General features: G+C 47.6%; 5 protein-coding genes across 6 annotated transcripts in view; 3 read left to right on the top strand and 2 right to left on the bottom strand.

Annotated features, from left to right (window-relative positions):
* The window catches only part of LOC121134580 (WAP four-disulfide core domain protein 6A-like), a 5070-nt gene extending 750 nt beyond the window's left edge, over positions 1 to 4320 (bottom strand). The window contains exons 1-3 of the mRNA XM_040733092.1: positions 4156 to 4320; positions 2998 to 3129; positions 371 to 538 (exon numbers count right to left, since the gene is read on the bottom strand). Coding sequence (XP_040589026.1) covers positions 371 to 538; positions 2998 to 3129; positions 4156 to 4246 — 391 coding nt within the window. The 5' untranslated portion in view covers positions 4247 to 4320. The remainder of the gene's footprint in view (positions 1 to 370; positions 539 to 2997; positions 3130 to 4155) is intronic.
* Positions 4321 to 9676: 5356 nt separating this feature from the next.
* Wfdc8 (WAP four-disulfide core domain 8) lies at positions 9677 to 23547 on the top strand. Its single transcript, XM_040733117.1, has 7 exons — positions 9677 to 9681; positions 9766 to 9875; positions 12418 to 12558; positions 14551 to 14718; positions 17954 to 18094; positions 21342 to 21484; positions 23214 to 23547. The coding sequence occupies exons 1-6, from the start codon at positions 9677 to 9679 to the stop codon at positions 21479 to 21481; spliced, it is 705 nt and encodes a 234-aa protein (XP_040589051.1). The 3' UTR covers positions 21482 to 21484; positions 23214 to 23547.
* Positions 23548 to 27744: 4197 nt separating this feature from the next.
* LOC101834060 (eppin) lies at positions 27745 to 34614 on the top strand. Its single transcript, XM_040732764.1, has 4 exons — positions 27745 to 28083; positions 29703 to 29834; positions 33533 to 33700; positions 34301 to 34614. Exons 1-4 carry the CDS (start codon positions 27993 to 27995, stop codon positions 34312 to 34314), a joined length of 405 nt encoding a protein of 134 aa, XP_040588698.1. The 5' UTR covers positions 27745 to 27992; the 3' UTR covers positions 34315 to 34614.
* Positions 34615 to 36740: 2126 nt separating this feature from the next.
* On the top strand, positions 36741 to 39958 carry LOC121134458 (WAP four-disulfide core domain protein 6A). The gene is made up of 4 exons (XM_040732763.1): positions 36741 to 36897; positions 37916 to 38047; positions 39048 to 39215; positions 39633 to 39958. The coding sequence occupies exons 1-4, from the start codon at positions 36807 to 36809 to the stop codon at positions 39653 to 39655; spliced, it is 414 nt and encodes a 137-aa protein (XP_040588697.1). The 5' UTR covers positions 36741 to 36806; the 3' UTR covers positions 39656 to 39958.
* A 9767-nt stretch (positions 39959 to 49725) lies between these two features.
* Positions 49726 to 55779, bottom strand: Wfdc2 (WAP four-disulfide core domain 2). Of its 2 annotated transcripts, XR_005871540.1 has the most exons (6): positions 55625 to 55779; positions 54992 to 55135; positions 54302 to 54436; positions 52594 to 52740; positions 50429 to 50487; positions 49726 to 49901 (listed from the first exon to the last, which is right to left on the bottom strand). XR_005871540.1 is itself a non-coding variant. In XM_005085021.4 (5 exons), the coding sequence occupies exons 1-4, from the start codon at positions 55701 to 55703 to the stop codon at positions 52595 to 52597; spliced, it is 504 nt and encodes a 167-aa protein (XP_005085078.1). In that variant the 5' UTR covers positions 55704 to 55779; the 3' UTR covers positions 49726 to 49901; position 52594. The 2 variants fall into 2 exon arrangements, 1 of the variants encoding a protein (XP_005085078.1); XM_005085021.4 differs by lacking the exon at positions 50429 to 50487.
* Between the last annotated feature and the right edge of the window lie 13262 nt (positions 55780 to 69041).

Raw genomic sequence — 69041 nt, 5'->3', positions numbered from 1 at the left:
CACAGCAGCTCTCGGCAGCTAACGGAAAGGGAAGGGATAATTTTCACATCCTCAGGCATGCAAGGAAACTGAAGGGATGTGAGTGCTGGGCTCAGAGTAACTACACCTTCTGAGTGATAGCGCTTTATTCCTGTTGTTTCAGGGTGGTGACCCTGGCAGCTCGCATGCTCCTTCTCTGAGCTGGCCTGGGCACTCCCCGCTCCTGTGTGTGTTCCCACTACTCACCTCAGACTTGCAGGCATCCCTTTGCCAACTGCCTCCCTCCTATCCTCTCTTTCCCATCTCCTTCCATGTGCACCTCCAGGACTGCTCAGGTCTTGGAAAGCACTGATGCTCGCATAGCTGGAGGTTGGGGACCTTGAGCACTTACGCTTCTTTTTACAGATGGCGATACAGACATCTTTGCTTTGGAAGTTGTTAAGGTTCCCTTGGCAACCACCATAGATGAATTCAGTACAGGTCTTAGTTTCTTTATTATACCACCAGCGTCGAAAGGAAGCCAAGCAGGGCCCAGCAACCTGTGGCAGACTGCATACGTCTGTGGGGGAATCATGGAGACAGATACTTGGACGCCTGTCTCCTAGGGGACAACCCCATCCCTCCCTCCCTTTGTCTATCTCAGCGCCTTGCTTCCAGGTCAGTGGCAACTCTGACCAGTCACTGCGGCCTCTTTGGTCTTGGTTTCCTCATCTGCAGGATGATAACACAAAGTACCACCTTGTTTGTCGGGACAGGACTGCCGCAGGAGCAGATGTGGCCATGGCACACAGCTCTTTCACTGTCTCTCCTCAGCATCGGAACCATGACTTAGTGATGATTCTGTTTCATAAATGGCTCTCTTTTCTTTCCTCTCTGACAGGAATGGCCACCATCTAAGTTCAAACATCTCCAGTCTACTGGACATGAGGTTCCAGAGTAACTGATCCACTAGCTCAGGACAAAGTTATCTCCCAAACCCCAAAATCCAGTCAGTGGTGGCACACACCTTTAATCCCAGCACTCGGGAGGCAGAGGCAGGTGGATCTCTGTGAGTTCGAGGCCAGCCTGGTCTACAAGAGCTAGTTCCAGGACAGCCTCCAATGCCACAGAGAACCCCTATCTGGAAAAAAAGGAAAAAAAAGACATCAGCTGATTGCCAAATCCAAAAATCCATGTCTGCCCTCTCTGCAGCTTCTCTCTTTTGCTTCTCCCTCTTGAACGTCACCGTGTTCTCCCCTCTCCATGCCTTCACACCTGCTCAACTCTAGAGCTGCTCTTGCTGGCAAGACACACTCCTATTCATTCTTCAAAACCCTTCCAGTAGCCAGGTGTAGTGGCATTCACCTGCACTTGGGAAGCTGAGGCAGGAGGTTTGCAACAATTTCAAGGCTGCCTTGAGCTGTGTGGAAAATCCTGTCTCCAATATCCAAACACTCCCAGGTGTCAGAGCCTTTCTGATGTCTCCTGGGTCCACATTTTACCCCTTGATTTTTGTGCATCCTTTTTATGTCTGTGATGAGGATTTGTGTTGGGTTTACCCATATTTTCTGACTGCTGGAGAATGTGAGCTCTTCCTGTACCTTAGCCTGGTACAGCAGTTCTGAGAGGATCATTGGGCAAGGAGTGGACATTTCAGGAATGTTCTCAGAAGGAAGGAAGGAAAGAAGCAAAGATCCCAAACTTAAGCATTTCATGAACAATTAACCCCCCACTGGAAGATACCATCACAACCACACAAGTTTAGCTATTCAAGTGCTGCCCATAGGGTTTAGCATTTGACACAAGCTAAACTTCCCCCTGTGTGGCAGCCCTCTTACTGTTCTCATTGTACAGGTAGAGGACCTGAGACTTGGAGAAGTGCGGTGACTCTCCTGATGTCACATAGCTGGTGAGGGAGTTAAATGTAGATGACCCACCAGGTATGGTGGTGCACGCTTAGAACCCCAGACATCAGAAGGCTGAGGCAGGAGGATGTCAGAACTAAAGAAGACCACAGTCAGAGGTCGGGACCACAGGAAGGAGCAATTCCAGACCCCCAAGTGCCCTCCCTCGTCCAGCTTCCCCTTCTCTGCTTGCCCGTATTTCCAGGCCTGGTCATTTGTCTCCTAACACAGAGCCTTCCCATGATTGCCTGCTGCTGTCTGGAGGCTACTCCTCCCTGTGTTTGCCTGAACAAGACCCAAGTTCAGATTCCAAGTTCTACGTGCTTTCCCCAGGAAAAGCTTAGGTGGCCACAGTGAGCAGGTGGAGTCCATCATCGGTGTCACTAACACCCGCAAATATTTGTTGATTGATAAAATGAGTGAATAGTTTTGACAGTCTTTTGTAGAGCTCAAGGATATGAGCAGAGAGAAGGGAGTATGGGAGGCTAAGTTGATGAGGTCAGGAGTCCTGGGTTTTATGTTAGTCCGAGGCCGGGACAAACAAGCCAGGGGAAACCCTACACCTGCCTTCGCTTATGCACTCAGACACACTGTTGCTCTTAATGAGACTTTGGTAGTTACTTGGCATCTCGGAACAGCACCTGAGAGTAGCCAAGGGGTCACATGATTCAGTAACAATATCCATCTTATAAAAGGGACAACCGAGGTTCAAAATGGAATGGCCTAGTCTAGATAAAAGGCTCATTAAGAGCACTTACTGCCCTTTCAGAAGACCCGGGTCCAGTTCCCAGGCCCCACATGGGAGCTCACAACCACTTATGTCACCAGTTCCAGGGACTATGATACCCTCTTCTCTCCTCCATGGGCACTGTACGCATTTGGTGTGCATACATACATGCAAGCAAAACATCCTTACACATAAAAATCATAATCTTTTTAAAAGAAAAAGTGATATTGTTCACTTCCTATACTGAAATGGAAGAAAACTGAAAAAGGACAGTGTCCTGGTCCAGCACTGTCAAACTCTGCACCAATCAGCTGCTGTGAGAATCTTGGGGAAAAAATAACCCTCAGGGGAAGAGAAGGCAGTGCCAGGATAGGAGGGCAGGAACTTTCCAGAGGACCAGCCAGGTACCTTCGTTGGGGTCCACACATTTTTTCCCGCAGGCAAACATGCAGCACCTCTTGTTGTCTGGACACTGTCTGACCCTTGTACATTGGCTTCTTTCTTCAAGTCCACATTTCACTCTGTCTCTTGGGCACGATCCTACAGCAGGAGAAGGTGTGGTTCCTTGAGGTGTTGAAGGAGATACTGTTGTCCCTTCCCGGTCCCGGGGCACCACTGCAGAGCTGAAACCCTCAGGGTTTCACAGCACTGGCCACAGCTCCACTATGTTGCCTGAGCACCTAACCCCCAGGACTTCCCTCGCCCTCTCTCCACCACCTACAAGATCCCCCCGCAAGAGGGACCGCTGCTTTGCGACTGCTCCGATCATTTGCCTTTGCCTTGGCTGACCCCGTGGCTCTCACTGTTTGCCTAGATTGCCGTCCTGAATGTGGTCCTGAAGGTTAATGGAGCAAAGTTTGAAAAGCCTTGGTCAAGATGCCTGGGCTAAAAGCACGGAGGTTGATACTGACGAAGCGCTTACTAAGCACGTGGCCTGTCTCCTTCCTCCTCCCTACACAATTCCGAGTGAGCCCTCTCAGTGTTCCACAGTGAACAGAGGCATCCACAGCAAGGGATGCCTTCGGGCATGCGCAGGGCCACGCAACTACCAAGGAGTGGACCCGGAATTCCCACCTGACACGTGGCCTTCGAAGCCTTCACTTTGCCCTCTACCGTCAAGTGCTCAGTGTGTTTTAGTGGATAAGGATGAAGTCTCCAGGCTTCACCATTGAAGGGACCCTGGGGGCTGTTGCTTAGCGCACAGGTAAGGTCCTGTGTGGATGCAGGACAGCTTTGGGAGCTCAGTGGTTGTGAAGGGAGAGGCTCACCCTTAAATGAAAACCCCGTTGGCTATTTAATCCCCAGTGTCCATTTAATGCACACTAGTCCTGGCACCTCCATGAAGCATTCCTTAAAATGGTGGAGAGTCGACTGCCACAGACCGAGGACTCTGTGTTCACCCAGGACGTCTCTCCAGGACGGTGGGAAAACAATGATCCCAAACATCTCACTCCCACGCGGGGCCCGAGGCTGCAGTGGGAAAACACTCCCGTGTGCAGCGGGTTTTGTTCTTCGGCCCCAGGAAGTTTCTTCTCTCCGTGATAAGAACTGTACCCCAGTACTTACTGACAAAGAACCCCTCTGCCAGCTCAGGTTCCCAGATGCCCCACAGGAAGATGAAGGGGCCCAGGAATGGCAGAAGTCCCCAGAGCCTCATTTTAGGAAGCAGTATCCTGGTTGGAGGTCGTACGCTGGGAGGAGCAGGTCAGTGGCTCCGGCCTCTGCTCCGGGGCTCTGTGCCCCAACCTCCCAGGAAAGCGAATCTGGACAGGAGCCAGTCATGTTCCCTCCCGGAGGCCATCAGTGGCCTAACTACCCACAGTGCACACTGGAGGAAAGGTCTCTGACCTGTGGTCTGGGCCTCTGCAATCTGAGGTTCTCTGGCTCTCTGACCTACTAGGGAGAGGGGTGCACTTGCTTGGGGTCTTCTAGAATCTCTTAGCAAAGTTATGTGAATTCTAGAACCTTCCATTTCCTGGAGGCAAATTGCAGTTTGGTAACATCCTATCCTTTTCCTCTGTGATTCTTCTCTTCTTGAGGTTTTTTTTTAATACCTTTTCTCCCTCCATTCTTTCCTCTTTCCCTCTTCCTCCCTTCTCCCCATCCCTCTCTATTTCTTGAGACAGGTCCCATCTACCCCAGGCTGGTCTCAAACTTGCTATGTAGTGGAAGACTGCTTCCTCTGCATCCACCCCAGTGCTGGGATTACAGACCTGCCCTGGTTTACCTGGGGCTAGGGGTGGGGCTGGGGGCTGCATGCATGCTAGGCAAGCACTAGACCAATCAAGTTTGGTCCTGCCTTGGCTGCTTCTTGTCCTCATCTCTGGCCTAATTATCTGTGTTTCTTACCCAGTGCCTCCTTCCTCTCCTTTTCAAAGCCTGAGCCTCTGTCTCCTTACCCTCCAGGTCCCTTTGGTTTTCCTCTCTCGTCTTTGGCTCGCTTGTCTTCTTTTGTCACCATCCAAGGGTCAAGACTGTCAGGTGAGCACAAACCTAGGGTTCCTGGTGAGCATGTGGACAGATGATGCTGTCTCAGGGACAGGGAAGTAGTGGCTCTCGGGGCCTCTGTCACAAGAGGCCACAGGATGCAATGGCTCAGAGTCAGCTGCAGGAGGGACCAAGTGACTCTTACATTTCTGGAATATTCCCTCATCTCAAACCTTGGCGCATTAGTGAGGGAGTGGATGCAGTGTGGACCCATGTGAGCAATGCAGGGGAGACTGAGGCAGGGACTGCAGGCTGCAGCCGGATGCACTCGGCTCACCCAGGACTTCTCCTGAAGCTGCGAGACATTTCCATGGCATCCACTTTGAAAACCGTGTAGAATTCCTCCAGATAAAATCCACCATTTTCAGGTCAACGATATGGAACCTGTCTTCTTCCTTTCTTAGTACATTCATGTGACTGTGGGTCATAACTACTGGTTCTAAAATGTTTTTTTCACTCTAGCTGTAAACCCTGGTTTGTGAGCAATCACTCTCTAGCCTCCAGCCCACTCCAGCCCCTGAGACTGCTTCCCATCTTATAGATTTTCTTTTTCTTTGCCCGTGGTGTGTTTTCAGTTCAGGGCCTCACACTAACAAATGCTCTACCTCTGAGCTACGTTTGTAGCCCTCTTCTTCCTCTTTTTAAACATTTTGAGACAGAGTCTCACTACCTTACTCCAGTTGGCCTTGAATATGCAATCCTCCTGCCTCCTACAGCCCTGAGCCACCATGCCCATCCTGCCCTGGATATTTCTTCTGTGTGGAGTCATGCAATGAGGTGTGGTGGTGCGGGGATAGGAAGACAGTCTTCAATGCCGGTTTCCCTCTTCGCCTATGCTTGAGGCAGGGTCTCTGCAGTCTGTTGCTCTACTGTGTGGGGGTGGAGAGGTACCTTGGTCCTGCCTCAAGGAGATGATGGGACAGACTTAGTAGACTTCCTAGGGGAGGCCTTACCCTCTTTGTGGAGCATATGGGAGGAAGGGAGGGAGGGGGAGTAGTGGGATTGGAATGTAAAAAATTAAATTAATAACAAATGTAAAAAAGGGGGGTGGCTGACAATAATAGTGAGGGATGAAGGAAAACCAGCCCTGCCCCTGTTATTAACTCATTAGTTCAATATGGCCTGGTTTTGCTTCAATCCACTCATGTGAAAAATGGATTTGTCAAGATTGTTTCTGTTCATGCTAGGATTCACATAGCCTACAGACACCGGAAGATCTGCCAGACAACACACAGAAGGACTTAGGGATATTTTGTGTGGATTCCGTATTTCTTCCTGAAGTTAAGGGACCTGCAGTCTGCAGGGGTCTTCTTCTAATTTTATTGTGATTATGGTCATGATTGGCTAGGGGTGCATGTGGGGGCACCAGAGGACAACTTTGTACAATTGGTTTTCTCCTTCACCTATATGTGGATTTGGGGGATTAAGCTCTGGTTGGGGGCTTCTCCCTGCGAGCTATCTCACTGGTACCTCTTCTCTCACCAACTAATTCTTACAAACCACGTCTTGAGTCAGGCGTGGTGGTGCACACACTCAGGAGGCAAAGGCAACGAACCTCTGAGTTCAAGGCCAGCTTGGTCTACATAGTGAGTTCCAGGGCAGCCTGAGCTACACAGTGAGACCCTGTGTCTAGACTGAACAAGATATCACTCCATATAGAATGGGCTCCACTAAGTCAGTTTGTGCATTAGAGTTAGATCTTGGACCACTGCCAGTGGCCTCATATATTGCCCCAGTCACACCATTGTCACCTATATTAAGGGAGTCTAGTTTGGTCTTATGCAGATTCCCTTTTGTCAGACCTGAGTCAGTGATCTCTCACTAGCTTGGGTCAGCTGATTCTGTGGGTTTCCCCATCACGGTCATGACTCCTTTGTTCATATTATCGCTCCTCCCTCACTTCAATTGTACTCCAGGAACCGGGACCGTTGGCTAGTTGTGGATTTCTGCAGCTGCTTCCATCTGTTTCTGGGAGAGGGTTCTAGCTTCTCTGGGTTTGTGGATTGTAGGCTCTATGTCTGGTGTCCACTTAGGAGTGAGTACATACTATATTTGTCTTTCTGGTTTTGGGTTACCTCACTCAGGATCCACCCCTTTTTTTTGAGACAGGGTGTCATGTAGCCCAGGCTGGACTAACCCTTTGTGTAGATTTGGATTTCTGGTCTTCCTGCCTTCACCTCCAGGGTTCTGGGATGACAGGTTGAGGTCTTCACATCAGGTTGATTAGACCCAGAGCTTCATGATGCCAGACAAGCACTCTGTCACCTGAGCTACACCCCAGCCCAGTACTTATTCTGCTATAACTCCGTTATGTCTGGGGGCTCTGGTTTGCCCTGGTTCTACAACAACGCACCGGGCAACTCTTCAGAAGAGTCTGATTGCCCACAACAAACCCAGGCCTCACAGCATCTTTTTAAAATTGATTGTGTGTGTGTGTGTGTGTGTGTGTGTGTGTGTGAGTGTTTTGCCTGTATGAATGGATATCTGTGTACTACAAGCATGGGTGGTACCAGAAGAGACCAGAGGAGGAGTCAGATCTCCCGGAACTGGAGATATCGATGATTATAAGCAGCTTCATGATTGAAGGGAGTCAGACCCAGGTCCTGGGGAGGAGCACCCGGTGCCTGCTCTTACCTACCCAGTTATCATTCCTGCCCACCCTGACACTATGTTGGCAAATGAATCCCTTCCATTCAAAACAGACTCATTCTGTGCTAAAGTTCCAAATTCCCCTGCCCCCGCAAGCACACAGAGCATAACCAAGTAAGTAAGCAACAAATAATTTTAATATATCCATATTCCATGTATCTATATGTTCCACAGTAATGCAACTGTGTTCCAGGGGTAGACAGAGGTTTGGGAAGACTGTCGATGGATGTGCTTTCCTGTCATGCCTACCCTGGGAACTATCCTTTCTAATGACGGGCTACAGGCTAATCTGATCAACTAATTCTCCAGACTGGATTGATAGACATAAATGAGTTAAACTGTAAACCAAAAGAATTGCTGGAGCATATGACCTCAGCCTTCCGCGGAGCTCTGCAGTCTCTGCCTGGAGAACTTGAGCTCATGGGGAAGGTAGGACTTTTGGCATTTACTATTGCTACTCGTCTCCTGACAAGTGTGTATCAAGGCATGCCCATCACCATGTCTGATCAATTCTCCTGTCATGGGTAGGTGTTTTTGTTTTTGTTTTGTTTTGAAGGGAAAATGGAGGTTCGATGAGGCTAAATGACTAAGCTGAGACCATACAGCTGGTAACATGGTGAGCCCAGGAAAATGCAAGTCTAACTCCAAACACAAGTTTTCTACCATTCTATCTTGATTCTGTACTGATGCATCAGATTTTCACACTGTTTCCTCTGCATTCCCCCAACAACAAGGCTGCCTGCCATGCTAGAATGTATCCCATTTTCTGGATGAGTAAAACTGAGGAGCTAAGTTATGCCCAAATCATGATTATTGACTTGGAGTTAACATCCCCATTAGTGAGGAGTCTTGGGAGCTATTATAAAACCTGTAGGGGTGGGGGCATCAGAATTATTTCGAAGGCAGAGAAGGGGGCTGCCCTGTGGCAAATTGTTACACTGTTGCTTCAGGAGCTCTGGGAAAGATGCTCCAAGCCATGGTCACAGCTCAAGCTCTGAAACTTTACAGGTAGAACTCACACAGGCATCTGTTGCATCAAGACATCCCTCTTCCCTTCCCCCTCCTCCTCCTCGCTGTTTCTGAAATGTGTTTATCTGGAGTAAGCTAGAGACAGCACTGGGCCTTCTCATCTTGAAGGAAAATCATGTGGGAGGCCATGGCTCATCAGGCAAAGGCTCTTACCTAAGTTCTGCCCCTAGAACTCACAGTGAAAGGAGAGAACACACACACACACACACACACACACACACACACATGCACGCACTAAAAATTTAAAAATGCATAAGGGGCATGAGCAAACATGATGAAACTGGCACTTGAAAGGCGGGTTATCTGTTTGTCAAGTTGTCTGGATGAATCATAAGATGCTAGAGTTGTGTGGAGCCAGAAGAAATGAGAAGAATCTCTTTGTTAACAGAAGGTCATTCGAGGTGTGTGTGTGTGCGTGCATGCATATGCCTGTGTGTGTCTGTACGTCTGTGTGTGTATGTGTGTGCATATATGTCTGTCTGTGTGTACGTTTGTGTGTATGTTTGTGTCTGTGTGTGTTTGTGTGTGTATAATTGTATGTCTGTGTGTGTGTATGTTTGTGTATGTCTGTGTGTAAGTCTGTGTGCATGTGTGTGTGTTTATGTACATGTGCCTGTGCTATTCTGAGGCGGCACCAAAACTCTGTACTTTCTGCCCAGGTCTCCAGACAGCCTCATGCTGTCCTGTCATCAGTGGAGCAAAGCCAGCACAGGAGAGTCACTCGGCAGCTGTTCCAAAGGAAGCCCTGTGATGATTCAAGTGTGACCTCTTACCCAGAGTGAGGCAGTGGGAAAGTGACCAAGAAGGACCAGGTGTAGCACTGGATGGGGTGCCATGGAGAGTCCTGAAGTGACTGTCCCAGACCTGTCTTAGCTGGCTTCCTCAGACAGATCCCTCTGGCTTCCGGCTCTGTTTCTCACCCATGAAGTAAGTGGGGCTGGGAAACTCCCCTCACGGACTGTGCTTCCCTCTGACCTGCCTAACTCAGGTCCCTGCTCTCACATCGCACAGGCATCTTCCCCTCCGTGGCTCTGCCTGCCCCTGGAGGAATGGAGCTCTCCTGTTGCTTCTTCTCCTCTCCTTGGAGCAGACTTCAGCGTCACACACCTTCAAAGTCAAACGTGTATCATTCTTCCTGGGAAGTGCTCGAGGCAAAGGCTAGTATTGGTTGACAAGGGCTGGGTTGTCAACACAGCTACTTCCTTCACCTGTTTACCCCAATTTATTTCCCTAGCTTTCCTATGCGTCTTCAAATTTTTAAAACATGATTATTCATTAGTCATGATCTGAAAAAAGAGGGGCCAGGGAGGACGCTATTGCAACAGTAGAGGTAAGCCATGACAGGAGTCTGGCCTTACTCTGAGAAAGGTTCAGCAAGATAGAGTGTGGATGGTGGTAGGGAGACTTAAGAAGCAGAATTGACCCAAATCCTGAATGGGTCCAAATCTGGGGTCAGGGGAGTAGAGGTAAGCCCTTTCTTCAGTGGTGTTTCATAACTGAATTGTTGATGTGTTGAAGGGCAAGATGGGGAACAGAGCACGAATGCTTTCGGCCTGCGAGACACAGGTCCTGCGGTAAACACATTGAAACAAAGGCTCTGGAGAGCCCTTGAATAGCTTTTCCTTAGATAACTGGAAACAAAGGTCTTCAATTCAGGATAGAGGATGGGCTTGGGGGAAAGATACCAGAATCAGAGGAATGGAAGAGTCCAGGAAGTTCAAGAGACAACTGAGACCAGGAACCGTGTGTGCACACAAGCTAGGTGACTCAGAAGAGCTGTCCAGGGAGGAGGGAGCACTCAAAACGACAAGCTGACAAAAGTGGGAAGAACGTGCAATAACAAGCCCACACAAAGTTCTAAGTGTCCCCGGAAGCAGAAGGAAGGGTTAGGAAGGCTGGAGTTAACACGAGTAAGGCGGGGGTTGGGCTGTATAACCTCGAAGATTCCCTGTCTGTGCCTCTTGACCACCGTGAGGTAACTCCACGCTGTCTGTCTAGCTTTTCTTTCGCTTAAGCATAGCATCCGGATGCCTGCCTCAGCATGGCATGGGCTATCTCTATAAAACAGAGCCGCCTAGGCCTTACTTCCTGGGGATTCTCGTGTAGTTAATCGTTCTGAACGATGCACAAATCAACACTGAGCATGAGAGACAGCCTTGCCTTCTGGCCATCCTCACTGAGCATGCCAGAGTTGCGTGAAGGGCAGGAAGCATGGTGGCCGCTCCTGAAGTGAGCTTTGTAAATCCCCACCTTTTCAGTCATCCTACCTGATGACATAACCCTGTGATCTGGAGAAACCAGGGGGCTGGCACTGGCATGTGGGCCTTCCCTTCCAAAGTTTCGTAGTCCCAAAATCCAACAAGGCCCTGCCTCCTTGATTAATTCCTGATGGTGGGTGCTCAGTTTAGAGCCAAGGAGCCCCACATTAGCCACCTGCTGCTATAGAACCTCTATCTGGAGGTCAGGAGTCTGACAATGCATCTGGGCTCTCAGATTCTCACCAGGCTGAGAGCTCTGGGCCAGCCCGGGCTGCAGTTCTCATCTGGGACTCTGGGTCCTCTTCTTGCAGTATAATCATTTTCTTACAGTTTTATGTCTGGGACTCTTGTTTCTATAGTGACATTAGCTTCTAAAGGCCACGCTCACTTCCTGTGGCTTGCCCCTCTGCCATGGTCAAAGCTGCTGAGTTAGCATGTTGGAACCTTCCCACAACTTGAATATCCCCAACTTTCTGCCAGCCAGAAAACCCTGCTTTTAAGTGACCCTATTGGTTAGGTGTGGCCCAGTTGGATTACCTCTGTCTTAAGGCTGCCTGGATTAGGACTTGAATTGCACCTACAAAGTCCCTCATAGCATGCCTAGACTAACGCTTGATCTAATAACGAGATGATAGGAGTATTGGAGCACAGCTTTAGAAGTCTGGCCACCACAAACCACGAAGCCAGGAAGTCATGCCATGCACTTGAAGGAAAGGAGGCAACCTCGTAACTGCCTGGATTTGACTCAGACGCACACAGTAGTGAGTGTATCATGGGCATCATCCACTCAGTTCCTATGAGCAGACTCTAAGGTAGGGATCACCATTCTCATCTAGTAGATGGGAAACTTATGACTCAGATAATGAAAAGTATTTTCAAATATTATTTCTCTAGTTACTGGTGGAGCCAAGCTAGCAAGGCCAGATCTGTCTGATGGTGGTCCTTCCTTCTTCTGCCCTACAAACCAGTTTTCTCTCTTAGAGCTAACTAACTCAGAAAGCCCTGTAACTGAACTCAGACTGGTCCTGAGTATGCACAAGATGCCAGGGACCAAAGTCAGGACTCCTGGCTCCTATGCTCCTTAGCAGCTGCTGACTCATCAGCCTCCCTGCTGACTCAGCGCTGGAGGGAAGAGACTTAAGCATTAAAGTCATCGGGTCACAGGTTGCTGTGTCGCCACCTAATTGCATGCACTGGAATCCAAGATGGCTTCTCTTCAGTTACCTGAGTTCAGCTCTGTCGGAAGGAACCAAGTGTGGAGAGAGACAGATGTGGCCCCTAAGTATAAGGGAAGAACTGAGAGTCAGGCAAATGAAAGGGGATGAGGTCTTCACAGCTCACTGTTGCCATGGGGAAAGGAGCTGAAATGCTCAAGGATATGGGCTTGGGCATCTCTTTCTTGCAGAAAAAGTGGGTGTGTGCCCCAAGAAGCGGTTGGAATGCAAAGACAGGGTTCCACACGCGTGCACAACAGACTTCAACTGCGAGGCGAATCTCAAGTGTTGCTCTTTTGCCTGTGGAAGAGTCTGCATGGACCCCTATGAAGGTACTGGCATCAGGTGGGAGGCTGGGTGCTCTAGAGGGGTCCCACTCCTTGCTGTGTCCAGCACTGGCCAAACAGTCCTCGCAGATGGCGGGACCACACGCCAGTGCATACGCCTCTCTCATTCTGTAATTTAACTCTCTGTGGCTAAGTCCAAGTCATGAGTCCAAGTAGTTAATATTGATGCTAGACTTCTCTTTTTGACATTCAGTCATTCACCAATAACTAGTGCCTTTTCTGTGTCCACTATGCATTAAAGCTATTGTTTGAAAAATCAAACTTCATTCTAACTATTGTTTGAGAAATGAAACATCCAGCAACTCAGATGCTTGAATCATATTGGACCCTTTGGTCTTTTTTTTTTTTTTACTTTTTTTAATTTAAATTAGAAACAAGATTGCTTAATATGTCAATCCCAGTTCCCTCTCTCTCTCCCCCTCCTCTCCCACTCCCCATTCCCCCAAACCTCCCAGCCCCCCAACCTCTGCTGCCCAGGGAGGGTGAGGCCTTCCATGGGAGATCTTCACCCTTTGGTCTTTAAAGGGGCTTTCTAGAAACCCCAACATACAGCGACCAAACATTTAATAGAAATTCCTTCCTTCCTCAATTTTGCAAGTATCTAATTAATATATTAAGATAGGGGCCAGACACAGTGGTGCCCACCTTTAATATTAGCACTTGGGAGGCAAAGGCAAGTAGATCCTTTTGAATTCCACTACAGCCTGGTCTATATACAGAGACTCTGTCTCAAAAAGACAAAAAGATAGTATTGACTCTTCATATCTCAAAATTGAAATTACACAGGGGACATGAAGAGAGACATGGAAACGGGGCTTGGGTGGGTGAAGAGACCCGTGCACCTGCAGTATAGAAGTGTCTAAGAACCCGAGCTCTATTAACTCAAAGTCATCTGAGGTCAACTTTCGATTCTTTCAGCCTAAGACTACCATGAATACACTTGCTGAACAAGTTGGGTCTATTGCTCATGGCCATCCCGGAGAATATTCATCACAGACAGCCCTGAGGCATCTATCTCAGTAAAGATCTGTTTGAGTCCATCAGGAGATTTGGGTAATTCAGAGAGGGCTAGAGAAATGAGGGTTAGCTCTACTTTGGATATTGTCCAAAAATGGGTTAATTCTATTGCTGAGCATCTATGGCTCTTATCTCTAAATAGTGGTTCTTATCTCCAAAGAGGATTCTCAAGGTGAGGATAACTTGCCCTCTCAGAGCTCAAGGCACTCAGGAAGAGGTATCTGCTCCAGAGTGTTTCTGTGTGCTGTTTGTATGCTCCATAAGAAACTGGTGATGCACAGAACTCTACAACGTCATGCATTTGCTGTAGAGCAGGATTAGACCGTGTCTTTTTAAAACATTTGCTGATATTTCACGTGTGTGGTTGTCTTGTCTGCATGTATGTTTACTGGTGCCTGTAGAAGTCAGAAGAGGGTATCAGATCCCCCTGGAAATGGAGTAATAAACAGTTGTGAGCTACCATGTGGATGCTAAGAATCAAGACTATGTCTTTTAAAAAGAAAATTTGGGGCCCTGGAGAGGTAGCTCAGCAGCTGAAAGCACTTGTTGCTCTTGCAGAGGGCATGTGTTCAATTCCAGGAGATCTGTCTCTCTCTTCTGGCCCCAGAGGGTACTGTACACACAATGCATGCATATACATACCTGGAAACAGAACACTCGTGAAATCAGAGGGGGATTAAAAGAAAAACTGCTACATGTGTTTATTTTTATTTTGTTGTGGAGGGTGTCATGGCACATTTGTAGAAGTCAGCAGACAATTTGTGGGAGTTGGCTCCTTCCTTCTTGGAGATCCAATTCAGGCCATCGGGGTTGGTGACAAATGCCGTAACTCGCTGAGCTGTCTCCTTTGCCCACCTGTGCCTTTTCTCACTGGCTTTTCCTGTGAGTAGAGTGTGATGAAGGCTTGTGGTTGGAGCCTGACCTCCTCTTTTCAAGCCTTGCTTTACTTCTGCACCTCAGAACCCTGCATGTTACCCTCGGCCACAGGAGACTGCCACCAAAGTTTGACTCGCTGGTATTTTGACTTTGAGAAACAACATTGCAGACCCTTTAAGTATAGTGGCTGTCGTGGGAATGCCAACAACTTCCTCAGCAAGAATGACTGCAAGGATGCCTGCATGCTAATTGGTAAGACCCATGTCCCTAGTATTTGAGGTTCTTGCTTAACTACTAACATTACACTAGCATAGCTATAGCCTCTGGCTTTGAGGCTAAGCTGCCTTAGATACAAACCCCAGCTCTATATTTGCTGCTTGAGAGGCCTTCGGCCAACAGCTTGCCTTCTTGATTTTTGGCTGGGATATAAAATTGGGATATTAACAGTATTTACCTAAAGGAGCTGTTATGATCAGAAATCAAGATTGTAAGACTTGTGAGTCTGGGAAATGAGAGGAAAGAAAGCAGACAGGAGGCCTCTGGAAGCCAGGCCATGTCTCAAAGTGTTCCCGTGGGCTGCCCTCTCTCTGCATTCACCTTGGCATGCCTACACAGGGAAGTCTTGAGGTCAGAGAATGGCAAGGGAAAGGCATGGGCCCTCCTGCTCCAAGACACCTTTTGGTCTCCATCTTTTTGTTTGTTTGTTTGTTTTTTGAGACCAGGTTTCTCTATGGCTTTGGAGATTGTCCTGGAACTCGCTCTTGTAGATCTTGTACACCAGGCTGGTCTCAAACTCACAGAGATCTGCCTGCCTCTGCCTCCCGAGTGCTGGGATTAAAGGCGTGAGCCATCATCACCCAGCTCTAGATGCCTTCTGCCCACCTAGTCTTGCGTTGTCTACAGGTAAACACCTAGAGTCCTTGAACTTACTTCAAAGCTCTTTAGCTTCCAAGTAGCACTAAGTAATCTCAAGAGTCCAGCCCCTTCCCCTCTCTTGGGCAATCAGGTACCTGCCTTGGACTTTCTCTTCCCAAAAGTGGGTTTTTAATACCACTCTCCTGAACACTCTGATTCTTCTCCACCCTTACTTCAGGGCTGAATCTTACTCTTCCAGCTCTCAATGTTATACTCTGGCTACCCATGACTTCTCTATTCTTGAAATTTCCCCCAACCCCTCCAAATGAGACAATACGCAAAATATGCCCATAAACATTGGCCTGTAGAGCCTAAAGCCCAGCTCTAATTCTTTGAAGAAAGTTGTTTCTCATCACATCAACCTGTTGAGCATCATCCTGAGGAACCACCATAGGAGGAAGCATAGATGGGTCCATCCCAAAACCCCAGGGAGAAAGTGCAGCCCTGGGAGACTATGGTGAAGGTGGGAGACTACAGATTCGTTCTTTGGTTCAATGGTCAGTACCGACAATGCTAGGAGCCAGTGCGCTATGGGGTTTATGCAACATTTAATGGGGATTAAAAGCCTACTCTCCTTGGTCTACTCCAAGTTTCTTTGCCTTGAGCTATCAGGTGCCTGAATTGTTGGCAGGATATGATGGTATTTTGTTTGTGATCTACCAAATAAAGCTTGCCTGAAGATCAGAAAAGCAAAGCAGCCAACCACTAAAGAGTTCTTACCTCTACTGAGGCTGGGATGGTCCTGTCCTCAGCGTGACTGCAGACTGAATACCCTGTACTCATGTCTCTACCCACCTTACATTCCTCTCTAGAGCTTGAATTAAAGACATGCACCACCACCACCCAGCTTCTATAGCTAACTAGTGTGGCTGCTGGGGTTAAAGTGTATGCTACCACTGCCTGGCCTCTATGGCTAACAGGTATGATTGCTGGAATTAAAGGTGTGTGTCACCTCTGCCTGGCCTGTATGTGTCTGACTAACTTTACACTCTGATCTTCAGGAAAGTTTTATTTGTTAGATCACACACAAAATATCACCTCCTCAGGATCTGTGCTGTCAAAGATATAAAAGCCATGACATACTGGCTCTTCATGATGTGGCAACTGTGGATCTTCAAAATGCATGTGTCAGCCTTGGAAGAGATGCGACCGACTTATTGACACTATATTTCTGTCTTAAGTTTTGTGAGGCAGGTTGACAAATATTCTATCATCAACACTTTAAGTTTCTGTTTGTTTGTTCTCACTCTGTAGCCCAAGCTAGCTGGGAACTTGTAGCCATTCCTCTGCCTCAGTTATGCAAGCGCTGGGGTTATAGATGTGAGCCACCACATCTGGCTCTATCACCAACACTGGAGATGAGAGAGCAGAGTTAGAACAATCCACTTAGCTGCCTAGCGACGGACAGTTGGTCAGGGGTGGAGCTGAAGTTTTAACTTAAATTCTCAGTGTCCATGTGTCTGAATAGCAAAGCCAAATTTATGACCTGACTTGAAAAACCTAGGACGATATGCTTCCCTTTCTGGAAGACTCTAATGCAGCAGTGGTTCTCAACCCATAGGTGGACACCCCTTTGGAGTTCCATATCAGATATTTACATTGTGATCCATAGCAGTAGCAAAGTTACAGTTATGAAGTAGCAACAAAATAAGCTTTGGTTGGAGTCAGCACATGAGGAGCTGTATGAAAGGGTTGAAGCCTTAGGAAGGGTGACAGCCACTGCTCTAGAGAATCATGGGGCCACGACTCTAAGATAATTGGACAGTCAATACCTTTGAGAGTCAAACACGTGAGTCAAGTATGGTGCCCTATAATCCCCGCACTTATGAGGTAGAAGGATTAAGAGTTCAAGGCTGTCCCTGCTATACAGTGAATTCAAGACCAGCCTGGACTACATGTGACCTTGTCTCAAAACACAAAAACTGAAACAAAAGCAAGAAAAAATTCTTTTTAATTTCAAATTTGACTCTAACCTGAGAAAAAGAAAGAAGGAAAGAGGGAGGGAGGAAGGAAGGAAGGAGGAAGGAAGGAAGGAAGGAAGGAAGGAAGGAAGGAAGGACCCTTCCATGTTGGGGGAGGTATGCATGGTTTTTTTTTCTTCTCCCCATTATAACTCAAAGGGAAACTTGTACACAATCTCTGAAGCCCTTGACAACCTGACAATAAAGAGAGAGAGAGGATGTCTTTACAGTCATTGCAGCAGGAACTTACATATCTACCAAAGGCCAAGTCACAGTGGATACATTACAAACCTGAAGATGACAGCTTCGTGTCAATTTCCCATAATTCCCTCTATTTCACAGATATTGAGTTTATTGAATGACAGGGCTGGGGCTTTAATTCAGGGGCTCTAGATGCCAAGCCCACTCTATTGTGCAGTGAACCCTATGGTTTTGCTCCTCCTCAGCCTACTGAGATGGTCAGGGCAAACAGAACCGAAGTATAGAAAGTATTACACCCCCCCATCTGAGGAGGAGGAGGAGGAGGAGAAGGAGAAAGAAGAGGAGGAGAAGGAGGAGCTTGCTGAAGGTGGGGTGGGGTGCTGTAAAACTCACCTTGTCTCTTGTTTCAGTGAAGAAGGGACAATGCCCACTCTTCCCTTTCCAAATACGAATGGAGTGCCCGCCCTCCTGTAAAAATGACATGGATTGCTTGGAGAAGGAAAAGTGCTGTGAATCCAGGTGTGGCTTTGTTTGTGCCAAGGCCTGGCTAGGTAAGGACCGGTAACAGACCCCAGGGTCTACTGGGCACACGCTGTGGGTGTCGTGAATGGGTGAGGGAGGCTCCTTGGAGAGTGAACTCTGTAGGTGGTTTAGGGTGGCCTGGATCTCACTACAGAATCAAGCCAGCCTCAAACTTAACTAACTCCCTCCTGAGTACTCCACCAGCACTGGGCCAGGAAGTGGAGAAATCTCTTGACCCTCAGGTGCCTCTTGCCCTAGTCTTTGAGGTGTCTCAAGAGACATTTTTTAAAAGGCCACCGGTGCTCTCATGTTGACCTCCTGGCCTCTGGACCCATGTTCCTCAAAACCTCTCTTAACTTACTTAGTCTGCATCTTCATCCTTCAGTGACTGCAAATTGATGGTCCAGTGGTAAGTGTGAGCATGTGCTCACACGTGCACACACACACACACATACACACACACCATTAGGTATAACCTGCATCCTGCAGGAGGAGAAATACAGCAGCCCAAAAAGAACCTGCTTCTGGGTTGCTCTCAGGGCTGGGAGAAAAATCTCCACAGAGTAGCAAATTTAGGACTTTTTTATCTGAGGGGTTTCAGCAGGAAGAATGTGCCAAGCATGTGATTTTGTTGATGATAGCACTCTTTCCTCTCTCATTGTAAAATCCCCCAATTTCTGCTGTATTGAATTCTGTCCACTTTTTTTGTCATTCTGTTCATGTCTGGCAATTTCTTCTATGATGCCATTCTGCTCTTTTCTTCTAACCTGTGCCGTTCTGCTAATTTCTTCTTCCAGTTTCTCCTTCTTTCTCTTCTTTCTCCAAAGCTTATAAAGACCCACAAAATCATTCAGGCATTTGTCTGAAGGTCACATATGATTTCTTAAGCAAATGATAAGAAACCGAGCCCTCTCCACAGTTCTAAGCAGTAAATCCAGATTGTCACTCAGCAAAAAGGATCACTTTCTTTCGGTTAAACTCCCTAATTATTGGGCTGCAAACCAAGGCTTCAAAAAGAGGACTCTGTCTGCTATCTAATCTATAGAGGCATTCTCTCTTTGTTTGCTTGCTTGCTTATTTGTTTGTTTGTTTTTTGAAACAGGGCTTCCCTGTGGAACAGTCCTGGCACTCATTCTGTAGACCGGTCTGGCCTCAAACTCACTGAGATCCTCCTGCCTCTGCCTCCCAAGTGCTGGAATTAAAGGCGTGCACCACCACTGCCCAAGCTAGAGGTAGTCTTACAAAACCAAAATACTAAGAGAATAAGGAAATTGTGTGCTATGACCTATACTTCTGAGTGTATAAAACATCTTAAACATTTTGTGGTTAGTGGTTGCAAAGACTGGACTTTCTTGGATTGGAGAGACTGTTTATGAAGAGCAATCGGTGTGTGAGAGAGAGAGAGAGAGAGAGAGAGAGAGAGAGAGAGAGAGAGAGAGAGAGAGAGAGAGAGAGAGAGAGAGAGAGAGAGAGAGAGAGACAAGCTCTGAACCCAGCTGAGCCGGGCTGTGGCTGTGGCTGTGGCCGAGAAACCCCTAGCAGCACCAAGCTGCAAAACAGGGGTGGAGGCACCAGTTCGCTAGCACTCTCCAAAGCACAGTGACATTAAAAGCATTTTAAATCTTAAGATATATTTTTCTCTCCTACGTATAACCCTTGACCACTGAAAGTGAAGCTTGTAACTCTTTCTTGAGGCTATGCAGTTAGTTTATACTTTGTAGCTAGCCCTAGCCAGCCACGGAACCCTACCCCATGATGTCTGAACAAGGTCATAAAAACGGGGTTAGAAATCCATGCAAAGAATTAATTACTGTCCCCGGCACTGCAATTTGGTTGCTTCACACTTTTTACCTTGGTTCAGCAAACCACACAGCTGGCTACACGTCCTTGTAAATAAGATTGTATTGTTGGTAATAGTTTATCTTAAAATCCAATTAGCAAAGCACCTGGTTTGATCTAGAGCTACTTTAAAGTTTTCTATCAGTTGATGGTGTGCGGCTATCCTGGCAACTCGGGAAATTACAGCTGTTTTCTTAAGCTGTGCTCTAGGACAGTTCTTAGTGGAAACTCCTGACTTGGGCAGCATCTCTTTGTATTTATTTTATTCATCAACTCTGCATAGGTTAACATTACTAATATCAATTGGACAATGCAGGTAAGCAAGAGTTGTCTTCTTGGCAATCTATAGATGAAAATGCCCAGTAGATGGGAAATGTATTCATACAATACACACACAACATATACAGGTTGTGGGAAGGGATGCAAATTAGCCCATGTGTAAACTTACAGGCAGAAGCAACAGATATTCTGGAGTCTATATATCTCGAAGACTTTGCAAACCGAGTTTCTCTCCATCAGAAGTTAATTCTGGTGGATTGACACCTTGAATACCAATTGTTATGTCCTGCAATAAATGACAAAGGCTTTCAGCAGGGAAAGATTGTAAATGCTTCTGAAGCTAATGTCTGCCCCTAGCTTCTAAGCCTGGAGGTACTTTTAAGTCACAACAGAATGACAAGAGTCAAGTGGCTTTGACTGACTTCAACTGTCCCTCTGCCTTTCTGCAAGGCTTTGAGCTCCGGATAGTCTTCAGTTCCCACTGTTTATAAGATAGGGGAGTTCTGAGGGCCTTCTGAGACTTCTCCCACCTCTACGGCTCTGGGATTGTGTAACTTGAGTCAATTAATTATGCAGGGGAGGGGGAAATCCTATCTGTCTACACAATTGCACAAGACCTTTCTTGATGGTATTCAAGTTATTATTCACAGAGAGCTGACACTCTGCCTCCTCCACTCTCTTGTTAACTGTAGAAGAAATGGAAGAGATGTAGTTACAATAAAACCTTGGTTGAGAGAACCTGTACAAGCATGAGAACCTGAATGTGGAAAAGTCATGACCCCAGCACTGCCAGGTGGAGACAGGGGGATTCCAGGAGCTCAGTGACCAGTCAGAAGAACTGAAGTGGGTGTTTTGGGTTCAGTGAGAGACTTTGTCCTAAAAAAATAGAGAATCAGTTGACTGGGGAAAGACATTTTAATGTCAACCTCTGGTCTCCACCCACCTGTACAGACAAGCACACCTGTGTATGTTTGCGCGCGCACGCGCGCACACACACACACACACACACACACACACACACACACACACACACACACGCACAGAGAGAGAGAGAGAGAGAGAGAGAGAGAGAGAGAGAGAGAATTTAAAAAGTTATCTGGGTTTCCAGATTTGTGTCAGATTATTTCAAAGTCCAATTTGCTTTTTTATTTCACGAAGTCAAAACAGGTTTTTGCCCAATTAAGCCCATGATCTGTATGAAGATCGATAAGCCTAAGTGCTTGAAGGACAATGACTGTCCCCTGGATGAGAAGTGCTGCACACGCTGTGGACTGAAGTGCTTGGAACCCAGGCACTGAGCAGTAAGTGGAAAAAAGTTACCATTGTCAGAATAATGAATTTATGAGTAGCATAATATAAAGCTGTCACTTCTTCTAGTTCAACTACCTTGACAAATGACAAAACTGACAGGCTTGCTGTGGTGTATATGTGTGTGTGTATATATATACAGATATATATATATATGTTTTACTTTTATTTATGCATGGGCATATGTGGATATATAGAGGTTTGTGTGAGAGTGCAGCAGCAGAGTCGGATTCCCTGGGACTGGAGCTACAGATGGTTACGAGCTACCTGCTGTGGTCGGCGGGAACCAACCTTGCCCTGCAAGCAGTGGGATCTAAGTTTGATCCCCAGAACCTAGGTAAATTTTTGGAGTTGTAGAAGAATGTGCTTATAATCCCAGAGCTGGGGAGACAGAGAGAGAAGGATCTATGGAGATCATGGCTGGCTTAATCATTGAGCTCCAGTTCCATGAGAGACCCTGTCTAAACAACAAGGCAGATGGTACCCGAGTAACGACACCCAAACTTTACATCTGGCCTCTGCACATGTGTGCACACATATACACAAACACCAGCACACACAGATGTACCTGAAGACACATATACCTGCATATACATGTACCTGCACACATATGTGCACACAAGCTATGTACATGAAACACACAACCACTTTCCTAGTGACCAGGAAAGTATACAGGAACCTTCCAGTTGGGCTTGATGGCAAACACATCCTGACACTCAGAAGGTTGAGGCAGGAGAATAGAGATACAAGGCTGAGTCAGCCTGGTCTGCATGGCAAGTCCCAGGCCATCTAAGAAGACTGGCAGTCCAGGGAGACCTTGTTTCAAAACAAAACAAAACAGAACAGAAGCCAGGCTGAGGAAAGATGGCTCAGTAGGTAAAGGTGCCTGCTGCCAGGATGACCTGAGATTGATCCCTGAATCCCTGATATCCACATGATGGAAGGAGAGAACCAATTCCTGATAGTTGTTCTCTGACCTTCACACACACACACACACACACACACACAGAGTAAATAAATAAATGTAATTAAAATAGAAAAACAAGAGTAGGTATGTTTCAAAGTTTTTATTCAAAGTTTTCTCTTTTTTCAAAGTTCCTATGCAAAGTCTGTCTTCTATCTATATATCTATCTATCATCTCTCTATCTATCATTCATCTATCTTTTAAAAATTATTTAACTTTTATTTTATGTGAATTAGTGTGAAGGTGTCAGATCTCCTGGAACTGAAGTTACAGACAGTTGTGAACTGCCATGTGGGTGCTGAGAATTGAACCCGGGTCCTGTGGAAGAGCAGTCAATACTCTTAACCAATGAGTCATCTCTCCTATCTTTTTTTCCTTCCTTCCTTCCTATCTGTCTATCTGTCTGTCTGTCTGTCTGTCTATCTATCCATCTATCTATCTCAATACTGTATCTTAAAATCTAAGCCAAGTCCCTATATGTAAAATGAACCCAAGGAAATGAAAGACTCTGAAACCTTTCTGAGTTCTGCCAGCTTGTAGGTAACCATGTAGTATGAAGAATCTGGTGCCTAGCAGGCCCTGACTTGGTCCAAGGAAGACAGGACAAATAATTAGCATGTGAAATTTGGGTCTAAAACATTCTGCTATGGTCTTTTCTTCCCATTTCACTTTCTGGAAGTCAAACATAAAAGAAGCAGGATCCAGAGGCGAGTAAAATCTGCCATAAGCCAGCCATTCTTTGTTTCTTCCTTCACAGGTATTATAGTTTGAACTGGAAATGAACTCCTGTCTTAGCGTTTCCTTTGCCATGATAAAGCAGCATGACCAAAAACAAGCTGGGAGGAAAGGACTTTTTCTATTCACATCACACTCCGTCATCAAAGAGAAGTCAGAGCAGGAACTCAGTGAAGGAACCTGGAGCAGAAGCTGAAGCCATGGCCATGGAGGAGCACTGCTTACTGGCTTGCTTTCCACGGCTTGCTCACCCTGCTTTCTTACATACTCCAGGAAAACCTGCCCAGGGTGGCGTCACCTACAGTGGGCTGGGCCCTCCCCATCAACCACTAATTAAGAAAATGCACGACAGGCTTGTCTACAGGCCACCTTGTAAACACGTTGACATAAAACTAGCCAGTACACCCTAAAGGCTTGTGCTTTGAATAATTGTTCCTCACTTGGTGGTGCTGTTTTGGAAGACTGTGGTCCCTGGGGGAGGAGAAGAGCCCAGGGTTTCTTTCTAGCCTTGATCTCTGCTTCCTGACCTGCCCAGTGAACCATGTCTGGAACCCTCGCTTGCCACAACTGACTGACTCACTCTGCCATGCTCCGATGGAATGAAAGCCTCTAAACAGCTAGCCAGGGCAAACCTCTGCACTCAGGTGTTTTCTGTTGGGCACTCTGTCACACCACTAATGTAATTAAGACAAGAAACTCCACTTAAACAGAGTGTGAGGCTCACACCTTTAATCCCAGCACTCAAGAGGCAGAGGCAGGTGAATCTCTATGGTTTCCAGGACAGCCTGGTCTACATAGCAAGATCCAGGCCAGCTGGAGACATAGTGAGGTTTTGTCTCAAAACACAAAACAGAAGCAGAGCTGGGGAGGGAGAGAAAAAACGAGAGGGGGAGAGAGAGAACATTTACTTAAAAGACTGAATTCCTGTCCCTCTATTTTCCCCCCCAGACTTCTGCTCTCAGCCTGGACAGCAACCAAGAGGAATGATTCCTCTAATGGGCAAGAGAGACACTTTCATCTTTTGAATCACTCTTGGAACGAGGTGTGGATGATCATCCACACACTTGGTGACACAACTGTCTAGCTGTCCCTCGCCTCCATCCATGGAATCTTTGACTGTGCCACTGCCCTGCATGGTGTGCCTGTCCAAGCGGTCCTGGGACTTTACCAACTCACTGGTCGCCACGGTCTGGGCTTGAACCAGAAGTACAGGGCAGTGCCTGCTCCACAGCTGTCTTCACAGCTACAGGTTCTGTGGCAGAACGCAGGAACATGAGGCCCTGAGTCTCCTGTATGTTCTAAGTCTTCTTGCACTTCCCCGAGGAGCCCACCCCTCCTGTACCCAGAGCCCCTGCAGCTTCCTAGTGCTTCCTGCCCCCACACCATTGCCAGATGCATAGCTCTGATACGTATTGTGTCCTCAAGCCCTTGCCACTGGGTCTGGCTTCCAGCCGCTCAATTGTTCATCTTACAATCTGTCCATTTTCTCTTCCTCTGTAAATTTCAGTCTTGTATGTTTTCCTAAAATGTATCTGTTTTTCTCTATATTCCAAATGTATTGTCTTTGTGTAATATAAATTACTATATGTAATTTCACATCTTTAGCTTTGGTTAGTGTTTTGACTCATGCCATCATGCTGCCAGTCTAAACACTCAACCCTCTTACTCACTTGGCCAATCTCTCACCGTCTACCAGGTCCCCGGTCTCAGCCTTTAATCTACCTACCTGTCATTTGCCTCCTCTGTCTCTCTGTACTCTTTCATGTACCAACTTAGTTATTTGTCATTTCCCCGTCCACCCATACTCAATCCTCTTATCAACCTACAAGCCAACCTTCCAATCAAACAACCTCCATCAATAGTCCTACCCATCCCACCGCTATTATATGTAGATTCTTAAATGTCCCCCCAAAGCTAGCATGTCAAATGAAGCCTTGGTCACTTGACACTGTTGGGAAGCCTTAGGATGTGAGAATCTAGTCGCAGGAATAAGGCTACTGAAAGCATTCCCCTTAGGGACGTACTGATGCTACTGTCCCCTTCTTCCTGCTTCGCAGCCGCCATGAGAAGGAAGTGGGCAGCTTTATAGCGTCACCGCAAACTTCCTCCCATGATGCTCTGCCTCCAGACAGGCCCAAATCAACGAGTCCAACTGAAACAGTAAAAATAAATTTTCCTTTATTTAAATTGCAAATATTTTATTTAGAATGGGTGTGTGCATGCGTGCACATGTGCACATACACACACACACACACACACACACACACACACACACACACACACCACAGATACAAGTGGAGTCCAGAGCACAGCATTCAGGTGTCAGTTCTTTCTATCATGTGGGTCCTGAGGACCAATTTGAGGTCATCAGGCCTAGCAGCAGGGACTTTTATACACTGAGTCATCTCACAAACCCAAATTTCCCTTCTCTTCAGTGGAATATGTTAAATATTTTGTCACAGCAACAAAAGCCGACCACCCTTATATTTTGTTCAATCTGCTTCACATAGCTTTCCATCCATCCAACCATCCATAATCCATGCCCTCATGCATCCAGATAACCCCACATCTCCTCTTTCTGTTCCCCCAGCATCCTCCCATCTGCCATCCCACTAGACACCGCCCACCTGTGTGTCTGCTCATACCTACCCTGCCCTGCCTATCTTGCTCCAACAGAAAAATACACTGAAAGTTTATTTTGAACTTCTTCATGTTTTAAGGACCAGTTGTCAGTCACTGACCTGCTTGGGGAATCTCAGAGCCTATTTGGGAGAACAGATGCGCAAGTGAGCAATTCACTTAGATGTATTAGGAACAAGGCAGGGAGTCATCCATGCAACAGGTCCTGCTCTGATGAAGAAGCATGCGCTGTTGGATGCAGGTCTGTGTGCCTTGGTTCTCCCTGAATCACTCATTCTCAGCAGATTTGTCCTAGAACAGAGGTCTATGAAGGCCATGACCTTCAATGAGAGTAGAAGAAGGAAAGAAAGGCATGGACCCAGGTGTGTCCTGAGCAGTTTGTTCCGCCAACTAAGTTGGAGCCCAAACCCAAGCTACAACCCAGGCCCCAAAGATGCAAATTTCAAGTCGCTTGCTTGGAAAATGACATTTATATGTGTTGAAATGCAAATCAGACAGGTCAGACAGAATGTGGCAAAATAACCAGGACGTGTTTAAATTTCCCCAAGAGAGTTTAAGGAAGAAGGCAGACTTAGCTGGGGGCCTTGGGAAGCTTGTTGACTGTGGTTCTTCAGCCAGTCTCTATGGCAACGCATCACTTTGTTCCCTGTGGATTGGCATTCTAACCCTTACCTTCAAGTCTAGGAAGACTCCATGAGAAGACTCCCTAGTGGCCTCTGGTGGAGGATCCCTTCTACCTGGAATTCTGCCTCTCACACTCACTCATTGGATGACACTGGTCATGACCCTCACTTCTCCGAGTCACATAATCCCTGTCTACAAAATAAAATACCTCAGGGCTTCCTGCCCAAAACACCAGATTTTCACTTTTTCTGGCTGAGTTTGAGAGAATGCAAAGGTACAAGAAAGTCAGGTTGGCTTAAGACATCTTGGTTGTTTAGTAGAAATTCTGGTTCCCAGCTAGGGATCTAAGTCAATGGGAAAGTGTTTCTAGTCTATGCTGACTTGGGTTTGATCCCCAGCCCAAAAAATTAAATCTATTCTTTAGCATTTTTACTGGATCATCCTTGAGTGACATTGCAAAATTGATGAGATGCTATTATCATAGGCGGTCTACCTATGACCCTGAATTTTAAGGACGAGACAGTGGATTCTGTCTGTCTGCTGTTTGTCAAATGAAACAAGTTGAGAACAATGACCTACATGGTTTTTTAAGAACCCAGCCGAAGAAAGCCGAAACCCTATTGTCAGCATTGCCCTTTTTAGAGTCTGTCTCCCCTCTAGCTATGGAGTCATGCCTTAGTAGGAGCTTTGTAATCTTCTTTTTCTGGCAGTGCATTTTGAATCCAGCAGGATTGTTGACCTGGATTCTGCTTTTGTCTCTCAGATCTGTGTCTTCATTTCAGTGTCTCCTTGGGAAACAGAGTTTGTGTCACATGGTGGAGTCTCCTGCGGTCTGTAACATTCAACAACACTGTGACAAACACTATCAAAAGACTCTGATATCAGCTTGATTTCCCCTCAATCCCCTGCTCTCTGTGGCAACATCTTTACTCTTTGGCCTTAGTAAAAAAAAAAAAAAAAAAAAAAAAAAAAGAATGGCCCAAAGAGATGATAAAGGGGAAAATGGTGGGAAGAAACTGAAGAAGGGAACACAGAGATTATGGGCTTCCCACAGGAGTAAATGTTAGACACTGACACAAGGAGGCACCAAGACAATAGAGACATTGTCAGAGACAAATGAAAAAGTGTGTTCCTTAGTACGGATGTTTCAGAAAGGGGTAAATGAAAGGAAAAGAGGGCATTCCACATCAACTGAGTTATCAACATGAAGGCCTGAGAGGGTGGCATTTACTCTTAATGTAGCATGGACAATGTAGAATACACTTTGCTCACTTCTATGGTTGACCAGAAGGCTAACTCTATTCAGTCCAAGCAGCAAGGGCATAGTAAGATGTGGGTTTTCTCCATAGATGTGGGCTGTGAATGTCATCAGCTCCACTCATGATCTCAAGAACTTGGTGTTCCCAGCAAGATAGTAGGCGACTGGCTTTTCTCCAGACCTACTGCTGAGGTAGAGACTACTGAGAGAATCACTGGGTTAAGGCAGTCAGACATTTCCATGTTCTAGAACCACCCGCCAGGCCAGTTCCTCACCGGAATGAAGCTTTCTGGATTTGTGAGCTTCCTCTTGCTATTTGGCCTGTTTGTAAATGTCCAAGGACCTAGTCTGACTGATTTGCTGTTTTCCAGTAAGTACTGGTTTTCTGCTGTTGTTTGGGAGAAAAGGAGGTTTGCTGGGAGGAAGAGACAAGGAATAGGTTTAGGTTGTCTTTCTGTGTCTTCTCCCTGGATGTGGTTTGGGAGAGGAGGGAGACACTTAGAAGGTCTCTTCTGTGTGATGTCTTTTGTGTTACTACAGGGGCCAGGGTCTGGGGAAACACTCCTTGAAGTCCTTTTGAAGAGATGCCTTCCTTGGGGAGGTGGAGAAGAATCACGGATCCAGCACTTATGGGGTGACCCCTCCTCACCCCTCAAAAGAGGCAGATCCCTTTCCCGGGAGCTCTGGGGTCAGAGTTGGTGGGTTAGATACCGGTAGCCAAGCAAGCTTGAGCAAAATATTCAAATTTCACATAGCCTCTCTGAGACTTGATTTCTTCAGTTTAAAAGAATTTTGGCCCTACAGCTATGTGATGAAGAGATGAGACAGAGGGTTAAACTTCCTTCATAGTGACTGCTCTACAGTCATTAACTAACATTTGTTTGTATTTACTATCTCATTTAATCATTGTAGCAGCTCTACAAGGGTAAGTCCTATCAACTCCCCTATTTTATTTTTTTGATTAAAGTTTAAAAATTTTAAACATTAAAGTATAATGACGTCACTTCCCCTTCCTTCTCCTTCCAGTTCCTCTCATCTACTCCCCCAACCCTCTCAAAATTTCTTTTTCTTTAATCGCTGTTGTTGTTGTGTGTGTGAGAGAGAGAGTGTGTGTGTGTCCATACTTAAATAAATAAATACCACCTGCTGGGTCTATTTAGTGTCTCTTGTCTGTATATGATTTCAGGGCTGACCCCTGGGTATTGGGTAAGCAACTAAGGGGCTCTTCCCTGGGGAAGACTATTTCTTCCGCTCTCAGCACCCCTTAGTTGTATACAGCTCTTTGAACTCCCCTTTCAAAGATGAGGAAGCTAGAAGACATAGTATTTAAATAATTTGTCCAGGATTACATGGCTACCAGCATTCAGCCCACCAAAGATTTTTCTAAGACGATATCTTTATTAATCCACTGAATATTTCGTAGAATGCATTTATGATCATGTTTATCCTCTTCCACACATTCATCCCAGTTAGAATTCCAAAACCCAGCTGTGACCGGGAGAAGATTCAGTGTGCAATGTCGCCCTCTAGAGGAACTCACAAGCAGGGCTACAGCGAGACTGATTAGCTAGAGCTGCCTAAAGCGGTGCCCTAAGCTAGGGGGTTTCACTCCTAAAGAGGCCTGCCCAGTGTCTTGAGACAGTTCATGTGGTTAGGATACGGAGGAGGTGCTCAGGATGTGTAGTGCCTAGAAGCCAAGGTTGTTGCTAAAGGTTCTACAAAGCACAAGACAGTTCCTATGGTAACAGGTGATTACCCAGCCTAAATGTCACCAGTGGTTGAAAACTCCTGCTTCAGTGGCTGGGAGTAGACCAAGGACGGAGGTAAGAAGGAAGAGAGTGGGGGTGGTTGAAGAGGCTGCGGGGGAGGGGTAAGGTGGGAAACATGAGTGAGGGAAAGGACTCCTTCAGGGTGAACAAACTTGAACATACGCTTCCCTGGACTCCCCACACTGAAGTCCCCGAGACTTAAAGACTGCTTCTTCCTTAGGGAGATGCCCCCGATTCAGAGAGCACTGCGAACACAAAGAGAGGGACCTGTGTACCAGGGACAGGGATTGCCAGAAAAAAGAGAAGTGCTGTATCTTCAACTGCGGAAAGAAATGTTTAAACCCCCAACAAGGTAATACGAAGCGCTTCAGAATACCCCATACCTTCTGCCCAGGTGTCCTCTCCTGCCCACCGGGGCTGCCATTGCTCCGGCTCACTGTGGTCTGGGGTCTAGGTAAGACTGCTGAATCTGGGGCCCTGAGATTTAGATTCATTACAGCTCCTGATATGGCCTGTGGCAGTGATGTCCTTATCCTAGCAGGTAACTTATGAGCCTCAGTTTCCCCCAAATAAATGATGGGTGCATGGGTGGGATTGAGTCAGGCTGTTTCTTGACTATTTTTCACTGCCATGGTTTTCTGAGTCCCCAAGCGGCCAGTGTCATGCTAACATATACTCACATTATCGGTGACAAGCAATGTGATTTATCTTTCCTAACTTTTGACTGCTAAGCAATTGCCTCTCTGCCCATGTATCCGACTTTGTACTAGGAAACCTGCCCTGAAATTCCAGACCAGAGCTGCAATCTCAACTCTCCCCACCTCCCTGGACTCCCGAAAGGTCATCTAGGATTCTCCATTTGTTCAGAAATAGTTACTTAGTGTTTCTGATGCCATGTTTTTAGTTCATTTTGCACTAATAAAATACATGAGGCAGATTAATTATGAAGAAAAGGGGTTCATTTAGGTCAGTTTTGAGGCTGGGACCACACATCACAGGCAGGCACCAGCATGAGTCCTATAGGAGATGACGGGCAGAAGAGGTCACATGATCAACAGAAACCAAGAGGGACTTAGGGTCCTACAGTCCTTTTTGGAGGACAGTTCCAGTTGATCTAGGAGTCTCCCAATCGATCTTGCTTCTTGAAGGCACCACAACCCTGTGGACCAAGACTCCAAAACATGAGCCTTGAGGCAGGGAAACGTGACCAATACACAGACCACAGTGCCTGGAATAGCGCCTGATGTGCTCACTGTGGTCAGGGGGCACTGCTAGAAATCTCAAGGCAGTCAGGCTCAGAGCTGAGATCAGAATAATTGAGTTCCAGACACGAGGCTGGAAAGGCTCACCAGGGAATGACTTGTAAAGACCTCACTGGGGGAATCCCAGGGAGGCAGAGAGTGAGCATGATGCTAGTTATCAGGAAAGGCCCTTTGTGTGTTTGAATCATCCGGTCCCAGTCTGATGGACTCGAAGAAACACTCTCATCTTGAACCATGGCCTCAAAGATCATCTTAAACCTGAGAACCATGGGCTGGAAGACAAAGCAAAAGCAATGACATGACCAACATGTATGACCCTTAGAGCAGGAGGGGTGACTGGAGGGACTGGGGACTTCCAAACTAGAGACACAGCTCAGCGAAGCAAGCGAGGATGACATCTGAAAAGTACTGAGGAACGTGAGATGCGACGGTATAACAGCAGGCAGGCCAGGTGACATGTCAGGGTCTCAGCCCCAGCTTTTAGCGTCTTTTTAAAACTCTTGAAAATTAATATTTTTCTCTGTGCTTCTATTTCATCACATGATGGAAGGCATAGTGCTAACAGCTCTTTTAGATCCATTGGAATACTCAGAGGGCCGCCTGAAGTACATTAGTTTAAATGATTCATCTTTCTTGCTTGAGAACTAAACAGCAGTGACACATGTCTTCTTTGTCTCTGAAAGCATTCAGCTAATGGTAGGTACTCGGGAATGATATACTCAGCTAGGACGGGGTCCTTCTTACTTCCCCCCTTTAGCTCTCCATCGAGCGCTGTTCCAGGCCAGGCTGCCCTTCTGCTAGGTATCAGGACCCCAAAATGAAGTCAGACACAATCCCTGCACACTGGAGATTCATGATCCTAGGAACAAGACTTGGGGCATTTTTTTTTTTGTTTTATGAGACAGGGTTTCTCTGTATTGTTTTGGAGGCTGTCGGTCTAGCCTGGCCTCAAACTCACAGAGATCTGCCTGCCTCTGCCTCCAGAGTGCTGGGATTAAAGGCGTGCGCCACCACCGCTCGGCGACTTGGGGCATTTTTAAAGGAATGATAAATGAACACGCAAGCCTCAGAAACAAGCTAGGGAAATGCAGGCTTGATTCAGGCAGCTGCCATGGCGTGGGATATGGAGTGGAGTTAAGAGAGACATCGCAGAGGAGCTGGCTTTTGAGAAAGGTTTTGAAGGAAGAATAAGCATTCCCCCTAGCAAGCAACCAGATGTGTGTCTGCGCGACGGTGTGGTGGTGCAGTGTAGCATGGTGTGCTGAACTGAAAACAGCCATAGCATGGGTCTTAAAGGAATTCCACAGCAGAAGAGGCAGAGCCAGGCATAGGAGCCAAAGATGAAGGTCCTCGTGAGTCCCAGAAGGACCTTGTAATGAAGCTGGAGACTCATGCATGGCGTGACATGATCAGGTTGTTTTCAAACCCATCAGCTCCTTCTCCCTGGTGATCTTCATGGCAGACTAATGGGGGAGCCGGGAATGAAGGCAGGAGGGTGAATCATCGGAGGCCGCCTCAATAGACTATGTGGGTTGAGGAGCCTGGCAGAGAGGTGGCTGTGAGGAGGTACAAGCCACTGCTGTGGAGTCCTGTGGCCAAGGCACTTGTGGGTCAGCTGGAGCCTGTGTTATCCGGCTAATGCCACTGGAGTAAAGCGCCACATCCCAGTGGCTTCAGCCATGGTAATGTGCCCTCTAGGAGTTCTGCAGGCTCAGAGGAAGAGGTTAGGTGACAGTGAAAATTTCATAAAGTCTCTTCTCATGGGTCCTGGGATTGAACTCAGGTCCTCGGGCTTACATAGTAAGTGCCTTTGTGTGTAGAGCCATCTCCCTGGCTCATGAGTGAGAACTTTATCACACATCTATTAGTAACTGGTGGCTTGCTGGCAATCCTTGGCATCCCTGATCTCCACCTTCAAGTCCACACAGCACCCTCCCCGTGTGTGCATCTCTGCCCAAGCTTACTCTGTTTTCAAAGGGGCCCAGTCATATTGGATTAGAAGCCCTGGAAGTTCAAATATGCAACCGCCTCGATTGATTGTAACCACAGGCTGGAGATACAGTTCAATAACAGAGTGCCTCCCTAGTGTGCATGAGGTCCCCAGTCCATTCTTAGGACCCCAAAAAACGAGGGCAGGGGAGGATGTCACCTGTGTGGCAATTCTTTTGCCTTGCTGTGACAAAATACCCAACAGAAACAACCAGTGTACAGAAGGTTTCTTTTGGCTTGTGGTTTTAAAAGGGCCTCTGCATATCACTATGGAAACAGCACGCCCAAGTCCATGGTGTCTGAAGCACAAGATGGAGACTCCTCAAACGGCTTCAGACCATGGTGTCTGAAGCACATGGTGGAGACTCCTCAAACGGCTTCAGACCAGGAAGCAGACAGCTTCAGGAACCAGGGCTACGCTACCGCCTTAAAATCCCTCCCCTGGTGACATACTTCCTTTAGCCAGGCCCCATCTCCTAACAGGTCCCACAGCCTCCCAAAATATCATCCCCAGCTGCGTTAAAGTGTTCAAGACGTAAGCCTGTGGGGGGGGCATTTCATGTTCCAACCATCACCACCCACAAGGATCCTACCACCGAGGCTGCAGATACTCACCACACCATCTCCCGACAAGGACTTGTGATATGGTTGTGGTGTTGAGCCCCTAGAGTGTGAGGAGGAGAGGATTATGTTCCAGATTCATTCGTGGTGACTTTACAGTGGCTCTCGGAGAAAGGAGTGACATCGCTCTGTTTGCGGTTGCACACCCTGAGTTCTCATCCCTGGGCTCTCCCTGCAGACATATGCAGCCTACCGAAAGACTCTGGCTACTGCTTGGCGTATTTCCCTCGCTGGTGGTATAATAAGGAAAACAGCACGTGCGAACTCTTCATCTATGGAGGCTGCCAGGGAAACAATAACAACTTCCAAACCCAAGGCACATGCCAGAACATCTGCAAAAAAAAAAGTGAGTCTTGGAGGCCCACCTAAAATCCTCGCCCGAGCTGTCCTGGGAGGTGTGGGCGTGGGTCGGTCTGTGCCTAGGCAGCTGTGTCCTTCTCATACTTGACAGAATTGGAACCGGTCAGGAATGGTTGGGGGAGGGGGGCACTGTGGCCCTCTGGAAACTGAAGACAGGAAGCTGTGGGGGAGTTAGCAAACAAGAAGGGATTCAGGAGGGGTGGCGGGGGATGTAGAAGGGTCCCGAAGAGACCAACTGCAAAATGATCGGTGTCCAGCCCCACCTGGGCCCAACGACCAGGTCATCAGCTCCTTCACCTCCTTTTGCCAGCAATCCAGTTCTGCCCAGTTCTCCTTGGGAGAGCAAGATGGCTTCAGTTCTAACAGTCTGCTGAGTGGGCCCACAAAATGCCATGTTTCACGATACTCTCATCCCTGGATGTTTGCTGTTTGCTCACATTCAACTCCCATTGACAAACCTTGCTCCCATTGACAAACCTTGCTCCCAAACCACATCCCACGAAAAGATGTGGAAACACAGCTCAGGCTCCAGAGGTAAACCGAGTCTAAGTTTCTCAACTGTACCTTGCGTCTGTGTTCTCAACAGCCTCTTCGACCTGAACAGAGGACATGCTGGGAAAACTACCAGGACTTTGCTTCTGCTCCAAGCTATGTATACCCACTGGATTCTCCAGAATAGCTTCTGGTGACGGCTCTCAATACTCCAAGGCCTTAGGTCTTCCCAACACTGAATCCCGGAATGCCGTCCCTCCCTCCCATCCGTATCTCCAGTTCCTAGTCATACTACCTCCTCTTTGGAACCCATCACTAACGATGCCTCCCCTGCTCGGCTCCACTGTCAGGAGCTCCCTTTATTTCCATGTAGCTCTCAGCTCTATTCATTAAAGTATTTGGCTTCACCCTGTGCCTCTGAGACTGGGTGATTCACAAGGTAGAGGAGGAAATTCCACATCAGAGATTGTCCTTTGACCACCACGCATAGGCCATAGAAACCTCAACACACACACACACACATACACACACACACACACACACACACACACACACACACACACTGAATTGTATAATTCATTTACATGAAATATCTAGAACAGGAGTTGAGCATGGTGGTTCAAGCCTGTATTCACAGGTACTCAAGCAGAGTCAGGAGGATTGCAGTTTCAAGGACTGTCTGGGCATGTTAGTAAAACCCTGTGTCAGTTCTCAAAAAAAAAGAAGGGAGGAAGGAAGGAAGGAAGGAAGGGTTAGGGATGTAGCTCAGAGGTAGAGCATTTGTTAGTGTGAGGCCCTGAACTGAAAACACACCACGGGCAAAGAAAAAGAAAATCTATAAGATGGGAAGCAGTCTCAGGGGCTGGAGTGGGCTGGAGGCTAGAGAGTGATTGCTCACAAACCAGGGTTTACAGCTAGAGTGAAAAAAACATTTTAGAACCAGTAGTTATGACCCACAGTCACATGAATGTACTAAGAAAGGAAGAAGACAGGTTCCATATCGTTGACCTGAAAATGGTGGATTTTATCTGGAGGAATTCTACACGGTTTTCAAAGTGGATGCCATGGAAATGTCTCGCAGCTTCAGGTGAAGTCCTGGGTGAGCCGAGTGCATCCGGCTGCAGCCTGCAGTCCCTGCCTCAGTCTCCCCTGCATTGCTCACATGGGTCCACACTGCATCCACTCCCTCACTAATGCGCCAAGGTTTGAGATGAGGGAATATTCCAGAAATATCAGAGTCACTTGGTCCCTCCTGCAGCTGACTCTGAGCCATTGCATCCTGTGGCCTCTTGTGACAGAGGCCCCGAGAGCCACTACTTCCCTGTCCCTGAGACAGCATCATCTGCCCACATGCTCACCAGGAACCCTAGGTTTGTGCTCACCTGACGGTCTTGACCCTTGGATGGTGACAAAAGAAGACAAGTGAGCCAAAGACGAGAGAGGAAAACCAAAGGGACCTGGAGGGTAAGGAGACAGAGGCTCAGGCTTTGAAAAGGAGAGGAAGGAGGCACTGGGTAAGAAACACAGATAATTAGGCCAGAGATGAGGACAAGAAGCAGCCAAGGCAGGACCAAACTTGATTGGTCTAGTGCTTGCCTAGCATGCATGCAGCCCCCAGCCCCACCCCTAGCCCCAGGTAAACCAGGGCAGGTCTGTAATCCCAGCACTGGGGTGGATGCAGAGGAAGCAGTCTTCCACTACATAGCAAGTTTGAGACCAGCCTGGGGTAGATGGGACCTGTCTCAAGAAATAGAGAGGGATGGGGAGAAGGGAGGAAGAGGGAAGGAGGAAAGAGGAAACAAAGGGAGGGGCAGTTGAAGAAAACCAGAAAAATGAGGACTTGGCATGAAGGAGAAAAGAGAAACCCCAAAGACAAGGGACGAGGGTACTGTCTGTGGTGGTGATCTTAGCTGTCAAGTAGATACAGCTGGGAAGGGGTAGCCTCAGTTGAAGGAATGTCTCCATCAGATGGACTTGTGGTCATGACTACGGGGAATTTTCTGGATTCTAGCTGATGGTGGAGAGCCTGGCCACTGTGAGGAACGCCATTACTGGACAGCTGATGGGTTGTGGTAGAAAAGTAAGTGAGCAAGTAAGAGCAAGCAAACCAGTAAGCAGTGCTCCCCCAAGGTCCCGAGATCAATTCCCACCTCTAGCTTCCTATAATGACTGTAACCTGTGAGTGGAAATAAACACTCTCCTCCTTCATTGCTTTTAGTCAGGGTTAATATTGGCAACAAAAAGCAACCTAGAAAAACTCCCAGTCTCCATTTTGCCCCCAGGAAAAAAACAGTTCTAGAATTCACATAACTTTGCTAAGAGATTCTAGAAGACCCCAAGCAAGTGCACCCCTCTCCCTAGTAGGCCAGAGAGCCAGAGAACCTCAGATTGCAGAGGCCCAGACCACAGGTCAGAGACCTTTCCTCCAGTGTGCACTGTGGGTAGTTAGGCCACTGATGGCCTCCGGGAGGGAACATGACTGGCTCCTGTCCAGATTCGCTTTCCTGGGAGGTTGGGGCACAGAGCCACGGAGCAGAGGCCGGAGCCACTGACCTGCTCCTCCCAGCGTACGGCCTCCAACCAGGATACTGCTTCCTAAAATGAGGCTCTGGGGACTTCTGCCATTCCTGGGCCCCTTCATCTTCCTGTGGGGCATCTGGGAACCTGAGCTGGCAGAGGGGTTCTTTGTCAGTAAGTACTGGGGTACAGTTCTTATCACGGAGAGAAGAAACTTCCTGGGGCCGAAGAACAAAACCCGCTGCACACGGGAGTGTTTTCCCACTGCAGCCTCGGGCCCCGCGTGGGAGTGAGATGTTTGGGATCATTGTTTTCCCACCGTCCTGGAGAGACGTCCTGGGTGAACACAGAGTCCTCGGTCTGTGGCAGTCGACTCTCCACCATTTTAAGGAATGCTTCATGGAGGTGCCAGACTAGTGTGCATTAAATGGACACTGGGGATTAAATAGCCAACGGGGTTTTCATTTAAGGGTGAGCCTCTCCCTTCACGACCACTGAGCTCCCAAAGCTGCCCTGCATCCACACAGGACCTTACCTGTGCGCTAAGCAACAGCCCCCAGGGTCCCTTCAATGGTGAAGCCTGGAGACTTCATCCTTATCCGCTAAAACACACTGAGCACTTGACGGTAGAGGGCAAAGTGAAGGCTTCGAAGGCCACGTGACAGGTGGGAATTCCGGGTCCACTCCTTGGTAGTTGCGTGGCCCTGCGCATGCCCACAGGCATCCCTTGCTGTGGATGCCTCTGTTCACTGTGGAACACTGAGAGGGATCACTCGGAATTGTGTAGGAAGGAGACAGGCCACGTGCTTAGTAAGTGCTTCGTCAGTATCAACCTCCGTGCTTTTAGCCCAGGCATCTTGACCAAGGCTTTTCAAACTTTGCTCCATTAGCCTTCAGGACCACATTCAGGACGGCAATCTAGGCAAACAGTGAGAGCCACGGGGTCAGCCAAGGCAAAGGCAAATGATCGGAGCAGTCGCAAAGCAGCGGTCCCTCTTGCGGGGGGATCTTGTAGGTGGTGGAGAGAGGGCGAGGGAAGTCCTGGGGGTTAGGTGCTCAGGCAACATAGTGGAGCTGTGGCCAGTGCTGTGAAACCCTGAGGGTTTCAGCTCTGCAGTGGTGCCCCGGGACCGGGAAGGGACAACAGTATCTCCTTCAACACCTCAAGGAACCACACCTTCTCCTGCTGTAGGATCGTGCCCAAGAGTAAGAGTAAAATGTGAAGTCGAAGAAAGAAACGAATGCACAAGGCACAGACACTGTCCAGACAACAAGAGGTGCTGCATGTTCAGCTGTGGGAAGAAATGCTTAGACCTCAGACAAGGTACTTCTCTGACCCCCTGACTGCCATCAGTAGCCCCGCCCCCCGTGGGGGCTAGTGTTCACCTTCTATACTGTTTTATCTGTCATATCCTTGAGCTCTACAAAAGACTGTCAAAACTATTCACTCATTTTATCAATCAACAAGTATTTGCGGGCCGGGCGGTGGTGGTGCACGCCTTTAATCCCAGGATTCGGGAGGCAGAGGCAGGCGCATCGCTGTGAGTTCGAGGCTGGGCTGGACCCACAGCCTCCAAAACAATACAGAGAAACCCTGTCTCGTAAAACCAAAAAAAAAAAAAATCTCTTAGATCCCACAAGGTTTCCAGTTTATATATCCACAGACACTATTGGCAATTCTTTGACAATAGGGCATGCATATCTCTCAGAGCCAGGAAAGCAGATAAGGAGATAAGGTCTTGGCAAAAGCAGTATGTCTCGTGTCCCAGAGGAGACGTGACTTGTAGCACATGATGTTAACTGATTAAAAGGGACTTCTCAGTGCTATATCAAAGGGAAAAACTGAGGCTATGTAGTGTGAAATCCAGAGGCTGCAGCTCTTACTGCTGATGCCCCAATAAGAAGGGATTACCTTTTCTGGGGCCTTTTTGAGAATATAAAGCATCCAGTATATTTTCCATATATCAAGATTATACAGTCAAATTCATTGTAACAGATATTCTGAAGTCTATATTTCTTGCAAGTTTTTCCATCTGAAGTTAATTCTGGTGGATTGATACTTATAATATTAATTGCTACTTCTGTAATAAATGATAAAGGCTCTCAGCAGATGGTCCTGTCCCTACAAGAAAAGTGGTACTTTATGTTATCATCCTACAGATGAAGAAACCAATACCAAAAAGGCTGCAGTGACTGGTCAGAGTTCCCATTGAACTGGAAGCACAGCTCTGAGATACAGAACGAGAGCAGTGGACAGAGGAAGGGATGGGGTTGTCCCCTAGGAGACAGGAATCCAGATATCTGTCTCCATGATTTCCCCACAGACGTATGCAATCTGCCACAGGATTCTGGCCCCTGCTTGGCTTACCTTCCACGCTGGTGGTATAATAAAGAAACTGAGACCTGTACTGAATTCATCTATGGTGGTTGCCAAGGGAACCCTAACAACTTCCAAACTGAAGGTATCTGCACAGTTGTCTGCAAAAAGAAACGTAAGTGCTAAAGGTCCCCAACCTCCAGCTATACGAGCATCAGTGCTTTCCAAGACCTGAGCAGTCCTGGAGGTGCACATGGAAGGAGATGGGAAAGAGAGGATAGGAGGGAGGCAGTTGGCAAAGGGATGCCTGCAAGTCTGAGGTGAGTAGTGGGAACACACACAGGAGCGGGGAGTGCCCAGGCCAGCTCAGAGAAGGAGCATGCGAGCTGCCAGGGTCACCACCCTGAAACAACAGGAATAAAGCACTATCACTCAGAAGGCATAGTTACTCTGAGCCCAGCACTCACATCCCTTCGGTTGGCCTGCATGCTTGAGGATGTGAAAATGACCTCATCCCCTTCATTAGATGAAAGATCTGGTTGCTATGGTGACTGAAGCCAAGCATCTCCATCCTTACCCTTGTGTCTTGCAGGCACGTCTTCCTGGATGAGATAAGACCGAGCTGGAAGAGAGGCTCCAGGTCTTGGCTCCTAAACTGAGGCTTCCTTCCATGAGCCCAACAGATGCTCTGGATTGGCTGACACCAGCCATTTCGTAGCCACTAGGACTTTGGCTGTTCTCACAACAGAACCCTAGAATTTGCTTATTCCTTTTCCATCACCCCAGCTTCACTTTAGACGTAATTCCCTTCAACTTTGACCCCTTCTCAGTGTAAGACCCCATCACCTCAACTTACAGGGCTCTTTTATTCCTGTGAAGACTCTAGTTCTTCCTAATAAAGGATCCTGTGAGTTCTGATGTCTCTGAGTCTGAATAACTCATCTGTTGTCTGCAGGGGTTCACATCTGTTCACAGCCCTTTGTATACAGATGTTCACATCTGTTCACATTCCTGTGTGTGCACATCACATCTGTTCACAGCCTTTTGTATGCAGATGTTCACAGTCCTCTGGAGGCAGATGTTCACAACCTTCTCTGTGCAGATGTGCATGTCTGTTTACCATCATAGAGACAAAACTCCAAAGGTTACACACACACACACATGCACGCACACATGCGCACGCGCATGTACACACAAACACTGTTACATAAATTCATTGAAGGTTTGGAGTAAAAAACTTGAAAATGCAAATATCTGTGGTGATTTTATAGATCAATAAGGTTACACAAGAGGGAAATTTAGAAAACAATCATATTTGCATCAGTAACAGCAAAAAACTCCGAAGTTCTTCAAATCATCCAAAGGGCAAAAGATGTGTGCATCAAAAGTCATGAAGAATTGATGAATAAAATTAAAAAACAAAACACAGATTTATTAAAATTATCTTAGACCCATAACTGAAAAGAATTCATATTGCCAAACTATCCAGAATACTTTCAACCTGTTCCGGTACATTCCTTTACATCATGTGAAGATGTGTAATTGTGACTGATGTAATAAAAAGCTAACCAGTCAATACCTAGGCAGGAGATATAGTTGGGGCTTCTGGGTGGAAAGACCTCTGGGAAGAAAAAGGCAGATTTGCCGGCCAGACATGGAATAACCAGGATGGGCATAATGGAGAGGAGATAATGATAGTGTAAGAGAATGTAGATTTTAAAATATGGGTTAATTTAACTTATAAAAGCTAGTTAGAAACAAGCCTAAGCTAAGGCCGAGCTTTTATAAGTAATAATGCCTCTGTGTCATTTTTTGTAAGCTATCAGCCCCCAAAAAAAGTCCATTTACACCAACCATCTATATACATTGCACACAGCAAAGCACCTTAACAGAAGAAAGAATAAGAAGGCCCAAATTTAAATCTCATTGTTGCCTTTAGCAACACCCTAGTGCATCCTAGTATATACACCTACCGGGACAGAGTAGGGTGGAGGGAGCCCCTTCTCAGGGTCTATTTCCCATCTACAACAGGAAGGTCAGTAATTGATTTGTCAAACAGTTCTTTCCACTTCTGGGAAAGCCAGCATTGAAGGAACCCTGCCAGATTCGATAAGCACCTGCAGCTCCGTCATGCTCCCCACACCATTAAGTGTGCTTGGGTTTGCATACATGGGTGACTAGAACAAATTGCTCCTGCACCAATGAGACCCTTAGAAATGGCTAGTGTGTGCCCTGTGGTGATAACATCTGCTCCCAGGTCTGCTCAGGAATGTGCATGAAGCTCTCGGGGCTGTGCAGAGACCTGCACTGAAGGACCTCAGTGGAACTGAACAGCCCTACGTCTCTTTGTTACTTCCTAATTACAGTTGATACCCTCAGGAAGATCATCTTTGGTTGTTTCCAGGGTGCAAGACCCCTCATCTTCCTCTCCTGATGCTACCTCCAGATCTGGAAATGCATAGGGGAGCTTGGGTAATTTGGAAACAGGGGATAGACTAACAGAACTACACTCTTCTTTTGTCTCTACGTGTGTACAAAAAAGTTCTAATAAAGAATGAATTTGTCCAGGACTACAGAGTAGTATGTCATAACAAAATGAGCTAAACTTAGACCTAAAGAGTGGCTGGGGCTGGGTGTGATGGCGACAGAGCTGTTACACAGAGAAACCCTATCTTGAAAAGCAAAACACAACAAGAAACACAGGTGACTTTGCTTTTAATATTCAGCATCTAACTCTGACTGATCACCCACATTGTGTACTTATTTCCATCTTAGACACTGCTATAGTGAGTCTCACTATGTAGCTAACCTGTCTTCTAATTCTCTGTGTAGCTCAGACTCGGCCTAGAACTCTGATCCTCTTGCCTCCACCCACTGGGTGCTGTGATAATTGGTACATCCTAGCACACCCTACTCCAATATCATGCTCTTGTAAGTTTTATCAAATGCAGAGCACATCACTTTTAATCACTGTACTTTAGCTCATTCCTGACTCTTCCTATTAAATTTTCTCTGAAGACACACCCTTCATATCTGCCTTTCCTGTTGAATGCTGTCTAGCAATTTGCTGTGTTTACAATACGCACAATTGTTCTTCCTTTTACCACTGGTCCCTTCCTTATTACCGATGTCAGTGTGTTGCCTTATTAGGTAAAATGAACACATAATCAGTGTTATTTCTAATTCAATGATAAAAGGACATGGAGATGTCAGAAGTATGACCGCCTTGTATCTACTTGATTCAAGTCTAGGGAGAACTGACTTTTTCTCTCAACCTTCTTCTCAAAATAAATGCATTCTTGAATCTAGGCTGGGTGTGGTGGTGCACATCTTTAATCCCAGCACTCAGAGAGATGAATGGATCTCTGTGAGTTTGAGGCCAGCCTGGTCTACAGAATGAGTTAACCGGACCTTCTCAAGATACACTGTTGCAACTAATTAACCAGTTGAAAGATGAAGTAATATACGGGTAAAAATGTATAAATGGGAGAATAATCAAGTAATTTTGATGATAAACTCATTGGGTGATCTATGAAACTTCATGAACCACTATCATACTTAGATCCATTGTCATGATAAAGAAATACTTGAGAAGAAATAATGGCTCAGTTTTCATCATAAACAGAAGGATATCAAAAAGTATTAGGCTATATAGTCAAAGTGATTAAAGAGAAAAAGGCTACTAAATAATAATACTGGAATCAGAGTAACTACCCTCCAAAAATAAAGACAAGGGCTGGAAAGATGACTCAGTGGTTAAGAACATTGGCTATTCTTGCAGATGCCCTGGGTTCAATTGCCAGCACACATATTGGCAGCTCTCAACTGTCTGTAACTCCAGTTCCAGAGCATCCAATGGCCTCTTCTGGCCTCTTCAGGTACCAGGTATGAATGTGTTGCACAGACGTTTGGGCAGGTGAGAGACCTATACACATAAAATAAATATTTTCATTAAAAATTAATCCTCATGGGCTTAAAAAGTGTTAAAGGTAAGTAAATAAAATAATCAGGTATGGCAGCACAGACTTTCAGTCTCAGAATTAGGGAGGCAGAGGCAAATGGATCTCTGTGAATTTGAGGCTTACCTGGTCTACACAGCAAGTTCCAGGCCAGCCAAGACCACAAAAATAAGTAATTTTTTTACTTCAAAATAAGTAAATAAATAAAAATAAATAATAAAGCCAAAGCCAGACACAGTGGCACAGACTTTTGATCAAAGCACTCAGTAGGCAGAGGCAAGCAGAGCTCTGATTCTGGGCTAGCCTAGTTTGCATAGTGAGATCCTACCCCCCAAAATAAATAAAGACAATAACGCATGTCAGCAATAACTATTATTATTATATGTTAAGAACTCCTAGAAGTCAATAACATACAAATAATACAGTAAGGAGATTGGCAAAAGATGGAGCTGAGAAAATAACTCAGGTGGTAGAGTTCGTGAGCCCCTGAAATGAGAGGAACAAGGAACAGAAAAATAAAGAGGGAAAGGAAAGGAAAAATGAGCAAAGACCCTAAAAGGCATTTTTCCTGAAAAGGAGCTGGAGAAGGGTGTTATGGAGAAACTCCAGATGGAAGGTTCTACGCCCCGATAAGCCTGTCTGCCAATGCAGCAATCCAAATCAGACCAAATCAAACCAAATTAGAAAAGCCCATGTTTAATGGATACAACCTCCCAGATGGCCTTCCAATTCCCTAGAGAGGAGACAGGAAAGGGAGACTGGAAAAAATACGAATCCATTTTCTGGGAGGCAGTTTAATTACCCTATGGGAGTGGTCTTGAGCATCTCTGGGGGAGGATCATCATATGATGGGCTTTGTGAGATGCTACAGGGTTTTGGAGGGATATGGGGAAGGGGGCTTGGTTGGAATCTCCACCAAAACATCCCAGGCTCTTTGGGTGTATGGATGCCAGGGGCTGGTGAAGCTTCCATCATAACATCGGGCTCAGCAGTTAAGAGCCTACCCAGGACAGGATTCCCAGCTCCCGTGTTGGAGACTGACAACCACCTGTAACTCCAGCTCAGGGGGAACCAATGCTTCTATCCTCCACAGGCATCCATACTCACAAGAATGTACCCTCCTAACATATGCATATACACATAATTAAAAATAGACCAGGTGGTGGTGATGCACACCTTTAATCCCAGCACTTGGGAGGCAGAAGCAGGTGGATCTTTGAGTTTGAGGCCAGCCTGGTCTACAGAGCATGTTCCAGGAAAGCCAGGGCTACACAGAGAAACCCTGTCAGAAAAACAAAATGAAACACAAAGCAAGAAGACAAAAATGAATTTTTTTTAAATCCCTTTTTAAAAAACAAAATGAGCCGGGCGGTGGTGGAGCATGCCTTTAATCCCAGCACTCGGGAGGCAGAGGCAGGCGGATCTCTGTGAGTTTGAGGCTGGGCTGGACCGACAGCCTCCAAAACAATACAGAGAAACCCTGTCTCGTAAAAACCAAAAAAAAAAACCCGATATATTGATTTTAAAAAGTAAACAAGGGAATTTCTGTCTCTCTCTGTCTCTGTCTCTCTGTCTCTGTCTCTCTGTCTCTCTGTCTCTGTCTCTGTGTGTGTGTCTATCTCTGTCTCTGTCTGTCTCTCTCTCTGTCTCTGTCTCTGTCTCTGTCTCTCTCTCTCTCTCTCTCAACAGGGTTTCATATGACCCAGGCTGGCCTTGAGCTCACTATTTAGTCAAGGGTGACCTTGAACTTGTGATCTTCCTGACCCAACTTCAAGTACTGGAATTGCAAACATAAACCACATCTTGTTTTTAACACTGAACTGTTGTTATTCTGCTTAAATACACTAAATCTGCTCCTTCTCCAACAGGTGGCAGTTTCCGACTTCTAGACTGAGTGTGTGCTGTTCCCATAATTCCCTGGGGGTGCCCTGATGGTGGCATTATGGGAGGGGTACATTTGAAAACAAGAGAACATATCGTTAGGATGTCAGAAAACTCAGGCTTGCTCTTTTCAAGGGTTTATTTTATTTTTAATGATGTATATGTATGTGAAGGGGGTTGTTCACCTGTGTACAGGTGTCCACCAAGGCCAGACGTACAGGAGGATTCTCTAGGAGCTGGAGTTACAGGAAATGCCCGATGTCCAACTTGGATGTTATGAACCCAAGTCAGGGCCTGCGTAAACTTCAGGGACAGAGTGTGAAGTGTGTTTTGTGTGGCGCCTGAAAAGGCAAAGGCACCCGGCTGGTATAACTGCTGCTCCACTCTTGTTGAAGGGGCTTCTGTACTGAAATGACACATTGGCTTTGGAGGCCAGATCAGATATGTCCAGGAGAGAGAGACTCTCTGTTCCAGCAGCAGCCTGCCACGTGCCAGCAGCAGCAGTTAGGGGCTAGCGAGTAGGAGAGTCAGCCCCTCCTCCTAGTCTCTTCCCTCCCTAAATAAGAGGGCTCCAGGCTAGGCCACTGCCGGCAGACGCCATGCAGCTCCGGGCTTCCTTATCATTTTTCCTGATCCTCACCTTCTGCCAACAGCTTTACTCAGAACCAAAACAAGGTTGGTATGAAATGGGGCTCTCAACGTAAACCAGGAACGGAGCAGGGGCCCTGCAGGGCAGAGTCTTTTCTTCTCATCCAGTAGAACAGGGAACCAGCTCAAGTCACTGACAGACAATGTCAGGTATCTGCTATGTGCCGGGCACCATCTCAGGACCTGGAGTTACAACCACCAGCCAAAGACACCGCCTTAAAATTCCAGCGGGGACAAAAAGCACACAGCATACATCATCACATAATAGACAGAGAAGGAGCCATAGGAAGAGGGAAGGGCTTTAGAGTTTGGACTTGTGATGGCCAAAGTGAGACCAAGGAGGACAGGTGCAAACTTAACTTTGACATGACTTCCTTACAGGGGCCAGGTTCCTTCCTGGGCCACTGTCTCTGCTGCAGCTTAAAATCTGCACACCATGATGAAGACAAAGACAGTGAAGACGACAGTGAATGTGGTATATCCAGACCTTTTTTGTGAACAGTAGGATTCCCTTTACAAATGTTCAGAGCTGGAATGTATTTCAGTGGGGGAACATTTATTAGCATGCACAAACCCTGGGCTCCCCCAAGTCAGCAGCATCAGGGGTCAGGTGCTGGTGCTGCTACTTACAAAAATCTATGCCTCAGGGGTGTTGCTTGGTCTCTCGGGATATGTCAGTTTTTTCTTCTAGAAGATAAGAGCAACAGTTGTGTTTGCTTTATTGACAAAATCTGATGTGTATATATTTGTTAGTGTAACAGCTCTCAAAGGCTTCACATGAAATACTTTGGTTGCATTCAGAACACACACACACACACACACAGGGAAGGGAGGTCATCTCTATTACATATAAAAATAAATAAAGTGATTTCCTCTTGATTTTAATAGAATCAACGAAGGGGGTAAGCAAAAATGATAACATTTAAGAGCATGTAGGACTCCACCTCCTACTGAGTCACCTGGGATCAAGGAGGATGCTACTGTGACCAGGATGTCACATGCCATATGAACATGCCAGCCTGTCCCTCCTCCATCCATTTCCATCTTGACTGGATAAGCTATTTGTTCTTGTGCCTAGCACCAGTCTTCAGGGCACAGACACGAGAGAACCTTAACCTCTCCCCTGCCTAGGCTGCTGCCAAATTCCACCCAAAGTGTGTTCATCTGCCTATTCATTCTACAATGAAGGAGACAGGTGAGAACCTGCAGACCCCTGCCACTGGATTGGGCTGGCTTTGTGTCTTGGTTCCCCCACTTCCTGGCATGAGGGTAGGTGCTTTATCTCTCTGCAGCTTCTTCATGTAGCATGATAAGTCATGATAGCTGGACTGAAGAGACCCAGAGATAGAGTTTGGCGGCGGAGCACTGGCCTGGTGCACACAAGGTCCTTGGCATCTTCCACTCACCCCAGGGTTACTGTCAAGAGTAATTACAGGGACCGAGGAGACAGACTGTTCTGTGATGTGCTTTCCTTGAAAACATACAGACCTGTGTTTGATCTCCATCACCTGCATCAAAAGGGAAGCGCCAGGCATGGTGGCATGCTTGTAATCCCAGAACTGGGAGGCAAAGACTGGCTCACTGTCCAGCCAGGCTCACCTATTTGGGGAGCACTAGCCTAGTGAGGGACTAGGACTCAAAAAACGAAACAAACAAAATGAAACGGCCCCCAAAAATTATGCCTAAATTGTCCTTTGACCTCCACAACACATGCACTCACACACACACACACACAAAACAGTAATTACAAAGATAAAAACACTTATATCTCACATAGTAACAAACACAAAGAAACTTCTAGCACTCCTTAGAGGAGCTCATGGCTACTACTGCTTGGCTGGGTGTTTGCTGAGAACTCGGAGGCAGGAGGCCTGCATTGGGTACTAGGGCTGCAGAGTTGGCATGTGAGGTTTGTGATGCTGGGTCCCGTTGCTTAGGAAGGAGAGGGTGCTTAGGGGCCAGTTCACCATTATCCACTGCGTTTTTACCTGTTAGACTTATCGGCGCTTTTTATTGGCTGTTTTGTTTGGTTTTATTCCGTGTTGTTGTTTGTTGAGATAGGTCCCTGCCTGCCTGGAGCTTTCCGTGTAGATCAGGCTGGCCTCCAACCCACAGAGTTCCTCCCACCTTTGCCTTTCCTGAATACTGGGATTAAAAGCATGTTCCACCTCACCCAGCCCTCAATAGTTGTATTTAACCTTCAATTAGCCCCAAAAATGTGACCATTAGATTCCATTTTATGGTCAAGAAATTCAGTGCAGAAGAAATGGGTCCTTCATTCAGGGTTATCCAGCTAGAAAATGACTGAGTCAGACTTCAAACCTGCTCTCAGACTCAAGGCTCGCCCTTTCCCTGCAATCTGCCCATGCTGTGAGAGAGGAGGCTGAAGCCTGCTGGACCAGACTGCAGGACAACAAATCTGAGGTGGCAAAGGGGACACGGAACCCAGCTCAGCTCCTTGGCGTCACAGACAACAAACCAGGGACTTGGAGAAGCAATGTCCCCACAGGCTCGTGAAGTCCTGGGTGGCAGGGCTAGGCTGCGAATCCATTTGAGTCGGAATCCCAGGCGAGGGAGTTCTGCTACTTGCAGAAGCACAGACTTTGGTTTCTGTGGAGATGCATCTGGCTGGGTGGGAAGAGGTGGCTGTTGTGGATAGCCTTGTACCTTGTGGCCGTGGAAGCCTCCCACAGAGGGGAGAGTAACAGAAGGGGTGGTAATGGATTTCACCCCCTTAACCATCTTCTTCTTTTCCTTCAAGTGTCCAGGAAGCCCTTACCATCCCTATGCAGCCTTCCCATGGAAAAAGGCGAGTGTGCGGCCCTCTTACTGCGGTGGTACTATAACACCAAATCTGGCAAGTGTGTGAGGTTTAACTTTGGAGGCTGTGGAGGCAACGAAAACAACTTCCTGAGCAGAGATCAATGCCGGTTAGCCTGCAGACGTGCCTGATTTATCAAGCCTGGACAGCTCTCCATGGAGTCAAACTCTCTAGGGGGTTCCCTAAGGCCTTTTGGGTGTGAATAAAAGATGCATTCCTCTAAATTTGTTTCCTTAAAATCAATTCTTTTCCTTGTACAATTTAGAAGTGCCACTCATATCTTAGTATGAATTATTGCTCCACCCACCTGAAGATAAATCCTTCAGATTGAGAGAGTTGGGCTGGAACTATAGGGATCTATACTGGACTAAGGAAATGAAGGACTCGTGATGTTTGTGCCAGGTTCCACACTAAGCAGAAACAGGAAGAAAGGGGGGAAATGGAGAGGGGAAAAAGCCCTGAAGATTTTAAGACCACCCTCAATTTTAAAAATAGGGAATTTTTATCTACTACTAAAGCCATGCCATGTCTTTCTGTCGAATGAGAAGAGAGCTGAAAAGCCCTGATCCCAGACTCCTTTGCTTTGCTTACGCAACAATTATTACCCTCTGAGAGGAGGGAGGAAGACGGGGAGCCTGTCTGCTCTGTTATTTCAAGGACAGATGAGGCACAAAGATAGGCAGGGACTTCCGTTTAAACCACAAGGTGGAGCCAGAGAGCTGGCTCAGTGGGCAGGAGTGCTAGCCACCAAACCCGACCACCTGAATACGATCCCTGAACCCACAGGATGGAAGGAGTCCATTCCTGCAGGCTGTCTCTTCCTGAACCCGGGGCTTGCTGTTTGTCTAGACTGGCTGTCCCGAAAAGATCTGGGAATTAACCTGTCTGAGATTAACCCACATCCACCCCCAGTGCTAGGATTACAGGCATGCTGCTGCACTCACATTTTATATGTGGGTCTGGGGATCTGAATTCGGGTCCCCACACTTTCCTTCTCAGCAGACCCCTGGACTGCTGTGCATATCTCTGAGGACTCTGAGTGCCAGCAAGCCTCAAGAGCGTATCTCCCAGCTCTGTTTAGCAGATAGACAGACATGCAACACACCTGGCGGTGAATGGAGTGATTTTGCAGGTGTTCCTCCACCTCTGAGAGGCCATGCTGGCTCCATGATCCTTGGAGAATAAGGAGCATCATAGGATTGGTGCAAAGATCCACCAGAGAAATACTAACACATCAGGACACCCCTGAATCATTGCTCATGATTTCAGAACAGATCTTTCCCTGGATTTTGAACCTGGATGACCCAGTTGTCCCATACTTTCCAGCCCACCTAAACCAAGTCAGGGGAAATAGGAACAGAGCAAAGAGAGCAGGGTTATGGCTTCTCCATTGCTGCAAGTGATCACTTTATTGGTTGGAGAAGGGAGGTGCTCTTGTGGGTCCAAGAAGAAACTCAAAGGCCAGAGGGAAGGGAGGCCACGGGAATGATACCAGCTGCATGGCCGAGCAGAAGCACCCTCTCCCCATTCCTCAGGCTGGTGGTGGCTGAAGCTGGAGAAAGAAAGCCATGGTACCATCAACAATAACATCTGTCACACTAGACACACATGGCAGCAGTTTAAATCCTGGCCTAGCTTCCTTCTTACTCCATCACGCTTGCACACACAGCAACGCACCACCTTCTCAGGGGCTCTGCCTCCGTTTCCCAGGAGGTTCTATACCCATCTCTTTGTTTTTGTTTTTGTTGTTTTTGTTTTTTTGTTTTTTGTTTTTTGTTTTTTTTTTTTTTTTTTTTTTTGGTTTTACGAGACAGGGTTTCTCTGTTTTGGAGGCTGTCGGTCCAGCCTGGCCTCGAACTCACAGAGATCCACCTGCCTCTGCCTCCCGAGTGCTGGGATTAAAGGCATGTGCCACCAACGCCCGGCTCTACACCCATCTCTTACACTTCAAATCAAACCTGTTCCCAGGACCTACTTGGGCATACCGTAGTCCCAAGTGACCACTGTGGCCTCCCTGGAGACCCACAAACATTTATCTCCCTAGAGTCTTCCTTCTTCCACCAAAAAGTCCCACCATACCTTCATTCCTTAGATCAGTTTGAGCTGAATTGACCAAATAGATGGCATTTATCCCTGTTCTGTAAGCAAAATAATTGTGGTTGAGGACATGAAGAGGCTAGGTAAGGGTCAGAGCTGAAATCTGAACCCTGGTCTTCCTGCTTGCAATGCCCACCATGCAGTGGCCATTCATGGAGATAAGAGACAGTTGTGGTCATAGCAGGGCTCAGGGTCCTAGGAAGACTGTAGTTCCCTCCTAGCCACTGAAACATATACTTTGAAATAAGGAGCATGAGACACTGGGCACATTCCCCCCTCTGGATTCAGCTATCCCCGTGTGCACTAATGAATTCCCCCAGCGACCTGTGATTGCCACCAAAAGGCTTGTCTGAGTTCTTGCTCATCCTACTTCCCCAGCCTTGAATACAATTGCCACCCCGCATCTCACCAAACCGTGAGTCGTTGCCTCATCCTTTTATGCCAGCTCAAGGTCGCACTCCACCCCCCAAGTTTTCTCCAACTGCTCCTACTCCATCCTCTCTCCCCCAAGTCTGAGTCTGTTTCCCACAGCAGTGGACACTGAGTAGTGGCACAGGCTGTGTCATCAATTCTGCTGTCTCAATCACTGCACTACAAGCTCCGGGGAGTGGTCTCCTTTCTGTTCCAGAACCTCCAACAACCACAATACTGGATCACCTAATGGGCCATCCAAGTGTCTGCCTTAGTTCCTCCCTTATTAACAATTACCGAATGGCATAATGCCATATTAAGTGTGTGTGTGTGTGTGTGTTTCCTGAATGTATCGGTGTACCTTAAGTGTGTGCAGTGTCCTTGGGTGCCGGAAGAAGGCATCAGAGCCCCCGGAATTGGGGTTATAGAAGGTTGTCAGCCACTAGGTGGGTACAGGAACTAAACCTGTGTTCTCTGCAAGAGCTGTAAATGCTCTTAGACACTGAGTCACCCCTCTAGCCCCAATGTAATAGTGTTTTATTTTTAACCATACACAGTGGGAAAGGTGACTCCCCAGACTTCTCCTTTTAGGGCCTGAGACACTAAACATACTGCCTTGCTCAGAGTAAATGCTTAACCCATTTCAGACACAACTAACAAATACAACGGAAGCTAACAGCTTCAACCACCTTTGTCCACAAAGATGAACCTTTGGAGTAAATAAAAATCAACTACTCTGTGTCCCACTCACCATGCAAACAGATACCTTCTCCTCAACCCCACTGGCCATTGACTCTTCCCCACCCTCCCTCAGACATTGTCCCCATCCCTTTCCAATCCCTGCCTTCTGAAGTTCCTGCTAAACAAAAAGGACGTTCATCACTCATCAGCAAACCTCACCACTCTTCTTCATGAAGTGCTGAACCGGCCACCTCTGTCCCCTGCCTCCATCTTTGTCAGGCTCCTCTAATCTGCCCACTTACAGGTGAGTCTGTGAATTTTTTTCCTGCCCTCAACAGTCTAGCCACGCCACAGCACGGGAGGGCCCTTTGAGAACGTCAGGGCAAGTCTCTTTCTGAAGACACACCTTGGTCAAGACAACGAGCTGTAAGGCCCTCCAATGGTCTGTCCCAGACAATGAGCTCTAGGCTCCAATGGTCTGACCCAGACAATGAACTGTGAGGCCCTCCAATGGCCAATGAGCTCTAGGCTCCAATGGTCTGACCCAGACAGTGAGCTCTAGGCTCCAATGGTCTGTCCCAGACCTTAGGACCTCCTGTCATATTTTCACCCAGTCTTCGATGCTTTCTTAAACGTCCCAGTGATGTTCTTGCCTTCGTGTTTCTGTTACCTCTGCCTGGACAGGCTCACGTTCCTTCTTCATTTCACACCTTTTTGATGAGGTCTTCACCCACTGTCCCATATAAAGATTACGGGAGCACCCATTGTCTCCCCTTCCCCAGGAACACTTCCCTCCTGTCCTCTGTCCCACTATGAAATCAGCTTGTTTATTTCTTTTCTCATTTTTAGACAATGAAAACCATCACCCAGTCTCTCATCTGATTTGTTTGATCACACATCACCTACAAACTATAGATAAGTATTAGTTGAGTTAATGGAAGTGAATGTACAGACAGATTTATTATCACCACCTTTTCCAAGGTCTTCCTCTTCAACCTGCTCTGAGTACCCCCACACTTGGACATCTCTGAACCTGCTCTCCTGCCCTCACCTACCTCAGAATATGGGTGTGGCACAGGTCATCTTCCCACAGCCATTGCGGCAGCATTTCATGTTGTCAGAACACTCACTGTCCGACTGGCACTGGTCCTCGCAGATGCCGAGCTTGGGGAAGTCCACACTGGGGCAGGCGCCCTGCTTTTCTGGGTAGGCAAGGGAGTAAGGGGAGGTAAGCTGGGGAACACAGGTAGGCCATTGGCAAAGCGTGGTTGAGCACTGTCCCAAAGCTGCTTCACCATTGACAGAGCTGCCTGCCTGAGTGGATTGTGGGAACCCGAGGCGCTCTCAGGGGTCCTGGGGAGATGAACAGCAAACCCCTACTCCTGCCCTCAGATGGCTTTGAAATCACAGAACCTCAGCTTGAGTCCCAGCTCTGCCATTGTCTCCCCTGTAGATCTCCCAGTCACACGGAATCCCTGCCATTGAGCTCATTGTCTGGGTCAGACCATTGGAGGGCCTTACAACTACATTGTAAGGTTGCTACAAAACACAATGGCCCCCCACGTATACCACCCTGGAAAACAAACCACTTGATACCAATGAGCAATTAGAAGCATTAACGCCTAATTAGCCCCTGTTGTGAGCCAGGCATTGTTTAGGTACTAGCTCATCCAATCTCACAATAATCATAAAAGAGGTAAATGCTTCCTTGCATTGACTACAGAGGAGGAAACTGAGGCAACACACTCTTAAGCTTCACCTAAGGTCATACAGGATGAACCAAGATTTGAACCACAGGAGATCTAGCTCCAGAGCGCTGCATACTACTTGATAAACTGCAAAGTGCAGTGCACATGTAAGGTGACACACACTATCTGCACTCACTCTCATAGGATCACTACCAGTTACAATCTCTCAGTGCCATGGCCCTCCACGCATCCTCGATCGCCCGTGCACAGATAAAACCACCACACCCCACACGCCCCTACACCATGTTCCATTCGATGGAAGTACCAGGCAGGAGCAAAGTCCAGCAAAAGGTAAGATGCAGACAGCCAGGTAGGTAGGCGGGTAAAGGACCTTGAGAGGAGAGGCTGCCAGCATCCTGACTCTGCTAATACAGGTGCTCTGGAGCTATCCTGAGACAAGAGAGGAGTTATTCCAAAGCCACAGACTTGTACAGAGTGTCCACTCACTGAGTAGATGCTTTTGAGTACCATTGCTTTAGCTCCCGAGCAAGTCTTGCAAATTGATGTCATCATGCCCACTTTGCAAGTGAGCAGGCAGTTTCAAAGAGCAAGCTGCTCAGGCTCACACACTTAGGAAATGGTAGGGCTAGGATTCAAACTCCCAGGCTCCTTCCTGGCTCATGAGGCCATCTGGCCTGTCCAGATGACACAAGGAAGCAATGTCTTCACCCACCAGACAGAGCCCTATGTGCCAGCTGGCTCAACTCCATCATTCCTGGTCATCCTTTTCCAGGCCCATCCATAGCACCCTCCACAACCAAAAACTGCCGCCCCCATGGGCAAGTCTTCCCTCCCCCTTCCACCTTCCCACTCATATCGCCTTAGGACTCCTAAGTCTAAATTCTCCCAGCCTCTGTGGGCATCTCTGGGGAAACCGTAAAGGCAAAATAGGGGGTAGGGACTGTGTCCACGATCAAGACCAATAATTACAAACCTTTGTTCCCATCTTGTCCCCACCCCCACCTCCTAAACCTCCGCTCTTCCCTCTTGGAAATGGGACGCTTAGATTCCATACCTAGGTCGCCTTCTTCCCTGACCACAGCCGGTGGTAAGGTGGAGACTTGACCTCCCTGTGAAGGAGAAGTATGGAGGACGGATAGAGTAGGGTCCAGGAGCTCTTCCTCGTTCAGTCCTGAAGGTGGAGGAGATCCTTTTAAGGATAAAGGAGGGAAAGTCAGAAATGTCAAAGGAAGAAACGGAACCTCTACCAGCCACAGGATGGCGGTGTGACTTTGTACAACAATATTTCTTTCGGTCGCTCACTTCCACAGACATAGGGTGTGGCAAAGTTCTTTCCCGCCCTCAGGGAGAAATCTGAGAAGTCTAGTCAGGCCAGGCGGTGGAAGGTCCTGAGGGAGGGACTCCGAAAGTAAGGGGTCCCCAGGGCTCGGGTTCCAGCCCTGACGCTGCCCAGGAATTGCCCACAATCTTTAGCCAAGAAAGGCACTGGTCCCGGAACAAAGTCTCGCTGTGCGTGCCCGGAAGCCCGTCATGCACCAGAGAATCGAGCCCAACCAGGAATGGGGGACCTCCTCCCCCTGGACCGCGCCTCAGTGACGCCTTTGTCCCCCGCATCCACCCCAGGCCGGACAGGGGAGGGCACGGGTGGATCGGGTTTCCACCGCTTCACCCTTCCAGGGTCACTGGGTCTGGGGTGCCTTCTTCCCTGAACCCGTGCGCTCCCCCCAGGTCGCCGAGAGGTTACCATTAGGCGGGGAACAGACAGAGCTGCAGCCGGCCTGGCAGCACTTGAGGTTGTCCAGGCAGTGGGTGTCCGACGAGCACTCCTTCACACAGCCAGTATTGTTCTGGAGCTGGGGGCACACGCCGGGTTTCTCCTCTCCCGCACCTGGGGATGGTGGGAGCAGAGAATCGCCGGGGAGAATCGAGTCCAGTCCCACCGGGATACCCACCGCCTGCTCCAAGATCTTCACATTTTTAACTCCACAGACTTCTTCTCTGGCCCCAGGGGTCCTCATAACAACCCAGAGGGCTCCATGCCCCTGCCAGGAGTCTCTGACGCTTGGGGGCTCCCTGATGCTTGGCTTCAGAGTTCAGTCCTCCTGGGACTTGAGCCCCTGACTGCCAGCTTCGCTCATGCTGGGGGCTTTCCGCTCCACTGGGTCTCCGCCTTCAGCACAGGGAGAGCCTCTGCCCTCCAACCTCAGTGGTCTCCCCACCCCAGGGCATTGAAACCCAGATCCTAAGCTTTAAGAATTACGAGTTGTAGGCCCCAGAGTTCACAAAATTTAAATTTCCATTGGCCTCCGCACTTTCAACCCAGAACCCCTCCTTTTTGAGACTCCCTTCTGGGCACCATGCTCCTGGCTGCACTCACCTGTGACTGGAAGGTGGGTGAACAGCAGCAGTCCCAGAAGCAGGCCCGCTGCCCGCAAGCAGAGGCGACAGGCAGGCATGGTGCAGGTGTGAGCTGCAGCCCGGGTGGGGGGGATTTAACCACTCGCGCCGGGGGCGGGGCTGAGCGAGGGGTGCAGGAGGCGGGTAGGAAGCCGAGCGGGCAGTGCGGGCGCCCTGCCACCTCATGCCATTTCACAATCCCCCGGGATCAGGTGTCACTCTTGGCTCTGGTGGGAACCAGGAACCGAGACAGCTTCTGAGCCAGCTGTAGCCAGGCACTTGTCCACCCCTCCCAGTCTTCCTACCTTTCTGAAGCCTGAGGGCAAGGCAGGGCAGCGGGAGCAAAGGGCCCGGGGCTCTCAATTTTAAAGAGTCTGGGGTCCTCCCCAGAACGGCTGGAGTCCAGGCATAAGGAGGAAAGGGCAAGGCTGCAGGGAGGCATCAGACGCTGGGGATTAAGTGCTGAGACTTGGGGTCAGATGGATCAGAATGCAGAGCCCTGTTCCAGGATTAGAGAAGGCAGGTGTTGTTGAGGCTGCAGAGATAGCAGTCATTAACAAAGGAGCCCATCTGACGGGGAACAGGCCCACGAAGCAGAAACACCCGTGCAGTTACCAGCCCTTTGAGGCATTTCTGCCTCTTGCTAGCACACTCCATGAGGACACAACGGCGAGCACCTCCGTCTCCGCATCTTTCCCTAGGGCTAGAGAGTTATTACTGTCAACTGCACAAGACACACAGGCTGGACATCCAACGCCTGACCCCAACCTACGTTCGGAACCAAAGCTGTTCCGGCAAGAGTTTGGATATGCATCTCTTCCTCCGGGCTGTTTCCTCTACCCCATAAGCATTTGCTGGGTGCCTACTGTGTGGCACATACAGAGGGAGTGGTGACAATGACTATGCAAATGGCAGGCACCTTTAGGGCAGATTTCCTGGCACCTTCAAGAAGATATCCTTCCCTTTATCATCAGGCAAAGCTCAGCAGTGCAAGGATGGCCCATTCCCTAAGAGCCTCCTGTGTATTCCTGCAGATTAAATTCCTCATCCTTTGTTGCCAAGAGTATTGTTTTGGAACTAACTCCCTTGCTCTCCTGGCCTCTGCAGGTAACAAATGGTTCCCCTGTCTTTCACATCTTGACTGGGTCGATTTTGGCTTTGCACCCACCAAGATGTGAACCACCAAATTCAGGTACCATAATCAAAAGGGGGCTGTCCAGCTCTGGTCACAGGATGACAGGGACTAGATTTGGCTTCCACGTCCCATTTGAAGGGCCTTGGTTGAAGCATTTCCCTCCTCTGAAAAGCCATTACGTCATCTGTAAAAATACTGATTGGGGGCTAGGGATGTATCTCAGTGGATACGGCCCTTGCCAGGTATGTGTGAGGTCCCTAGGTTCAGTCCTCAGGATCACAAACACACAGAGAGAAAGAATAACTATTAAAGTCACATTCCATGAGAGCCAGAATGCCGTGCTCCTGCCCTGGAACAACCATGGAGTCCATACTTACTGACATAGGAACCCCGGGGCTTGGTATACGACTACTACATACATAGCCACGACTATCCAACAAATGATCAATGTCCACTGCTATGAAGGATCCTGCTGAGTGAATACTGCCCTTTGTGCTCCTGGGTCCCATGTCCTTCTCTGATGGAATACTTGGTGACAAAACTGTGCCTGGGTTGAGCATGTGCTGACTGTCGTTTCTTGCCATTGTTCCCTAAACAATATGTGGCAGTGGGTATTTCACAAGATTTAAAGTACACCAGAATACACATGTGTTCCAGGCAAACACCACTCTAGATTTTTATTTAATACATTCATTTCTTTAAATGTACAGCCCATTGAACTTGTCCACACATCTTTATCCGTGGCTGGGCCTTCTCCACACTTTGTGTTTCTGGTGTCAGTTACTGGGGTTCAGTGTCTTGAAGCAGTTTGATAAGTCCTTTACTAAGGAGCTCCTGAAGGGTCTCCTGCCCCATGATAAGCTTCTAGTCGGGACCTTTCTTGTGTCTGAGCATGTGCAGACTTAGATCTGGGCTCCTTGTTAGCTTTGCCCATGACTAGTCACTTTCTTGGCCAGCTCTCTGGCATCTTCCTCTTGCCCTCATCTTTGGGCTGTATGACAACACTCTGAGAATAGCAGAACCCACTATGGCCTCCCTAAGAGGCGGTGAAAGCCAGAGGTGGCAGGCGATTCCATGGGAGCAGCACCACCCAGACATAACAGACATGTGTGTCATAGGACACACATATGAACTCACAGGGACTGTGGCAGCACAAGCAAGACCTGCATGAGTTCAAACCAGACAAAATCCCTGTACTGAGAAGGGAAGAGGACTTCAAGTGCCACCCCTAACCAAGACGCTATCTGAAATTGGTGTCCGCTATGGAAGGGGAAACCAGTTCTCTTTGAGTGTATCAGGCACACTCTCAGGCAGGCCCCAGCCCAGGAGTAGTGGGCCAACACAAAATGAACTCCATTTTTTGTGCACTTTTTGTTTTGTTTTGGCTTATTTGGTTTTTTGTTTGATTTGATTTTCATTTCGGGAGTGGGAGAGAAAGAACATGAGGTTGGGTGGCAAAGGAGGGGAGGGTGGATCTACAAAAAGCTGGGGGCTGGAAAGAATATGATAAAAATATACTTCTTTAAATTTAGTAAAAAATGAAAATAGCCGGGCGGTGATGGCACACTCAGGGAGGCAGAGACAGATGAATCTCTGTGAGTTCGAAGCCAGCTTGGTATACAGAGCAAGTTCCAGGACAGGCTCCAAAACTACAGAGAAACTCTGTCTCGAAAAACCAAAAAATAAAATAAAATGAATATTGCTGGGGGAGAATGTCAGGGTGTGGGGAGCCACTGCTTTCTACAGGGGGCTTGTGTGGGTTTGGGTGTTTGAGGGAGACATGGAGACACTTAAGTACAACTGTGTATATCAAACTCCAGAATTCAGACCAGCAAATGCCAAAACAACGAGCAAGGAGTTGCACAAGAAGTACCTGCAAGCATGCTCCTAGCTCCAGAAGTCCAAGATTTTTACAACCCAGGGGGATTTTTCTGCTAGGGGCAGGAGTTATCTGCAACAGGGGAAACTGGGATGTCAGCTGGGTAAGGTTTGGTGATATGGATGCATCCAACCACTGAGCCGGTGAAAGATGTTGGTAAAAGTGACTGAAAAAGTCTCCTCCAGCTTTGCAGGCTGGGGACTGGAGACATGCCGTTGTTGGGAGGGGCCGGGGCTATTTACTCTGAGCTCAGAGAAAGTCAACAGCAAGAAGGGTGAGAGCTAGGTGGGGTCACAGCCCTGGACAGGCTCCTAAAGCCCAGAGCACACAGACTATGCATTGGTGAGCAGCTGGTTTAGCCGGTAGACCAGATGGCTACTGGACACTTATCCTTGGGCACTGCTGCACACAGCTTCCTTGGACAGTATGTTGTTAGGTTCAAGCCCTTCCAGGCTCTGAAGAGCTCCCAGGCTCCCGTCTTCTAGAATATGGATTAGTGGAAGGCTTGGAGAGTAGGGAGCTGGTAGAAGATGGAGAAAAAGTTCTCAAGGTCAGTGACATCAGATGTTCAGCTTTATTTTGGTGCTAGGCTCTGAGCTAAGCTGTCATGTAGTTTCTCTTCTGCATAAGTAAGAACGGAGGCTTAGTAACCGAAAACACCAGAGCACAAGTGAGGCTCCAAGAGCTTCTGGGCTGTGACTCAGAACAGCGCTTCTCCTGGAGGGGCTACATTTTCTTCCACAAAATGGGCATCGTTGTAGCATCTTGTGGGACTGTTAATAGGATTAAAGAGAAGAGCAAAAAACAGGGGGGTGGCAGATCCAGCTGGAGCACGTCTATTATTAGCCCGCATAGTACATTTCTAAATTTTGAATTAGCTGCCAATGTTTAAAAGTGGAGAATTTCGCATAAAAGAAATAACTTTCCAATTCTCTTTGAAATAGCACAGGACCTGGCAGCAAATCCTCAAGCCCATAAAGAAATCATCAGCTAGAGTGCATCTCTCAGAACTGGGCCTACACCTTGATCACCTGAAGGGATCATGGAGATGTGGCTTGTGGAGAACTAGGGCTGCGGCTCAGTTGGTGGGGTGCTTGCCTCTCACACATGAAGCACTGGGTTCAGTCCCCAGCGCTGCTTAACCTGGGCATGGTGGCTCACTCCTGAAGGCAGGAGGATCAGACTTTCAAACCATCCTTGGCTACATAGCAAGTCTGAAGCCAGCCTGGACTATGTGAGAGCACCCCCAGAGTGTCTCTGGGTGTAATCTGCGAGTGTACACCTGTAACAGAATTCCAGATGCTGCTGGTGAAGCAGCCACACTGGGGTCACCATGGCACAGAGCTAAGCTGGCATGCTCTCTTCTTATGAGAGGGCTATCACATTGTCCCATGTATTCCACTGCCCATTGTTGCCCCTAGCAACAACCTGAGTACATTTACATCTGTGACCTGTGGTAGGTACGCCCTAGAGCTCACTGGAAAGTAGCTTGTGTCTACTTAGCAATATCATGGGTTAAGAAGTATCACTCCCATAAGAACCATCACTGTGGGTCACTGAGGCAGAGTGACTTGCTGGCGGGAACCCACACCATCAATTGTTCCTGTGGCTTCCGTTATTTCAATATTTCACCCACCCACCCCATTCCACACATACTCCTGAGTTTTAAAAAACTATATTGCATGTCTTTGTGGCGCACACCTTTAATCCCAGAATTTAGGAAACAGAGGCAGGCAGATCTCTGTTGAGTTTGAAGTCTGCCTGGTCTACATAGTGAGTTCCAGGTAAGCCAGGGCTACAGAGTGAGAACCTTTCTAAGAAAGAAGAGGAGGAGAGCTGAGGGGGGCAGGAGGGTAGATGGGGAGGAAGAAGAAGAAAAATTAGTCGGTTAATCAGGCTCCTGAGATGGCTTGGGGGTAAAATCACTGTCTCTGCAAGCCTGGCACCTGAGTTCAGTCTCCAGAGTCCACAGGATGTAGCGAGAACCAAACACACAAAGTAGTCCCCTGACCTCCTTCTGTGACACATGCAAGTGACACATGCACATGCAAGCTGCTGTCACCAAACTCTATTCACACACAAATAGGTAAAATCTTCAAAAAAAAAGATAGATGATACATTAAAAATTTGGGCCATGACTCCATGAGAATAGAAATGTATTTATAAGAGAAGGAAATAGAAGAGAGAGAAGGAAAGCTTTACAGCGGGAGGGGCTGTTAGTCACCCGCAGACATGCCCACTCTAAAAAGACAGTAAACAAGTTTATGTGAACCTTTAAGGACTTCCCAGGAGCAAACAGGCTGCCTGCTGTGCAATAGAGGCTTTCCCCCTGAACTCACGAACCCTGTTAAACTTCCTTTCATTTTATGGAAATCTTTTTTACTAGACATACTGGCTATTTTGTTTGGTTATCTACCATGTGTCTATCCCTTTTCTGACGAAGGCCCCTGATTTTGTTTTGGGGTGCTCTTTCTATAGCAGGATAGATGGCAGGATTGACATCTGGTCATCAACCAAACTCAGACTCTGCAAAAAGATTTTTCTGGAGTCTTAGGAATTGCAATTCAGGGAATAGGGTCTTAGAGACCTCTGAGTCACCGTCCAAAGGAAGGGATGGGAAGGCCTTTCTGGGGAACCAAGGCGCCGAGGCTCCTTCCTCAAGAAATCTGCAGAGAGCAGGATGATAAGAGCCATGTCACCCAGGATGAAGAGAAAAGAGTGCACCTGTTAGTCAGGGTGTCTGGAGCATAAGAGCCCACCCATTTCTTGATGCGTATCTCGAGGAGCTCTGGGCTAGAAGTAATCATGAAGCCTGGGGGAAGCAGGTCACGAGGAACACGCATTAGAAGGGCATATCTTGTTCTTGAACACCCCCAGCCTCTCTTTGCTTCCTGGCTGCCCAAGGTAAGCAGCTTTGATCACCTCGACTTTCCACCACAATCTTCTACCTCACCACAGGTACAGAAATAAGGAAGCCACCTCTGAAACCATGAGCCAGAGTAACTTTCTTCCTTTGAGTTGTTTCTCTAGGATATTTTGTCACAGTGGTGGAGAGTTGAGTAGTGGTTTTTCATGTGAACACCTCCTGGCCAGGCGGCCACAGTCTCTGTAGGACCTTGGATTCCCCCTTTCTTTCCTTGTCCACTCCACCAAACTCGGTCTTCCTTCTGTACTCCTTCCATGCCCTCTTCTCATTCCTGCTACCTCCTCTGCCGTGCAAGCCTTTTTACCCAAAGCTTGGATGAAAACCTGTCCCTGTATCCCTTAACTCCACGCCATTGTATGCCCACTGTGCATCCCAAGTAAACATCACCCAAAATCACATTATTTTTCCCTTGTATGTGTGTATGTATGTATGTGTATGCATGTGTATAGGAGCATGTGTTAGAGGTGTGGGATTTGTGTGCTTGTGTGTGTGTGTGTGTGTGTGTGTGTGTGTGTGTGTGTGTGTGTGTGATCCCCAATTTCTCATCTACTTCATTCAATGAGACAGGGCCTCTCCTTTAGATCTGAAACTCACAAATACAACTAGCCTTCCTAGCAGGCTTGACTAGGGATCCCTTGTCTCTGCCTTTGCAGGCTGGAATTACAAGCATATCACCCTGTCCACCTGATATTTATGTGGGTTCTGGGGAATCCAAACTCTGATTCTTAGACTCAAAAGGCAAGTGCTGAAACCACTGAACCATCTCCCCAGTCCCCTAAGCTATGTTCTTGGTTCCCACCACTTTAACCTGCCTATCCCATCTCAGTAAATGGCAACTCTATTTCCCCAGGTACTCAGGCCAGAGGCCTGATGGTCATTCTCTGTTGTTGCCAGATCAGCCCAGGTTCTTCTGCAGAACTCCGTAGAAATGGTGGAGAATCGAGCAACAGAAACTGAGCAAGGCTTTATGGAGCCTACACTTGAGCACAGAGTAACAGGGCCTGGACAGGGGGCTCCAGTCTAGCTCAGACAATATGTACGAAGCTCATATAGTCTGGCAAACAGGACACAAGAGTAGCTTCCATTTAGTACTTGAGAAGTGGCCTACTCATGCATAGTGAGTTCATTTGTGTCACCTTGCAGAAAGATGGCAGAAGGCTCATTACTGTCACCTTGGGAAGGTCATACATTCAGAAACAGGCATTCTTCTTATGTGGAGGCTTTGAGAAATCCTGGTTACAAACTCTGAAGGAAGCAGATAGTGGAAAAAGTCTATACCAGCTTCTCACTTAGAACAGAAAATGGATTTCCAAAATTCTTGAAACACGGGTCCCATGAAATGGTCTCACAGTCACTCCCTTTGTCTCTTAACCTATCACAGGCTCTGGCTGCAGATATATGAAAGTGTCCAGAATTCATCTCTTACCATTTCTACCTCCCTGTCTGGTCCTGCCACACTGCATGCCCACAGCCACTTCACTGAGATGGTTTGGATGAAAAATGCAGCCTCATGTCTGAGCACACCTTTACAAGGTAGAGCCTTGCTGGAGGAAGAGCATCATTTGGGATCAGGCTTTGAGGTTTTATAGCATTGCCCACTTCCTGTCCCCCGTCCTCCATGTGAGGATGAGAATGTAATCAGGTAGCTTCCTGATGTCACTCTTTCCCTGTAGGTTGTCATGCCTGCCCCCATTCCCTGCACACCTACTCCACCCTGTCCCTACACACACACACACACACAGAGAGAGACAGACAGACAGACAGACAGACAGATGGACAGACAGACTCTATTCATCTACAACTGTAAACCCAAACAGCCCTTTCTTCCTTAAGTTGCTTTTGTCGGCGTATTTTATCACAGTAACAAGAAAGAAACCGATGCACCCCCTTCCATCTGTGCCACCCTGTCTCTGCACACAGCCAGAGGGATTCTTCTAGATGCACTCCAGACCAGCACTCCTCCGCTCACACACCCCAGCGGCTCCCGTAAGCAAAAGCCAAAGCCTGTGGTGTGTGAGCGGCTAGCCTCCAGCCTCATCTGCTGCTCTTTCTCATCCCAGCACTGTCTAGCAGGACTGGGCAACCCTGCCAGCTCACTCCTGCCTCAGTGCTCCTGGACTTCTTGGTTCCCTTCTGCCTGAAGCTTCGGCCCCTCCCCCACCTCAGAAGCTGTCAATAATTGTCCCTTGTCCTCAGTGAAACACTTTTTGATGGTTCAGTTTAAAATAACAGCTTCCTAAGCTTTTTGGTCTATATTCTCCTGGTTCCCCCTCCCCCACCCCCACCCCCTGCCCCCGCCCCTTAGCTGCTCTTACCAAGCAAGGAGCTGTGAGTGCTCTGCATGCTTGTGTGTTTGGCTGTACCCCACTGTGCAATATAAGGTCACGAAGCCAAGAGTATGCGTGTTTGGTTGACAGCTACAGCCTAAGGTCCTAGGAATAGTAAATAAATAAGAAAGAAGAGAAAGAGAGAGAGAGAGAGAAGGAAGGAAGGAAGGAAGGAAGGAAGGAAGGAAGGAAGGAAGGAAGGAAGGAAGGAAGGAAGGCAGACACAGAGTGGAGATACGCTCACCTGGTCAAGAGCTTGTCTGGTGTGCACTCAACCCTAACGTCCATCCCCAGCTCTGCATAAACCAGTCCTGCTGCATGCCTGAAATCTCAGCACTTGGGAGGCAGAGGCAGGAGGATCAGAAATTCAAGGTCATCCTCAACTGCATGGAGAGGCCAACCTGGGAGAGGTGAAGCTTCATGAGACCCTGTCTCAGAGAAATGAAAAGGGACGATCAAAAGGGAGAGAAAAGAAGGGAAAAGGCAAAGAGCACAGAGTAGGACTTGGTGACACGGAGTGGGACTTGGTGACAGGGGAGACTGAAAAGTCATCTCCCATCAGGACACTGCAGTGACCTCCGTCCTCAGAGTCTGGTCTTCACGGCTGGGGACTGTCACGTCACTTCTCTGCTTCAGTCTCCCAGTGACTGCGCATCGCCTGTAGAATAAAATCCTAAGTCCTAACGTGAGCTCCCAGACTCCACCTGGCTTGGCTCCGGTCTCCTTCTGAAGTGCCGTTTCCTGGTCCTCGCTCCTTTGCTACTGCCTCCAGAACATTGGTTCTCCACGATCATCTTCAACAATCCAGGACCACTCCCACAAGCTCTCTGCACTTGTCACTTCCTCTGCCTAGAATTCCCTCTTACCAGAAAATACTGGCTTCCATCTTCCCTATGTTCTGGGCTCAGCCTGATACTGTTTCCTCTGGGGCAGTGGTTCTCAACCTTCCTAACACTGTGACCCTTTAAATTTCGTTGCCACTTCAAAACTGTAATTTTGCTACTGTTATGAATCATAATGTAAATATCTGATATTCAGGATATCTGCTATGTGATCCCTGTGAAAGGGTCATTTGACCCCAAAGGGGTCACAGACGGTGGGTTGAGAACCACTGCTCTAGAGGCCTTGGCTGATGGCTGCCTGGAAACAGCACACACTCTGCCCACTCAGCCTTCCCTCCCTCCACAGCATCGCCAACGGTGGCCACATTGCACAATTATGGATTCTTCGGTGAGTCAGCTCGCCCTTCTAGAATCTTAGCTGTAGGTCATTAGGAATGTTTTTGGTTCTTTGTCATCTCCTTAAGACCCGTGTCAGGTGCATTCTGGTCATAACCACTTGAGCAATGTTTGTTGAATGGATAAATGGAATAACTCATTCTAAAAATAACTCTCATTGTATCCAGTTCCTGCTCTGGCTACCACATTTTACAGTTCGCCTCTCTTAACCTTTAGAAAAATTCTTCCAGGTGACTGTTTTCGTCTGCTATGTAAAGTGAAGACAAGAAAGAAATTTAGAGAAACAGAAAAGTTACATCTACTTCCCAGGGCCCAGAACCCAAAGGTGATACTTGGAATGGAAACTTAGCTCTGGTACCCATAAGACACTACAGTAGTTTTGTCTTGATTCCAGCTCCAGGGTAAGAATCCATCTGTCCTTGGACAAGGCTCAAAGTCCCTGTCTATAAACTTCACTGGCCCTCTGCTGCCTTCAGGACAAAGACTAACCTCCTTAGTCTGATTTCCTTTCTGTTTTGTTTGTTAAATGTTTAGACGTTGTATGTATATCCATGTTTAACCTGCAGGTGTGTCTGTGCACCCCATGAATGCATGGTGCCCAAAGAGTCCAGAGAGGGGTGCCAGGCCCCCTGGGACCATAGTAAACAGCAGTTGTGAGCCACCACATGGGGGCTGGGAATCAAACCTGGGTCCTCTCAAAGAGCAGCCAATGCTCTTAACCATGGAGGCACTTCCCCAGCCCTTAGTCTAATTTCTTGTGTTGTCCTGACTTTATTCCCAGCCATAGCCCGTGCTCTGTGACACACAGACCTCTCCAGATGGTCACTGTCCTATCAAAGATCCCCTAACCCAACTGACACCAGAAACTTCTTTTACAAACAGGCTGTTACACACAGTCAGGTCACCCAGGACACAGAATTCATGTTATATGCCACAATGAAGTTCTATTTTTTTATTATCTAACCCTGAAGATCTGGATTAAGAAAGCAAACTGTTTCAGCCCCATGTACTAAGTATTTTCTTATGGGGAAGCTTTCCCTCCCCATTTAATTCACTCATTAAACAAATACTTATTGTATCCTTAACACCTCTGATACAGAAAAGGGAGTTAAAGCTTCAACGTGCAAGACTGTATTTTCTAAAGACTATGGCAACAATGTCTCCCATCCCATAGTTCTTCTGCAGTATGACCTAGCTATTCACCCTTTAAGAAGTGGAAACAGGACTGGTAGATGGCTCAGTGGGTAAAGATGCTTGCTGTGAAGCCTGGACCTGAGTTCAATCCCTGGGACTCACATTGTGAAACTCTTGCAAGTTGCCCTCTGACTGTTGCATGCACACACACAAAAATGAGTAACTGTAAAACATTTTTAGAAGGAAAACAGTTTTTGTTTGTTTAATAAGTGAAATTCACTTCTCCATTCACTAGAGTCTTGGTGTGTCTTCTGACTGCTTAGACTCAGAGGCTAGTCACTGTGCAGACCTACTAGTCTGCAGTGTAGCTCATTTACACTTGCCTGGCATATTGAAGACCCATGTTTGAGCCTTCACACTAGAAAAAAAAAACCTAATTCATTAAATATTCAAGACTGGATATTAGCAGCAATTTTTTGTTTGTTTTTTGAGACAGGGTTTCTCTGTATTGTTTTGGAGCCTGTCCTGGAACCCGCTCTTTAGGCCAGGCTGGTCTCTAACTCATAGAGATCCACCTGCCTCTGCCTCCCGAGTGCTGGGATTAAAGGCTGTGCCACCAACGCCTAACTTAGCAGCAATTAATAGTTCTTTAACATGACCACACATTAGAATCTCCATCACCTGTGCATTTGAAACCTCATCAGCATGTATGTCCTCTTATTTACATGAAGCAAGAATCCAGTAGGTGCCGTGTGGCACGGCTTTCATCTCAGCACTCGGGAGGCAGAGGCTCTGAGTTCAAGGCCAGCCTGGTCTACAGAGCGAGTTCCAGGACAGCTAGGTCTACACGGAGAAACCCTGTCTTGTCTTGAAAACCCACAAAAGAAGCAGGAGACCAGCCGTATGTAGAGCCTGGAGATGGAGGAGAGACGGTCAGCAGGGCACGGGGTAGGGCAGGTGAGTTGCTTGCTGGTGGAACTCTCCCTCATGAAAGCCCCAAGAATGAAAACACTGAGGCATGGTGATCAGATGCTGAAATCATGATTCACCACTCACAGAAAACCAGCTGCACAGAAGGAGCCCTTGAGAAGTATGCCTGGCATGACAGGAAACCTATCAAGATGAAACTGGAAAGAGAGAAGCCAGAAAAAGGAAAAGCAAACCTTAGCTCATGTCAACAGTTACCAGGTGGCATGGCTGCTCTACTGATGGTTCTAAGGGTGGTGAGGCTCCACATGTACCTGCCATGCTATCTGGCCACAGCTTGTCATCCATATGGTACTGGGCCTTAAGGGAAATGGGACCAATGCCATCTTGAGTTTCTCCATCATCATCATCATCGTCGTCGTCATCACTGTCATTATTACTTTGGTTTTTCAAGACAGGGTTTCTCTATCCTGGAACTCAGTTTGTAGACCAGTCTGACCTTGAACTCACAGAGATCTGACTGCCTCTGCCTCCAGAGTGCTGGACTTAAAGTTGTGTGCCACCACCATCTGGCCTGAATTTCTCCTTTATTATGAATGTGATTTGTTTGGGGAGAGAGACATCGGCTTTAAGGGAAAAGATAATTCTTAGAAAAAGATACATTTAAAGTCATTTGAAGGGATGGTGTGACAGCTCCATGGGTATAGGGAACCCAGTCATGCAAATATTAGGAGCAGACTTCTGGTCCCAGCATCCATGTGTATGCTGGGCCTGTGTAGCAGCCTCCCTCTCATCTCTGGAAATGGAAACAAGGGACCCTGGGGCAAGGTAGCCAGCTAAACTAACCAAATTGGCAAGCTCTGGGCTCAAGTGAGAGAGCCTCCTTCAACATCCAAGGTGGAGAGCAATTGAGGAAGACACTGGATGTGAACATCTGGCCTCCACTTGTACCCATACACACATGCACCTGCCCACACAGAGAGACTCATGCACATGAAGACACTAATGCACCCCATACTCGTATGAAGTAACCAAATAAAATGAATAAACTCTCAGTGAGAACGCCTCTTATTCAACTGAGTGCATCCCACAGCACCCCCGAGAGTCAGGAAACTTGTGGATGAGTGGTAGGAAGAACAAGACTGTCTCCAGTAGCTTCCATGGGTAAAACTGCTTCTGAGGCTGGAGCAGCCACAGCAGTAACCAAAGCTCTAATTCTGAGCCTCAGTAGAGCAAGAGACCATGCCGGAGTCTGAGGTGGGAGCCTTAGACACTCACAGCCTTGCTAGGTTCGTAAACCTGGAAGGCATGGACAAAGGAATGGAAAGAGACTAACTCGGTTGGACGTAATTTTTGTTTGGTTTTTCAAGACAAGGTTTCTCTGTATTACTTTGGAGCTTGTCCTGGAATTCTATCTGTAGACCAGTCCTCGAACTCAGAGATCCGCCTGCCTCTGCCTCCCGAGTGCTGGGATTAAAGGCGTGGGCCACCACCACCTGACATTTGGACATAATTTCTACAAATTGTTGTTACATGTCACCACATTCTGGGGTGGCTCATGGTACAGCCATAAATACAACAGAGGTAAACCAGATAAGATCTCTGCTTCCCTGGGCCACACTGCTGTGAAGACCAGCGAGTAGATTACTGAGTGCAAACCAGCATTGCTGACACGGGTAAATGCCATAAAGAAAACAAACTGAGTCATATTACTGTAAGTTGGGGGTGAGAAATCCAGGAAAGGGACCTCTGAGAAGGTGACATTCGATCTGAGCCCCGGATAAACATGCAACCATCTAGGGAGGGGCTGCGTGTGATAGGAAAAGGTTAG

Source organism: Mesocricetus auratus, unplaced genomic scaffold, assembly GCF_017639785.1.
Source record: "Mesocricetus auratus isolate SY011 unplaced genomic scaffold, BCM_Maur_2.0 Super-Scaffold_100028, whole genome shotgun sequence".
Lineage (NCBI taxonomy): Eukaryota > Metazoa > Chordata > Mammalia > Rodentia > Cricetidae > Mesocricetus > Mesocricetus auratus.
This window is presented reverse-complemented; position numbering and strand designations above follow the sequence as displayed.

What these genes read in the sequence shown, in the direction of transcription:
- Wfdc8 (XM_040733117.1), top strand. An exon ending in GGATGCCTGCATGCTAATTG is followed by an intron (nt 14,719 to 17,953) that starts GTAAGACCCATG and finishes CTCTTGTTTCAG; the next exon opens with TGAAGAAGGGACAATGCCCA. An exon ending in TTGTGCCAAGGCCTGGCTAG is followed by an intron (nt 18,095 to 21,341) that starts GTAAGGACCGGT and finishes TATTTCACGAAG; the next exon opens with TCAAAACAGGTTTTTGCCCA.
- LOC101834060 (XM_040732764.1), top strand. Translation starts at nt 27,993, where the DNA reads ATGAAGCTTTCTGGATTTGTGAGCTTCCTCTTGCTATTTGGCCTGTTT. An exon ending in GACTGATTTGCTGTTTTCCA is followed by an intron (nt 28,084 to 29,702) that starts GTAAGTACTGGT and finishes CTTCTTCCTTAG; the next exon opens with GGAGATGCCCCCGATTCAGA. An exon ending in ATGTTTAAACCCCCAACAAG is followed by an intron (nt 29,835 to 33,532) that starts GTAATACGAAGC and finishes CTCTCCCTGCAG; the next exon opens with ACATATGCAGCCTACCGAAA.
- LOC121134458 (XM_040732763.1), top strand. Translation starts at nt 36,807, where the DNA reads ATGAGGCTCTGGGGACTTCTGCCATTCCTGGGCCCCTTCATCTTCCTG. An exon ending in GGCAGAGGGGTTCTTTGTCA is followed by an intron (nt 36,898 to 37,915) that starts GTAAGTACTGGG and finishes CTCCTGCTGTAG; the next exon opens with GATCGTGCCCAAGAGTAAGA. An exon ending in AGTTGTCTGCAAAAAGAAAC is followed by an intron (nt 39,216 to 39,632) that starts GTAAGTGCTAAA and finishes TGTGTCTTGCAG; the next exon opens with GCACGTCTTCCTGGATGAGA.
- Wfdc2 (XM_005085021.4), bottom strand. Translation starts at nt 55,703, where the DNA reads ATGCCTGCCTGTCGCCTCTGCTTGCGGGCAGCGGGCCTGCTTCTGGGA. An exon ending in CACCCACCTTCCAGTCACAG is followed by an intron (nt 55,136 to 55,624) that starts GTGAGTGCAGCC and finishes CACCATCCCCAG; the next exon opens with GTGCGGGAGAGGAGAAACCC. An exon ending in TGTCTGTTCCCCGCCTAATG is followed by an intron (nt 54,437 to 54,991) that starts GTAACCTCTCGG and finishes TATCCTTAAAAG; the next exon opens with GATCTCCTCCACCTTCAGGA.